Genomic DNA, 71,615 nt, shown 5'->3' with positions numbered 1-71,615 from the left:
CAAGAGGCACGAGACGGTAGAGAAGGCATACAACTCTGCTTCCTTATGAATTAAGCTCGCCGACATGAACATAATGGCGAGGGAAGATACTCGACAACTGATGCTGGACACCCACTGTGACTGAACAAATGCTCGCGAGGGAAGAGCTCGTCTCAGAGGTTCGTCTCAGTCGATCTCTTGCGAGAACCCCGCACCAATCTGTATGTTCGGGATACCTGCCCCCGAGGAAACTCAAGTTGACTGACCAGTCGCTTCTCGAGCTTCAAGGGCAGCCCGGACATCCGATTGAGTCACTGCGCTGGGACTCGCGCCAAGTACGGGTTTATTTTAGGCGGAGATGTCGCACCGAAACTTTTCTTCCTGTCGATCCGAAGTCGAGCTCGATTGGGCCACGAGGAACGTGAGCAGATTCGAAAGAGTTGCGTGAACTCTCGGGGTCGCTGGGCTGGGTCATGTGATAGGAAAGTGAGCTTCTGCCGGATGAGGCTACCGCTGCTGCTCCTTGGCGAGTTGACGCTCACAAAGAATTCATCGAACAAGCTTCGCGCCTTACCGTTCTGGTATTGGATAAATATGAGGATCAATGATTTTGTTTCCGGGATTCGCAGTGAACAAATCGGTGTATTCGATGCTCATAGCGGCTTGACGTCAGAGGCTCATGTCTCCTGTATGGTGAGGGTTGATTTCGGAATACAGAAAAGCTCGCTCTTGGGGCTCAGAGTCGAGTTTACGTTTCAGCAGGCGGGAGTCTCCGTCGCGAGTACAGCGTCGAAGAGCTTCTCCGTGTCATCGGCCGTGTCCCCGCAGAGCTCATGCTTCGATGTTCATCCCGGGGGGATCTTGACAGTGACGTCTCCGTTGGCTTTGATTCAACGTTTCCCTCAAGTGCCGAGTTTCCGTTTTACGGCCGCAATCGTTGTTCGGAGCGCTCAATAAATATCAGTTCGACATTGCGGCTCCGCAACGCTCCGAATGATTCCCGAATACGGACAGGGAGCGCGACAACGGCCTATCCTTCCTTATTGCATGTTGTCTGGTCTCCGCAAGGGACGTGGGAGGAGCGGACCCACGAATGCGGATCGATCGTAGTAATCGATGAACACAATCGTATAACCTCGACGAGAACCAGTGTGATTCGGATCAAAGCTGGCATCATCGCCGGCAGTCATCAATCCTCAACGACGGATCACAACTATTTCGTATGAGACATGCTGTGAACAGCGGCGTCCACAGGATTCTTCTTGCGGGGGGCTAGATCGGGTCCTCGCATGGGGCTGATTTCCAACATGGCGACACGCTCCTATATCTTAGCATCACGAACCCTCAATCTGGGAGGGGGCTATAGCCCCCTAGCCCCCCTCTGCGGACGCGCCTGGCTGTGAAGCTGAGAGTGCCCGACATGAATTCATTCGACGATTTCGGCAGAAACCGAGAGGCGTCGTGAACTCCCGATGCCTCACAGCCATCTAGTGCATCTCCTCTGATCGCAATCCTAATAATTGTGAACAACACATTTCAATAATCATGAACGGTTCCGTATCGACCCGCTCGATGGTCCGGCGAGGTGTTTCCCCCAGGATCGGGCTATGGAAACGCGGGAGTCCCTCGAGGCATCCGAGGTGAGGCTCTGATTCGCCACTCTATCATAACTACAATCGAGTCGTTGATATAGTCTGGCCAGGCCGCCCGATCCCCGGAGTTCGGGAACACGTTCGAAACGCATTTCCACTCTAATCGACGGCCCCCAAGCATGCCCAACTCTCAATCAGCATCGCAAATCGAAAACTAAGGGAAACTTTGTTTCGCAGTTTTATTTCTCTGGTTCAGCGTATTTTCCCTTATCGGCAACCAGACTCGATCAGAATCGTAGTCCTCATGGAGCGCGAGACCTGTAGCGGCGCCGGCGTCCTCTATCCGCAGAAGTTACACAGGCATTTTCCATCTCGAGACTCATCCGTTCGAGCGGAATGGGAAGCACGCCGTTTTCAGCTTCCCGGTGTGAGACCTGGCGCAAGAGCGTTCCTCCGAATAGAGAGCCGTTGCATCCTTTCCATGACCGCTCCGGCCGACCCCCGAGCTCCCGTGAGCCACTATAATGTATGACGTCAGTTGCTTCTTGATGACTCCATTCCCGGCGATGATAGACAGATTATGCTTGCTCCACAACGAGGTTACCTTGGAAGCTCTGCACGACGAGCCGTCCGAGCATCATAACAATTTGTCGCGCGGCTACGACCGTTCACTGTTCCTTCGTTCGTGGGTGTGTATGTTCCCCTGACAACTCGTATACGCGGAACAGCGAATCTAGCACTTATCTGTTTCGGGACGAACAAAGGTGCAACGATACAACACTCGATGTCTGGTAGGGCGTTACTAGCCACTTATATCTCGGCGGAGTCATAGTCAGCATCGCTTTTCGCATTATGTGCTCTTGTGGTCGTTCGGCTGGCTCCGCAGGTCTTCATCTGCTCTCCTTCCGCTTGCTTGATCTTCTTTGTTCTTTGATTCGGCGCTCGCGCACGTAATCACGCCAGCGACGGAGATTCCGGAACTCGGGGCCGGAGAATTCTCCCCCCCCTCCCTCGTTATTTGGCTTGTTTGCCAGAGATACGATCGTATGTACGCGTGAGCCAGTCACAGAGCGCTTTTGAACGTCTTGAGGGGTTTTGGTGTGCTCTAATCCTCCTTATTACCGTACTCCTTTCCGTGTGCGGCATTGTTGAGAAGGGCGCAGTCTACAGAACCCGTAAATTTCACTTAGTAGGCGGCATGCGTCGTCTGCCTTATATGTCGTTGCCGCCGCGGTTGCATACGAGATGAGGGCGACAAAATTATGAATAGCACTCCGTCACAAACCCAGCCGAGCTCCTGATATAGCTTCACGCACAAGGAGACTTGTCTTCAGCGGCTGAATGGAAATTTCTTAATATACCTGGTCCGCCCTGTATGTTGTCGTTGGCCTTATTAAAATGAACTATTATAAAGCCCCTGGGATGCCCTCTCCGACCCGTCCGACTTTCGAAACTGGCCGCCGACGACGCCCGAGGACAGCGATCCTCCTTGGGTAGGTGATGACTGGTCGCAAAGGAGAAGCTTTTGGGTATCTCCTCCGGAGGTATAACCAATCGCCACCGGAGTCTCTCCCAATTCTCTAGAGAACAAGCGGCATAACGTGAAAAGCTGGGACTTTTTGCTGGCGTCTCAATTCTCAATGCTATTTGAGCGTCTATCGCCGAAACGGAGTCGTCCTCAGTGGTGAACTCCGTACCGTACGAATCGGAGAGTGCGGCTGCGCCTTGTACCCTTCCGCGAGCCCATTTAGCGGGGCATTAACGATTACCATAAAGAATCCGAAATGAGATGCGGAAATGGCGTCGATAGTATCGTCTTGATTCAGTCCTCGACACCGTTCCTCTTGGAGTCGCTTCCGTGGCAGCCATTGAATCGAGCGGGACTCATGCCCCAAAGCTCCCTAATAGCGGCCCAGAGAGAGCGATTGGGTAGAAGTCATCCGTAAAGATAATTTCCCACACCTCGAGTGGGGATCTTACATCGGTGCCTGGGCGATACACGGAGGAATGCAGGATGATATATTCTCTGCTTCGTAGGATGAGGAAGATGACCTGTCTTGATCAAGTAATGCTTCGTCCCATCAGAAAAAGGCTCAAGGTGTGATCGAGCCATAGTTCAAGGGAAATCATGCGGGTCGGTCCCGATATTTCCGAGGCTGAGAGAATAATTAGTCAAACTTTTGGAGAGATGCCAATCAACGTCCAAGAAAGGTCGTATAATGCTCCCAGTCGCCCTTTCGAGCGTAATGGGAACTTTCTCGACACCCACGACGCGACGCCGACGCTGCCATTCAGGAATCCGTCTTCCGCCTCCTCTCCAACAATTGCAGAGCACTCCCGAGTGGGCAGGCACCCCGTTGGATTCTGGTCGATCGGAGAGATCGTAGCAAGACCAGTTGAAAACACACCATGATAAATATTATTATTATTGAAATAGAAAAATGAATGATAAATTAGCAATGAATCATAGCTTGGTGTTCAAGATAAATCAACCATGAGTTATAGCATGATATTAATTATTTATGTTATGAACTAAATCATGATCATAAGCGATAAATTATTATCAAAGCATCAATTATATTATCATATGCTGTACAACGAATTCATAGAAAAATATGATAAACGGGCAGCGGATACGAGTTTGTTTTTTATTTCCACTGTCATCATTTCTCACCCACTCCGTAATGGACGGGCATATTTCACTCCCCCTCTCTCATCTTTCATATTTTAGCCCCGAGTTAGAGAGCACGGTACATCAAGGACCCGATCCCCGCCCGAGAATAATAGAAGCGAAGCTCACCGTCTATCCTGATTCTCGTCCTAAATCCAAGTGTTTGATAGCTATCTTCTCAGGACTAAGCTGGGGCGGCAGAGATTGAGAATGCCTCAAGTATGAGTATCTCTCAATGAGAGCGAGACATCAGCTCTGGGTCGTAGGGAGCAGCGAGGGGCGACGAGGTCGGAGCTGTGGAGAGCGAGAGAAACGGTAACCGAAAAACCTGCGACGGTTGCATTCAATTAGTTCGCAGTCACTTGCCATTCGAGACTGCGGGAAGTCTGATATCACCGACCACGTTTCGACGGCTGGAAATTGAAGCAGAGATTGAAATGTGAATACGAGATGAACTGCTAAGTTCCATCCAGCCCTGGCGAATTGTGGCAGCTTTAGCTCACCAGCTGTAGTTGTCTCGGGCCAAAATAGGGTCTTTCTTGGACCACCAAGAAACAAACGCATGAAGAAATGAGCCCTCCTCTGGTGAGAAGTCTTGCGACTTCAGATTTCTTACATTCGTCATCATCGATAAAGTCGGCTCGCTTGTGGCTCCGGAATTAGCTCGGGTAGTGTACGGGGACGGGCGTGCTGAGAGCGAGAGACGTTCAGTTATTAATCAAAGCCTTTGCCGCGCGGGACGAGAAGGCCTGCGCTTTGACGACGTAGCAGTTCTTCTGAGCGTCGAAGCTGATCTTCGACGAACTAGCTGACGATTGAATTAGCGCAAAGTTTGCATTGCCTGCGGAGAGTTCCCTCGGGTCCTTGATGCTTACGTGGACTGTTCAGCCGAGTTCCCCGCTCGGTATTACCTGGTCGCGGGTATTCGATCGCGAGATTTCCTGATCCTTCTCTGATCACTTCGACCGTCCGTTTCAATAAGTATTCACCGAGCAACCCTGAGCGACCTTTTCAAGGAGTTGGAATTCGGAGTCGAGGCGCTTAACGTTGAGGGGATTGCGGCCTACCCGCCAGCGTACCTACGAAAGAGGTCTCACTGATCCCGAATCTCGAGTTTATTTAGGGCAATCGTTTCGATGATGTCGTATTCCGGTGGTAGGTATGTCTCACGATGCGTCGAGGGCGTTTTTCCACGAAGCTAATTCTCTTGAAGTCAGACTCGGAGCGTCGGTCCCTTGCTCTTCAGCATCATCATATTATACGCAGTCGCTTGATGATTATTTCCACAAGGAGAGACGACTCTGGATGTGGAGCGGTGAGGCTCCTCGTGCATTATTTAAAGACTATTATCTGCCTCCGCCATCAACGTGAGCCCATCTAGCAGAGCACCATGTGCTCTACATCTCGTCCGCTTTGAAAATCACAAGGACCGACTCTTCTCCGTACACGATGGAAGAAGGAAGGAGAGGAAAACACAGTTCATCCTGTCCGGGGGGAACACCGGGGAATTTCTTCGAAAGATGAGAAGTATTCTGCGCTTTCCCCGCTATGCGGTACCGACCGGGTCGAGCGGCCGCTGACTTCCGCAAATACGCATGATTTGCGCTCTGCTTACGAAGAATGATGTTTTACTTCCATCCGGACCGAGGAGACCCCCGGGACGAGCATCGCTTCCGTTTTGTACCTACGCTCATTTTCTGCTTAGTGAGCATTTGTCAAACGAGTTTTATTGGAGGGACGACAGACATTTCCGTTGGAGACGATCGTACAACGCCACAGCGTTACCAGAGGGTTTCCTCCCATTGTCTCATACAGCACAACAGAGCTCACAAACCCCGATTTCAAAAACCTCGGGGATGAGAAACGGTCCGAGCGATGTGTCTCTCGAGGCGAACCGTAGACTACTGTTCCTGCTCGTTCGTCACGAGGCCTCGCTTGCATTCGCTGCTCCGCGCAGCGGCAGCTGTTGTTGCAGCAGCTGCTGCCGCCCCTAAACATCGGAAAGCTGATTGGTCCGTCGAGACTCTGTGATTAAAGTACGCAACACTAACTCGGCACGTCTGAAGCAAACGCTCAACCACGGGTCCTTCGAGGATAACGTGGCGCGCAGATATCTACGCCGGTATTCCGAATGACACTCGATAAGAAATCCCACCGTAACCCCTCGTCGTTCGTCGGCATCGTGGCTGCTAGGATTCAATTACAGACGTTGACCATACCCGGAGCAGGTCGACGTCGTCGGGCTTCGCGAGGATTCGACATTCAGATTTTCGAGAGCCAGAGACTCCATTCCGTCCGATGGGTACGAAGCCAATGGGTGAACGTTCCAGCCAATTTCGCCAGGAAGGAAACTCATTTCTGTTGGGTTCTAGCTGAAGAAGCAAGAGTCGCGTACCGGCTGAGAGACTGACAGGCTTGATTGAGGTTGCGCAGAGAGCACGCACTGGCGAGGGGACCACCTGCACTCTGCGTTCGGAGGCAATATCTCCTGTTTCCCGGAGAGAATTTTCCCCCTGCAGGCGGACACATCCGAGGAGAGGAAGCGGAATATAGAGTGAAGGAGAAAAACGAACAGAACGTGGAGTCTGGCGGAACATCTTCCTCGAGCGAGTTTTTGGCCGGGAGCCGAGACGTGCAAAGCTTACCGACTGTGAGGACGTCGGAGAATCGGGACGGGGGTTCCTCGACTTCCGGACACCTCTTCCCTCTCTCGGATGACCATTAAAGGTTCCACGTCGCGAACCTGGAGAGCGTTCGATGTCTCGCTCGGTGGGGCGTTAGCGTGGTGCAAGGTAAATTCGATATTCAGGCATTTGATTCACTCTCCAAGATTTCCCTCGAGAGACATAGCGGAGCCAGTGGAGCGATGGAGAGCCCGAATGAAAGAGGAGGGAATGTCCAGCAGACCAATACAGAGCAAGCGATTGCGGCTGGGGGGCCGTAGGGAGAGCGGGAGCAGGAACTCGATTTTTTTTCGATGGTCCTAGGAACTCTACGAATTTCGTCTACATACATTTTCCTAGCTGCAGCGGAAACTTTCCCACCTTCCTTCCTTTTCCAACCACCATTGATTTGGCGCGGCGCGTTCCGATGCGTCGGAAGGGAGCTCATGATCACGGTGCAACCACGCGGGAAGACGATGGAGGTGAGCAGCCAAGGTCGACTCTCGGCCCCAGAATCGGCGAGATGGTTCGGCAAGAATTATCGGGAATCGCCAGGAATCGACTTTCGAGATCTTTCTCGTGTTCTTGAGGAGCTGTTCGCGGAGATCGTTCAATATTTCCCCTGTTCCGAGCGGGAAAATCACTGTCCTATGACTCTGGGAGCCTGCGTCTTTATCACGGCTGGCCGCTGGACCCCAGCCAACCGAGAAAGGGGCCTGATTTACTCGCGAGATTGGGTCTGACTGAGATAGAACGGTCGAGAGAGTGGATCGCTCCCAGGCGCGTAATCAAGGGGACTCATTGGGGCTCGGGAATGAGCATTGGTTTGCTCGTGACACTGTTTGGCGAACTCCGAAGAAGAGTCTGTCTTGAGCTTCGAGTCGACGAGGTGTCGGTTACTCAGGATAACAGGGCCCGTCGCGCACGATTTCGTCGCTTGCTTCCCCTTGCTCAGGGCTCTCTCTCAGAGCTCCAACGAAGATTTCATGGCCCAGTCTCGATACTCGATGACTTAACCGTATTCCTATTCTCGAGTTTTTCGGTCGTCCCGTTTTCTTGATTCCCCGTCCGTGCTCTCTGCCATCTCGTTCCCCAACTTCCTGAGTCTTCCGATTTTCTGATCCTCCGTCCCCCGTTTCTCGGTCCCCCAGTCACCAGTTCCTCTCTCCTACGCTCTCCGGCACCCCGTTTTCCGGCTCTAAGTTTTCCCATTTCCCGCCTCCGCATTTTCCCGTTCTCCCATTACCCCGTTCTACCCTTTTTCCCTATGATTCACTAGGGCTGCAACAACTTCCATCGAGATTCATGGGTGGAAGACACCTTTGTATGATGACGGCGATCGCTGATAATAATCTCTCTGAGTTCTCCCGAGGATCCACCCCCGAATTTTCACAAGGATCGGTCGAGCTCTGAGGAACCCGTTTTTCCAAATATTCTCTCTCCGGGGGGAGGAGCACTCGACTAATTCTTCAAGGTAGCAGGGACCATCGCATGGAAACGACGATCCCCTGTAATTTCCGACAGCTTCCAGGGGGAGCGGGAAAACGAGGAAGGAGAATTCCCTCAATTATTGTACTACTTATGGAATGGGAAGTCACAAAACACGCGGGAGCAGGTGCATGCAGCGGCAGGTCCAGCGGAGCGGTGAGCGCGAGCTTCAGTCAATAACATCTCGAGGAGTATATCAGGAGCCCTTAAGTCGAGCGATACGTTGATGATAATTCCAACTGATGATTCTATGTGAGTACGAAAGTCAAAACTGCATGAGGGGCGCCGAACCAGAGATGCGCGAGGAACGGAATGCGTTAACAAGAGATTCCCCTCTATGATACGTACCCGCCGAACTGGGAGAATCTTTGAATAGAGAGCTTTAATTGACGTCAAGCTTCTCGAGAATTCCTGGTATGCGCGCGGAAATCAAAGCTATGCCAGCATGACGGTATCGAACAATGTTCGAATTCCTAACCGACGTTCCACGCTCCTGGCTTATGCACTCCCCAAGAATGATTCGAGTCCGAATTTTCGTTCATATCGATATGCTGAGGATAGATGTTTGTACTTAGATTCGGGTTCGAGCCGCGAGTGATGTCTGACTGAGGGGCGTCGAGCACGTTTCCGGAAAAAAAGCAGAAGGCGATAGCTTGGGCGATGGAATCTAAACCTGGCGCACGGGCACGGTCGTTGCGTCCCCGATGTCCAGGATACCGATGAGACGTCTGGTGAAGTGCCGCTCACCAGAGCACGCAGTCCTATTCCTATTGGACCATCATCGTCCTGATAGCGGATTTCATCTCCGAGCAAATGAGAGCAATCTTCAAGAAGAAAATAGGCAATGTTCATCCAACAGTTCCGAATGAGAGCGTGACTTGTATCGCGACATCAAGGATTCCTCTGCAGCAATCTTGAAACCTGATCCCGGAGTTCACCGCAACAGTACCCATTATTCGCTCGACTACGCCATTCGTCCGTGGAGCTCGCAACCCGGAACTCCGAATCTGAAGAGCTTCTGTATCTGCGAGTCGGGAGTCTGTTCTGAACTCCCACTATCTCGAGCTCGATTACGTTCCACAATATAAGCGTAATTCACGGGTATTCCTCTCTCTGGAGTCGGAGCCGCGGATTTCTTGGCATTCGCGGGAGCGGCTCGGAGATTCTCGGCGGGAGCGGCTCGGAGATTCTCGGCGGGAGCGGCTCGGAGATTCTCGGCGAGAGCGAGCCTCGACGAGGAGATACGGCTCCAGCAATGGGCGATCTCCCGGAGGTCCCAAGCACGGCACTCCATATCGGCCACCGAAACTAAAGCGGGCATCTTCGATACCTCCTCGCACTCTTGAGCTCATTTTGTGAGGGTACTCTATTCTACGGATCCGGCCAGCGTTTTCGCGGTATAGCGGAACGGTCCTGGGTGCTAAACGCTCTCGATATGGGTCCGAAGCTCCCGGTCGACAGAAGGAAGACATCGATGATCGATCGTAGGCAGCTGTTGGTCTCTGTGAGCGGGTAATGCTCGAAGGCTATGATAATGTCATCTGCAGTTTCTGAGAACGAAGCTTCCGGCTCACAGCTGTTGCGCGAAAACTTTATTATTCCATTTGATTGGCTTGCCGCAGTGGAACAGTCCCTTCCAATTCTGTGTTTCAAAATACCAGCGACGTCTGATGTACACAAGACAGGGTCGGAACTTGCCACAAAGAAGAATATTCAAGACGTCACACAACAAGTAGAACAAGAGTTCTACGTAGACGAGGAGACATGGACCGCAACACGGGATATTCGAGACTATCACTCCCAAGACGTGAAGCAGCAGACTCAGCGCATGAACCAAGAGGAAAATCGGGCTCAAGACGAAAATCACGATGACTCCTGCGATGTCGTCCACAGCTCTCAATACGCGCCTCCACCGAGGTATCGGGGCTCCCGAGTACGCTCTCCGAGAGCGAGCACGGCGCGACGAGATGTCGCTGATTGAGGAGACGACAGCGACCTTCACCGACATTCCGGTATGAGTCTGATCCACTCGCAGATACTTCCTGATGACCACGGTCTCCTGGCACTTTGCACTAAAGGGAGATGACGATTTCTGGTCTGCAATGAAGTCTCCGAACTCTCTCTTGTCTTAGGGAACGCTAGAGATCTCGGATTCCCATAGAGGGCACAACCACGTCCCGAGCTTCCGGGTTCGTTTAAAACCTCTAACTTCTCACTGATGAATGTTAAAGAGGAGCCATCAGCCCCAGCAAACGCGACGATTGACGGTACCCCCAATGGAATGCTGACTGCGAGCTGGTTTCATACGTTTCCCTCTAAGCCTTATTTGACACAGAGACCCGCAACACGGCCAGTTGCGTCCCGGTTCGCGGGGGGTCCTGAAATGTCACGTCAGTCTGCAAGCAGACGATATTTCGCTGCGGATGCTGCGCCATCAACTTTCGACCGGAAACTGATATCCCCCGAAAGTCGGTGGGTTTCCCCATGCAGGCAATTGTCGAGGTCCCGAATTTGTTCGCCGAGCGAGATCTTCGACCCTTGGACCTTCATTCGAGGCTTCAGAAATCTCTAGAGAAAAGACTTCCCCGCGAAAGCTCAATCGTTTGATTAGTATTTTCAGATCGGTCGTCGATGACGAAGCTATGGCCGACTCTTTTAGCTAAGGCCGAAAGGACTCAACGATTCCGTGGGTTCTCGGTATTTCTCCATTAGCTTGATTCGGACGCTTCCTTGTCGCTCTCATCCACCGAGACCATAACTCGCCATCAATGGACATCGATCAATTCGGGTTAAGCCCGGGAGGTCCAGCCATCCGGCTTCCGATGCGCTCGGTCTCGGCTGAGGGGATTCAAGGAAACATTTTTCGTAGGACACGCCTGAGGGATCCATTCGACGATCCTTTTCGTAAATCTTTTCGTCCGCTCAACTGACGTTGTTCGTCATCATCTCCCTTCCACTTCGATTCTGTGGCCAATGCACGGACGACTCGTAATGGCAGCAAACGGAGACCGTCTTCAGAGAGAAACTTTGTCACGTTCCCGGTGAACATGGCTCCCATCGTCGGTTCCTGAGATTCAGAAGTTTTCTTTTTGCTAACTGTATCGGTTCCCCGATCGGTCTCAGTCTCGAGGGCTGCAACTCCCGATGCAGATCTTACGATGAACCGCATACGCCTCGCGAGCTCAGCCTGGAGCGGTTGTCCGCCGATATGGTTCGCTAGATGAATCGAGCTCCCAGTCACGGGTGCGTTCGGACGTGCGCTATCATCAACCGAAGGAACACCCAAACGGAAATACTGTCGCGAGGCAATAGGATGATGCAGTCGGCTCTCTCATCCCGTAACCGCCGTCCTTGAAGCCCGCGACAAAAAATCGATGAGATTTTTCTCCTCCCACTGCGCGACAACAACGCCTGCAATGACGTGCGCAATAAACTCGAGATGCTCTCTCTGATCGTTCAAGGTAGAGAGACGGGCGCCGTGAGGATGATATCCAGCTCCGGGGTCGGGATCGGCCGTCACGGTGCCATCGGATTTTTTTCCCCCAGGAGGAGCTCGCGCGGATTCCAGGGCAGCGACCTCCAGTTAGCGTGGCCTTCTGTGGGGAAGGGTCGAGAATCGTATCGTCCCCAAGAGCAATGAGCTCAGTCCGAAAATGCGCCGAATCGGCTCTGAGCAGACAAAGAGTAAAAATCGGAAGCTACTGAACTTATGGAAAATCGCTCGATCCGCGGTAGATACCGCAGCCAAGGTATCTCACAACAGAGCTCTCCACTCGGGAAGGGGATCGAGGGGCATCGGAGACGAGTTCCGGCCCAGTGTCCGGATAGCGCCCCGAGCAGATCGCTCGAGAGCTTCTCTCAGAATACCCCGGGCCAATAGATTAGACGAGATATCCGAAGTTGAAGAAGCCAGAGGCCTGGAGGTGGATTCAACGAGAAGCATCGAAAGCAGGGGCGAACCGAGGGTATCGACTTGCTGAATGGACAGACCTCCTTCCCCTGAATCCACTCGAATGTCTTGAATGGTCGCTCCTCCGGACAGCGGAAGTTTTCACCCACATCACCGACCCTAAGTCGGCTCGGAGCGGTTTCTTGGGCGGAATCCCGGGGACGTGAGGACAATTAGGATGCTCTATGCGCGAACAGTTGTGTGGGAGGTCTACCCCGGGAATTTTTCAAATGCTCCCGAAGCCTTAAGTCGCGGAAATTCCGAGAAGGATTCTGAGCTGCTTCCATTTCACCCCCCTGGCGCCGGGGGGCAGTGCGCGCGGAGGGAATCTGACTGGCTCGTTGCCGCAGCGAATGTATGGGAACCTTCTCCGGCCTTGGCCTCCCACGCATTCGGGGTGCGTCCGAGTAAGAACGGAAAACACAACTCGGAGTACGATTCGGCCGCAGGATGCGAACCCGTCAGCTTCCACATGAGAAAGCGTAAACGTAGAGATCCAAATCTGCGGACTGCCGAGAGTGCTCGGCTATCGATCCGACAACAGAGAAAAATTTCATGATCCCATTCCCGGGAATCGGGTGTGATAGAGAGCAAGTCACGCTGGGGGAAATCGCCCTCAGTCCGAAGCGAACATTCAAGGGAATGCTGGAACTACATTCCTCGATTAGTTTGACCTTTGGGGGCATCCCCTTACGGGCTGTATACCTGGCCCATCGGTCAGCGTTCTGCTCCTGAGATTTGATCCAGAAACCGTGGGTAGACGAAGGGATTCGACCAGAACCTGAAGGCGTCCGCATCAGTTCGACGATGGTAGGCTCTCACTCAGACCACAGCAGGAATTGCCGATTCACTGCATGTTCGATGAGGGTTCTGAATTGATGACCTGAACTCCGGGAAGGCTCTGGTGGAATCCGAGAGAATCTCAGAGCGATCAGTCATAATTTTGTTCCCTCACATCGAATCTCTGATGCCGGAGCATTCGACCGACCTTCACTGCGACCGTCTGACGCATGGCACTAGAGTCGCTCACCGCGACCACTTGAAGGAGCCTGACCCACGCATCAATTTTCGCTCGATGCATCAAGGCACAATCATGCAAGGGATATCGGCAAGCTGCATCTCAGGGAAGCGAGTCGCACTTGGATCGATCGGAATCCGATCTGAGTTGACGCATCACTCAAACAGATATCTGGCAGATCGGTCACTCAAGTATCCCAGAATAAACTGATCAGCCAGTGATAGGTTATAACGTCCGGAGTACAGGAGCTCGAGAAAACTGACTGAGTATAGACCGATCGATTGCGAAGCTATGCCGAGGGAGAAATTATTTTTGGTCGCCAGCGAGAGGGAGAGCAGCCTGGTTCTGAATCGCTGCCGATACGTATTAGTAGATCGCCTCATGACAGCAGCCGATCAAAATCCTCCTCCGAGATACCGAGGGAGGGAGGAGGCTTCGATCCTGACTAAAACACGCTCCGTCGGTACCTCTTGAGGTCAAGCTTCAAACCATCTATCTATGAAACCTTGCACCGAGAACCGTGTAGGAGGAGTGATGCGATCACTACAAATGATTGATACAATTCGATGAATATTCTCTGAAATCTCATTGCCCATGAGTTGCTCGACCATTATTTGCCAGAGCGGGATACCGCGCAGCTGCCCGACTCTTTAGCGTCAGGAGGGAAATAATACGCGAACGAGTCGGGGACGGATTGAAGGCTCGCAGAACACGGAGCGTGTCCGATGGAGCTAGATGGACGGATGAGTGCTACGCGGCCGAATGAGTGGCGAGCCTATCTATCAATGAGCTCACCTTGCCTTAGTTCGCCGGAGCCCACGAAGAGAGGCATTTGTTGTGGTTCACACAAGTGCGAGGCTTTGAGACCGAATGGCTACCTTCGCTCGACTCTATTAGGACGTGCGAGCTTTTGAATAGAAGCTCCTTCTCCTCTCCATGTTCTGTTGTTTGTCTTCTCTTCCGTCGGCTCAATTGCGCTCTAGATTGCACCAAAGGCAATCGCGTGGCGGGAAAATCATGTTGAGCACTCGCCGGAAGGAATGCAGCAGACATGAACGCTTTCCTGCCGTCTATTCATTAGCACACTCATTGTCAGGCAGTGCGATCCACCATCGGTAACAGCGAAAGATCCAGGGGAAAGCGATCATGATCAGCACTGCCCCTCTCTCCGAGATTAGCAGTCGTAGGTGTTTACTCACGAGTGACGGACGATCGCTTGCATACAAGGCTGTTCCGGTCCATGTGATCTGATAGCGTCAGGGACGAGATTCAAAAATGAATAAGTGAACAAATGTTGAAGAAAACATGGGCGAGGATCGATACGAAACCATGAGGAAAAGAAAGGTTCTCGCGACGACGCCCATTATCCTAGCAGACCCAGTCCCCTGCCCCCCTCTATATTCATACGTCAAATACTCCTCCTTCATGTCTCCTTGATGGCGGCTGTTGTACCTGTTTTCATGCATAAATTCGGAGCTCCCTCCAAGAATTATCTCGTCCCATGTAGCATATCTTCAGATGGAACATTTTCGCTCCCGGATTCTCTCGACTGTTCTGTAAACCATCTCTTGCAGTGGGGAGTGAATAGCTCCCGAGAGCAGATGCGATGTTGTTCCGACATGGTAGACATTATCCGACCGGCAACTCAACGGCCCGCCACCAGCCCGCGGGAAGTGGTCCGCGAAGGCGCGCAACGTCGGCTCCTGGCTCCCGGGCGCCCTCATCTCGTCATATACCGACAGCTGGCGGCGAAATTCCTCCTGTACCTTTGGAGCAATACATTCGAATCGATATTGCGAACATCGCGGACGTACATCTTCATTCCGTCGGGTGTTCTTGTTATCGAGCTTACATCTTCGCTTACGTACAAGAGACCTGCGAGGAGGGTGCGGATACTCGACACTTCCGACAAACTATTCGTCGGGGCGAAACCGTCGCGAAATAAAACTGCCGTTCCTCGCTAGAGCCCGCGTTGCTATGCTACAGCGTTGGATGATCGTCCCTTTGTCGGGTCGACTTATTCCGTCCAGCAACTAAAACTCTTTTAGCAGAAGCTCCGCAGAGAGAGCAGAATTCCGTATGCAGTCAAACTACTGTCTATAATGGTGTTCTGGGCTCACCATTCCGCCGCTCGCCTTTATTTGTATGCCGTCAGAAGTGAATTATTCGCCTTGGTCCATATTGTCCCACTGCAAATTGAATTGGAGCTCAGCTGCACGACACCTGCCGGCCGTTGGACTTAAATTCCAGCTGGAGGGCTTCTCTGAGTTCCCGAAGATATGCTCGACTTCGGCGCGCGGCACGCACGCTATACTCTGTGGATTTCAGACAGGCCTTGTAGGAACAGTCCGAACAATGCGTTTTCCGGAAATTGATTTCACTACGAGGAGACCTCGGTGACGAGAGGGTACCGTGTGGGGCGGTTCCGCCGTAGCTAGGTTTCTTGCTGGAAGCCGCCGGAAAATTCAGCCCACACCTCATGACTCACGAGGTCTTACCGAATCGGGCAGAATTTCGATTTCGCTCGCGCCTTCGGTGGTCGCCGGCTGATGAGCGAGGAAGGGGAGAGTAGACGTCAGACTCTCATTCTGTCTTGAGCTTTCAGAAGTCGAGCCGCGATAATACCTAACAATATTCCAGCTTTGCAACTCGCTGCGGTGCAGCGTTCCAGTGGGAATGCTCGAGGGGCTCCACCCGCAGCTGAGCGGTGAGCCCGTGCTCTGTCGTTCGGTCTTGCATCTACTTTTTCATTAGGACTTGGCAGCCGCTCGGAATAGTCTCCAGCTCCGAGGAGTTCTAAAATGGCTTACTCGCGCTGTATGTGCTTATTTATTCACAGAAGGAAGTCACTTTCTGACCACCGGAGCAGGGGCCCTCCGCTCGGGACAGCGACTGCGTAATTGCTACGAATCTTTCGTCAGCCGTCGTCAGCGGAACTGGCACGAGATTTCGGTATCTCGTTCAAAAAAAACGGCCTGAATCACAAGGGGGAAATGCGTCGTCCCGAATCAATTTTCATCCATCGATGCAGTCGACATGGGCCGTTCGCTAAGACCCCTCATGACCCGAAGCTCATGAAGTGTTCTGTTTACGGGAGGCCTCTCTCGCACTGTAGCGGGATTCCTCTGCAGGATGGAGGTCCTCCATTCTGATTTTCATGACGTCTCCGTCGGAATGGATAATGTGTCCTCAGACTTTTGTCGGTGATCGTGCCTTCGAAAGATCTTCCGGGTCCGGCACACTAGGCTCATGGCTCGGTAGGTTTCACCCGGACCCGCTTTCCTTCGTCCTTGAAGTCCGCTCGACTCCCAGCGTGTTATCCCCGATCTGTTGATTCCCATCGGGCTGTTCTGTCGAATCAGTGTAAGCAGCAAACAAAACTTGGATCCGAGAATCCCCGGTCTCTGTGGATGCTCGAACCCTTCCCGGGTTCGAAACTCCCGCTCTTCTCCTCGTCGAGTCTTGAGGTTCGAGATTCTGACCTGGCCTCACTCCGATGCCTTTTCCCTCGAACCTATGTGACCTCATCAGTCTCATTCCACAAGGGATCCATCGCGTTATTTCCGGCGATCGTGAGTCGTGACCTCCGTCTCGGGGGCGCCGACGAGAATTTCTCGACTATTCCTCCCAGCTGAGTCGTCTCCCTCGCCAAACGCGGATCCGTCGCCGGGAAGAGCGCCGATCGGAGACATTGACGTGGTGCATTCATTTGCGTGCGTTATGCGGGTCCGGCATTAATCAAATCTCGCTTTGCCTGCTCCCTCCGTACTTAGTGCAGACAAGCGTAGTCGACGGCTAATGGCTCACCCTCCTGGGAGAGGAACATCTTTGTCGCGAGCTTTATTGCGATTCTTCGCCATCGTCTCCAGGATCCGCGGCTCGCGGAACCTCGAGAGAACGGTGTGCTCATCTCTGGGATGCTTGCTGTTTTCTCAATTTTTCTTCGCCGCGGGGAGCGAGATGCATAGCTTCCAAATTCGGCTGAGGCTTCAAAAAGAGCATGCTGTCCTCATCTGACCCATATCCTGTCTCGGCCCTCCAATGTTGCGCTCATTTCGGTGAGAGGAGCTTTCTGACTCGGGTTAGCGGTCTGGGATTGTCTGTCTAAGTTTGTGTGGTTTATATTGAGCGCTACCCTGGCGTGACAGAGTCTTGTTGCTCCACCGCAAGGTGCACTCGGCGGCTCTGACATTGATCTCGGCAGCCTGTGGGCTGAATGCGCGGCACGACTCGTTTGTTGCTTCGAGAATGTCGGAAAGATATATGTAGATTCGCCGTCCCGCGAGTGAAACTCTTTCCAGAATATTCCACATCAAGTCTTCGTTTAGCGCAAGATCGACAAGCGGGACGCTCGCGCGCCGGTGGCATTTTTGTGAATTTTGATGAGAACGTTTTTGGGGCTAAAGGAGCGTACGAACTGACTTGAATGCCGCTTTCATCAAGTCCCGGAGCTTTCCTCGTGTCTCACAGTAAAGCCTATTACAAAGACGCTCTTGTGGATTTAACATCCGAGTTAAAACGCCACGCCTCTACTTTCCGTGTCAGCTCTGGACGTGGCTAGTCGAACCACGGTCCTCGTTCGTTTTTTAGCGTGTGTACGCAGGCGAAGCTCTTAGAGTTGAAAGCGGCTCGACTCATCTCTCCAACACCTAGGGAAATTGACAACGACCAGCATGGCGCCACGAGTCAGTTTCGGTTCCCAAGACCAAGATCTTAACACTTCTGGACCGTGGAGTCCGGGGCGCACGGATAAGGGATTCGTTCATTTGACGCAAATATCTAAACCGCTCGCCGATCAACGGCAAGCCTTCTAGTGCTTTGCTGGAACGCTCGGAGCCTTCTTCCTCGTCTTCCCTCGCGCAGCAAGACCGAGCACACCTTGTTCTGCTGTCGAACTCATTCGCGGAATCTCATCCATCGCACCCCGTCGATCATGGGCAATCTCGCCATGTGGGTGGAGTCGCAACTCGACGTTCTTGTGAAAATCGCGTCAGCAGATCTTCTTGTTCTTGCGTCACGGGATCGATCCGAAACTCCAAATGTTTTGTCTCTCGCGAAGGATACGCTTTCGGCCCCACTGCCACAAGGAAGGGAGGACGGAATAAGTCCCAGTTTCCATTCGGTGATGGCCCTCGGCATCTACGCATTCTTTCGGCATTTTCCCGAGAGGAATGGGAAGGGCTGCCGTGGACAGTTGTACCGAACGAGCGACCATCCACTCGGGACAATGCCCATGTGGTTCAGTTGACGCTCCGTCTTGCGAAACTCAATCCTGAACTTGCCAGCGATCTCCGGGCTTTCTCAGACTTTTCCTCGCGTCCGCACAATTTTGACACTCACTCAGTCAGAGCTGAGCGCACCATTCGTATATACAGACCAATGGCCGCCGGCTGAAATTGAATCTTGTTATAGAGTAATGCTGTCGCACAGTGGGAGTTTAGTTCGAGTTGGGAAAAAGCTTCGGAGCGATAGAATGATCCAGTGCGAGTGCGATCCGTCGCGATGCGTTACGGCTCGGAACGAGACGATGTTATCGGAGCAAATAATCGTCTCCGATGCAGGCAAATCGAGATGTTCGCACGTTCACTCGGCAAATAGACACTCAATACTTTCCCGATTGCCCGATGCATCCGGAGCGCCTTCTCTCCCTCTGTCGCAATAGCAGCCGTCAATATTTATGCTGTGAGATACGTTACGTCTATTCACAACTCAACCCGTATGAGAGACATCATTTTCGAGTCTTCGATTGATTTATCGATTGATTCAAAGCGGATGACGTCTCCGTTCATCGGGCCTCGCAGATGGGTCTTATCTATATCCAATGAGTTCCTTTAGGAAGTGGTTCTCGAACTTTTACGGGCCGTGGACCCCCGTGGACCCCCTATGGATTTGTAGCATTAGATCCAAGGACCCTGTGGGGGTCCTCAGGGACCCCTCCAATAGGATCCTATGGAGAGCCGAAAATCGCCATGGACCCCCAGGGGTCCCTGTGGACCACTTTGAGAACCACTGCTTTACGGGGACCACACCGACGGGTGGTCGAGTGGGTAGCGCGTTTGTCACTTCTCGTGCAAACGTGCATAGCCGCAACGACGCCGCTCGCGCGGGAGGCGGTGTGGGTTCGATCCCTGCTGCCGGAAAAATATGCAGGTACTCGGCCTTGATCCTCCTGGGTACATTTGCTCTATGGATCCGTCCTCGGAAGCAGTGTGAATAACAGTACCCGGGACGTTAAACCTTGGCTGTGTGGATCAGCCCGAAAAAGTTTTTTTTTGCTTTACGGGGACCAACAACTAATCCGAGGCCGATTTTGTCGCGGTGCGAGGCTCGGAGCATACGAGACAAAATGGAGGAGGAGGGCTTATTCGTCGAGTCCAAAGTAGCAGATTCTGAGCGCTGCTCGTGCTCTGAATGAGATCCTGATTCGGTCCGGAGTAATTATCTCAGCCTCCACTCCATGCAACCCTCTGCGGAGCCTAATTACCGCCGGAGATAATTGCAGGTAGTCCTATGTTCGTCTAACAGGGATTAAGCTAGATCAGCGCAAAAAACGCATTCGAGGAGAAGAACAGCCAATTGAAAATGACAAACAAGGAAGCGAATCAGCAAGCGACTCCCGAAAACCAGAAGGATCCTGGTCGGACTCACATCTGTATATTCTTACTTTGAGACTAAAAACTACGCTGGATTATTTATTGTTACATGCGTCAGTTGAAGGATTCTAGTCTCCGTCACGGTTCCGCGAAATACACGGAAAAAAGCTGCCGCAAGCCCCGGTAATCCGACGGTGCGTCTATCGACTTTGAAACTCGTCTTCGTCGACCCTCCGTATCCGGTGGAAGTCCCGCCAGGACGACTTGGGGCTTCTCGTGGCAGCTCGGCGGAAAGTGGATACAAGACGTAGGCTGTGTTCATCAAGGCAAAGATCTCGTTACTCCCGTCGACCTCCTTCCCGATAGTTTGCTCTGTGTAGACACTCGACTCCATTCCACCATTCCCTGCTCGACACGTTCCCTATCGCCTTCCGCTTCGTCGCCTCGTTGCCCAACATCGCGTAGCCGTCCACTTTAATTTGACGGCCGGGCGACGATTCGATTCTATCGCCTCCAGGCCGTGCGTTATTTCTGTCTCCGTGCAGCGCCGCTTCCAACCTGTTTCCATAGAGCTGCGAGTCGATACGGTTATTGCAATGCACATTCCGGGACTTGTTAGCTCCGAATCGATCGCTTGTTGAAATGTCCGGAGTGGCTTTTGCTGTCCTCTTCGCGGAGATTTCTCTTCGCCAACGCAAAAACAGTTCTGTTGCGTTTTATCGCGAAGGGTCGTATCTGGTTACTCGTTTTCCTGCCCCGCGAGGGAACACAAATCAAGTCTGCGAGTCCCCGAGGAGCCAATTCGTGGACCGAACGGCAATTCCGGATTTGATGGCGGATTTGCCTTTCATCCGATTGCCTCTGTAAGTCTCAGCGATCCTGTCGCCAATCCCTGTTTCTCAAGACCGTCTTCAAGAACGCGGAGGAAGAATGGCATCGGGAAGAAGCCTCGCGGAGCAAATTCTCGTTCCCGAGAGAGGAATCGGAGATGAAGGAGGCCGGGTGCGATCACTCGAACGCGAGGTTTTCTCCGCCAGCGACGCGCCCATTCATCGATAGGAATTCCTGATTGGGAGCGATTTCCGGTGAAGGCAAATTCCGTTTTTCGACTTTCGAGAGGGGTCGCGCACGGAGCACTACTTGGACCTATCTTCGCGTGACCGATCTTCAGAAGCAGCCTTCCGAGGTCATAGGAAACATCAGGATTTTTATGAAACATGGTTGCGGAGGCCCTTCGGCTAGAGCGAGGAATCCCAGGAATGAGGTCCTCGTCTGCGACGAGTTTGCGAGGGCGGATGAAGATGATCAAATTAAACCTCTCCTCGACTTTTCTCGGAAGCTCGTTTGGACCTCCGGAACTACATATGTATCTAGTTGGCACTCGTAACACAGTATCGTCAGGTTCCAACGAAGCAAGCCACGAGAAACTATCGCGTAGATCCGATGATTGCAGGGCCCTCCGTCAAGTTCTCTGGAGTCAGCCTCCGTGTTTGAGAATCGAACCACTGTCTAAATCATCAGCACTCATTTCGACGAACTTGTAGTCCGTCATTGAGCTCCTCTTGATTAGAATGAATCGATATCATTTTAGTCCTCTACATCTAAATTCGAATCCTGAGAATTCCGTCCCTCGAGAGTTGTCTATGGCGAGCCCGCCGAAAGCTCTTGGCCCTTCAGTGGATCTTACCCCCCGCTCCCTGCTTACGACTCCACCACATAGAAGTCAATTTTCCAAAGCATCGCATAACTGGGAGCCATAAGTACCCAGAGATGCTACGAGTATGGAAATTTCCCGGAATGGAGTGGAGCGTTCTTTGTTTTGTCCAAGGTGGCACTAGCAGTCAGGGGTCGTAGACGTTCGAACCGCCATGTTGGGGGTCCTCCAGAAGCTGCACTCCTCCGTTTTGGAATCTCGAGAATGCGTCAGCAATGAAGGCGTGTCCGTCTTGCAAAATCTCGATTGGTCATTTTATTATTCAATGCAGAAGAAAATTTGCTTCCGATACAATTACCATAACATCATTCTCGTCGACATTGTCATCGGTACCATTATCTAATCACATGTCGCTAAATTATATGTATGTGTAGCGATTGGACAAAATGGGTGTCTTACAAGTGTACTTTCCATGGGCCTACACGTTTGGTTCCTCTGTCGGACTCCCGGGACAGAGTTCGGTCACGTCGAGTACGAACACTCAATATTGAACTCGCGTGATTCAGCATCGGGTTCATAATAAAGTCTTCAATAAAAAAGTCTTCGGCTAAGTTATCCTAGCGATCGATCTCACTGGATCGTCGTTGAACCCTCGTCACCCTATCGTCAGCGTCGAAATTCTCACAAAACTCAACGCTATCAAGAATACTCTCGGCATCCATTGACGATTGCAATTATGTCGATGCCCTTACGCCTGGCTTCGATCCCCGAATGGGTTCAAAGTTATAAACAACAATGTATCGAATTCCGCTCGCCCAGATGGTATTGCATCATCGAACCTTACAGTTTAGGATGATCACTGGACTTTGTGGGAATGCCTCGAAATCGCTCCATCGCTCATCGATCGTTGATAATAATCGTCGATCGTTGGCGGGACAGCGATTATAATCTCCAGATTTCACTATGAGCGAGCCCCTCGTTGTTTCATGGATGAAAGCTACGGACTTTCTGAAAATTTCCCCTTCTACAAGAAGAGGCCTTCGAAGATCAAGGTCTCTATAATTCACCGCACCAGTACGCGATGCAGAAAATGTGGTCGGTTGACTGCGGTACATCGAGCACTACCTTCGTGACTTTCAGACAGGGCGCGACCGGCTGCGACGGAATTATTACCATAATAAAGTGAACAACTAGCGTTCCCCGTCCATCGTGGCTTCTCTTTGGGTCCGTAATTCGACAAAGTGGGAAAATTCAAGACTTTCCTTCGACAACGGGGTGGCGGGTTCAGAGACGAGTTCTTCATGGGAAGTGTAATCCACACTCCTCGATTCACATACCACCATTCCGAACATCGATTCGGGCCTCGAGCCTCAATGATAATTTAGACTAGGGTGATGAAGGAAATTGAATTCAAGATAAATACGGTAATCATGATGAGAAGGCTCGAAGAATTCAAAAAACAGCGATAAGAAAGGAGCAGAGTCGAGTTTCGAAATTACAACAACCATCATCAAGATCAATCACTCCCCCAAATCCGCTCGTCGATACAATAATTATTAATATTATTATTATTATTACATTATTAGTTACCTCATCATTTTATTCAATAATGACAATATTGATATGTCACGACGATCTCGAAGTCGGAGCACCTTGTCCTGGAGAAGAGCATCATCATGACCTTGCCGTTTCCGCTGCCAGTCGGCGAAGCTCGGGGAGCAGCACTGCAGGGACGCCCGCAGCAGGGAAAATACGGAAGGGTGGAGAAACTGCTGAGCGAGAATGCCCTCGGGCTCGAGAGTAGCCAGTCATCTGTCGTCTCTCCTGGCTCGCTCCAAGATGTCGAATTGGCCCCAATTGTTCTTCTCTGTTCTTTTCATATGTACAAATGGGATGCGTTCCCCGTTTCCGGGAAACCTTAACCGAACAGAGACCAGGATTCGGAGCTCAGACTCCGAATCGAGGCACAAGGTACGGCGTGAAGATGGTCCGTGTGCGCGCTTTGATCTTACATTGGTTCAATGGTGAATGAGCCCATTCTGGAATGAGAAACAACAAAATGAACTATTATACGTACTCATGGAACTCCTGACCTCCTGCTGTACTTTCGGGAATAGGCCCTCGCTGCCCGGACCCGGAGCGGACGGGAGCGGTGGTATTTTCGGCGGAATACGAATGAACCAGGTTAGTCATTCTCCTCGGAGAACTCTCAAGAGGGAGAGCTCGGAAAGAGCTCCATGAGCCCGAATAAAACGCTTTGCACGAGGTATTTCGCTGCCACGTTTTTTATGCCCCAGGAACGTTGGAGAGCCTTTAACACCCTCTCTCTCGATATAAATCCCTGTTGTTGTAGTCCTTGCGTACTTCCGCTGAGCTCATCTGCATATGTGGATGGATACACACGGTCAGAGAGAACTTAGGGACTACCTGGCGGGCCGTCCGCCATCCACTCTGTTGAAAGTTACTCGTCGCTCATTCGGAGCCGGGATCCAGGGCCATTGAGGTTGGCGACGGCCGCTTTACGAACGCTCCGGGAGCACCGCAGGGAGATTGGGATGAGAGCTCACAGGGAAACGTCTTGATTCGTGAGCCGCAGAGGACGAGCTCTCCATCCTCGGTCTGGCGGTCGAGGGAAATTCCCGCAGGCCGAGGTTTACATTCTTACGTCACTCCGACTTCATCAAACGAGCATTTCGGAAGGTTGTTCATTCAGGAATATATTGCATCATCAACGTATTTTATTGAGAAACAACGAGCCAACGAGGAAAGCGAATTGAATCTCGAAAGCGGTCCCAAGACAAGACAGTGCTCACCAACAAATTCCTCGGTGAAAGTTTGGCTGTTTTGAGTGGCCGCATCGTCTTTCTGTACTCCGTTCGTCTGTTGCGAAGCCACCTGAACCGCCGTGGGGTCAGGATACTCGTCTCCATACAGCTGCGAGGACAAAGGAAGCAGTCAGTGGATTCGATGCAGGCGATGTTTTTCAGAGAGCATCTATTAAATCTTCTCAAGACCGACGGGAACGGAGAACGATGGAGGAACTCCGAATCGCTGGAGAAGGGGAAGAACACGAAGAGACTTACGAATTGATCCGACGGGTTCGGTGGGTTTTGGCCATCCGCTTGCGTGGTAGTAACCTCGGTTATCTGCCGTTGCATTGCTGCTTGACTGTAGCGGGTAGCTGCTGCGAGTCTGGAGAAAATGAAGAAATATTCCTACTTAGAGCCCTCACAGGAAGCGATAACCGCGCCAGCAGGGCCGGCAGTCAAGACGACGGAAACCATGAACCATAAGTCTCTTCGACTCACCTCTGCAGTTGCTGCTGTTGGGCCACTGCGACCGCGGCCGCCGCCGCCTGGTTTGGCTGCAGTACTGGAAGTCGAGGCAATAGACCCACTGGGACGAGACCCGGTCTCATTGGAACCAGGCTGCCAGGTGTGGTAGGTATGCTGCAAGAGGCGAACTTCAACATGTCAGTTACTCAGACGCTCTCGGGGCCGAGTTCGTCGTTGACGCCGTGGCGGAAGTCTCGCAGCAACCGGCGAGGTTTTATTGAGCAAACGAGAGGAGAACGAGCGAGGGAGCGAGCATTCCCCTTGGCGGCGCTAAACAAAACGCGCGCGCGAAATCCTCGCGGTGATCCTGTTCCTCTGAGGAGGACCCCATCATCCGGTAGTGTTCCATACGCTCGTCTTTGCACCGAGCGACGACGTCTCGCGGAAAATCCCCCGCATGTTCGGTGCTGATGATGATGATTACGACGTCGAAGAGCTCAGTCGCACATTCGGATATCTTGGAAGACTAGTCCGTGGCGCGAAATGGATTTTTCACAATCAAGCCGACAACAATCGGGCTCTTCTCGGAACCCAGGAGAATACCGCCGAGGGGTATTCAGTCGGAGTCGGGATATTCATTCGGAGCATATTCAACAAAAGGGGTCGGAAGCACAGAGGCGTATTTCCTGCTGGGTCCTGTCATCGGAGATCCCGTGCCTCGCGCGGAAGAGACTCTTTCGAAAAAGACACTTACCCCATGGGAAATGCAGTGACAGAAGGAAACGCGGTAGTGGTCGTGGGCGCCATAACGGGTGAGGTGGTGGCTTGCAGAGACGGTGAAGTCGACGATACGCCTAACGTAGGGCTCTGAGATCCTCCCAAGATGTCTCCGGCTTTGCGACTGTCGCGATTTAAAAGTGCTAGTTCTCGTAGTTGATTCTGTCGGATATCGTCGTAGTAATCCTGGAAAATTGCGGAACCATTATCGCGATTAGAGCAGCGAAGACGGAGACGATTACGCTACAGAAGCAATCCCAGCGAGTGGACGGGAATATCTTAGCCAATTATCTATCAGAGAAGAGTCGATGCGCTCTGCTCGCCGGACACTAGTCGGACACGTTGGATCGTGAAGTCGACGCGGCCGCTGTCTCGGTCGTAATAAAATCAACTTCCTCGCTGGGCCTATTAGGAGAGGCAGAGGAAAAGAAAAACGGGAGTTGTTCTGCGAAGTAAGAGCGGAACTACAGTGGGGTGGCTCGAGTGCGCGCCCCGGCTGACTTCCTTGCCGTCGACGACGTGGAATTGAATTATTCCCTCCTAAGGCAGATGTCAGAATCTCGTATTCCCTTGTCGAGGGTGGAGACAGACAAGCGGCGGGCGGACATAATTGTGGGACAAACAAATCGAGCGGCTCGTGACTTCCGTTCTCGCCCGCTCTGCGACTCGGACAGATTGAAAAATGCGTAGTCATCGACCTTGAACGGTCGAAGCAAAACACTCGTTCTCTCAGGACAATGAGCGTTGTCGTTCTTGTTGTTGTTGCTGTTGTTGCCGTTGTTGTTGTTGTTGTCGTTCTTGTTGTTCTCGACGTTTCAACGAGAGTCGTACGAATGGGAGTGAACCCCACAGCTAACTGCGTTCTCTTTTCCCTTGACGGGAGGAAGTGGGCGCCAGACCAACGTCTAGAGAGCCAACGACCGGCGGCGGAAGTGCGAGGTGACAATGATGTATCGCTAGCAGGAGTCGTACAGCCGCTCGCCTCGGATCCGCGGAGTTTCGCTCTCTTCGCTCTAAAGCCGAACACTCTCGGCGGGCATGCGATCCGTACAAACGAACGAGTGAGAGACGGGGTGAGTCAGTGAGCGACCCACTAACGGGCGGCGAGCGGAGAAGAATCCAGGAAGGGAGGAACGAGAAAATGTCATGCAAGTGGCAGGTGTCTTTATCCCAGAAGTGCCTCAGAGTAATGAAGCTACGCGCGATCCTCATTTTGCAATGCTCCTTTCGCGGCGACGCGGGTACCGTCCTTTCGGTGTCCCACCCACAGCGCGCGAACGCTTAGGAATGAAGCGCGCCCGCTCGCTCTCTCTTTCGCGACAGCGAGGCGGCGAAAGTGGGTCGGAAGCCGTCGAGTGGAGCCGAAGAGATTCGAGATTGGAGTGTTAGGAATCAGACGGGGAGGGGGGCGTTGGGAGAGAGCGAGATCGGTATGGGGCCCGGGAGGGGCAAACAGGGAAATGGTTGAACGAGGGAAGACGGTACAGCATTAATATATACGAAGGTGCCCATTAACGAGCCATCGAAACGGTGTAGGGTCTGAAGCATGGTTCGGACCGGCGCTTCCGACGAGGAGCCGTCGACGACCCAGTAGGAGAAGTCACTTACGGGAACGAGGAAAGGCTTCAGTTCTGAGATGGCATGGGACATTCTACTGTAAGCTTCTGCAGGTGGGGCGAATGTCGTCACTTCAACATGGAGGTCCTCATGGAGGTGAGAGTACTTCGGGTCGGATAGCTGTCTCAGTTCTTCTTCCTGCAAAATTCCAGGCGTTATTTCCTGGGTGGTCGTCGCACCATCCCACAACAACAGCGATCCCCGGAGCGTTCGGACTCGACGTGGGCTCCCGGTCATTTCCAGAGGAGACCAGCGGAAGGACCGCGCGCCGCCACTGCCATCGCCGTCAGAAAGATAGATAGACAGACGAGAATCAGACAGATAGACAAGCTGGAACAGAAAACGACGGCGCGGGAACCACCTTGCCCAATCAGCGACAGGAAGTAGACATTAGCGGTGACGTAGAGAGAGAGTGAGGGAGAGGGAGAGAGAGAGGAAGATGTAGAGGAGGCTGGGATATAATTCACGTGCCGCTACGTACCTTGGTCTTGTCACGAAACGAACCGCGACCGAGGATGGCCATCTTCGTTTGTGTTTCTTCCTGCAGACGCTTCAGCGAATTTCCCTTGGGCCCAAGAAGTTTCCCGACAAAGTTGAACTGCAAGTCGAAAAGAGCAACATTGCCACAGGTCTGATATGTAACAAGAGAGATTTCGTCTCGCTGACGGACTGAGACTTTCCGTCGACGTACGAATGTGCAAACGTACGTATGTGTACTTCCGTACGTCTGTACCCGGAGTCGTATCGCGTTATTTTTCCCTCTATTCCGCCCGTCGTTCGCCGCTGCACCATTGACACTAAACGAGCAGTTGACCGCTTTATACCTCTGCTGGCTCGGCGAAATTGATCCTGCTGAGTACGAGGGTTTTTCTACGGCTCGACGTAGTTCAAGCGTCAGCTTGACCAGCGAGCTCCAGCTCCGATGCGCTACGACCGGTGGGGAAACCTGGGCAGGACCGCGAAAATTGCATCGCGCATCTAACAATCAATCAGCGTCCGTCGAAGAAGTTTCGCTCGACGTGTCTGGTCAGTCTCCGGCGCCGCGGCGTCCTCGACGATGCGCGACGATCGTCGTTACGGGGAACACGTCGTTGTTGTGGTAGCCATCGCTATTGTTGTCGCTGGTGTCTCGTCGTTGCTGAGGTGTCCGGCGACGGCAAAAAAGGTTTACCTCTCGCCCACCCAGACAGCGACACGCATCGGGGCAACCGTTTCGCGGCATGGAGTCCTGACCGGAGGCGAGATACGTGCTCGAGAAACGCTTCGTGGTCACCCACCGCATCTGGATTCCGCTAGCGGAAAACAGCCATGCCCGTGAAGCCCTGTCTCTCTATCGAAGTAGGTTGCTCGCTGGGTTGCCGGCTCACTCAAGGGTGCGGGAAACAGAGCAGCTGACGTCAAGGACGGGGAACATTGTTCGCTTTAGCGTGATTGGCGCGCGAGCTCCCTCCGCGAGCGTCAGAGTGGGTTCGTGAGCGAACTCGCTTCGGTAGTCGTGTGACAGGATGAAGTTTTTCCGAAATAACATGTTTTCGTCAAAGAAAGTTTCGGCGAGGAGGTCGAGGTGGGGAATCGACTCGTCAGAATGAATTCAAAGCTCCCCTTGCCTGTTTAGGCGCGAACATCTCTCCCATTTTCGATAATCGAATTATTTTCCGCTCCGAAGATCTGGTTGAGAGAGGACAAAGAGGACAAAGATCTTGCGAAACCACGATAATCTGCGTCCCAGAATACAGGGCGGATCGAGTGTTTCGTATTTTCGCGCGTTCCCCCGACAGGGTCCTTCCCTCTACAGGATCGTACCTTTAGCCAATTAAAGCGATGCCGTGAGGCAGCCTCACGGCAACCATAGAGCAAACTCACGGCAGGCCTACGCCAAAGTCTATCGGTCGCGCGTCGCTCGACTGAAGCCGATATATTGCATTGCTCGAAAAAGATTCATTCAATATTCATCAGCTCGACGGATTCAAAGTTCGCACACTAGCGCTCCTGCTCCCGCTCCACAGCCGATGCCGAAAATTCCGATCTCGATCCCGCGGCTCGCTTCGAGACGAAAATAGGGACATCGCTCGGGTGGATGGGAGAATTGCAGCAAAAGCAATCAGAGACTTGGACGTCGTGATCAGGATTGCAACGACCCACGTTCGCATCTCGTGCGCCGCCGATCTCTCGCCGATTCGCATCTTACGCCCAAATAGGTCTTCGCTGTGCGTGTTCGTCCGCACTAACAATCTGTCAACGGCCTTCGCGGCGGATTCCAACCCATCGATCGCGGAGTCATCGGATGCGCAGACTCCTTCACCGAGTGTCGAACTCATTGTTCTCGGCGGACGACATCGACGACGGACGGCGACGACGGCCAGTGCCGACAGTGTCGACGGTAGTGAGGAGGATGACGATCACCACGAGGAGGAAGAGGAGGAGGGTGTTCCGTCTTCGCCCTCCGAGGACAAAAGACTGGGATGGAACATTAATGAATAAATCACCCTCACAGGCCCCGGGCCCATTCGCCCGCTGAAGCGAAGAGAGCGGTGAGACCTGCCCGGCACCGAGAGGAATCGTCGTCCAGTTCGAACCGCCAGGACAACGACGAGCTCGTCAATTTCTTTGTTCCGCAAGGTTGTTGAGGACTATTTTCGATACGCAGCTTTCGAATACGAGGCCACAATGCGCCGTACGAGAATCCTGTGCCAAACGGAGCGTATGTGTGTCATTCTCGCGTAGTCAGCTGTCCAGCCATGCGGTCAGGTCAGTCGATCAGACTCCGGTCGGGCGTTCGGAGGTACGCTCAGACGCTTGGCCCTAATCCTTTCCTAGGGAGGTATTCGGGAGGATCACAACTCGTGAGGGCCTGATAATAATAGACAGAGAGGCGGGCGGGCGAGCGGACGGATCGATCGATCGAACGTCGGTCGATCACTGACCATCTCCGGGGTCTTGTGCCTGTCCCCCGCAGAATTTATTGCTTTCAATCTAAAAATCGCTCGCCGGATATCTCATTCCGATGCTGCTGCTCCTGCCGGCTCCCTACATCCTGTTTTTTCTTTCAGCGCTTTTTTGTCCGTTTTCTGCTCTCCTGAGCTCAGTGAACTTAAAATATTGCCCATGGGATCTCGCTGCCCGAGCTGCCGGCTTCGCCGTTTTAACGTAGTCAGCCAAGCAAGGCGAGCCAGGGAGGAACCCGGAGCCTCGGACGACGAACATGGCGCCGATGGCCGCTGCGGCAGCAGCCATCTCCGTATTCGTTTACGGATTTTAGTACATGTTGAGCTTAAGCAACAAAGACGGCGATAACACGACGAAGTGTTCCAGCCCCTTCGGCACCGGGAGTATTCTTTCAGGAGGGGGTGGCGGATTGCACCGAATCACGCCAACCTTCAGCCACTCCGGCGCAAGCTCCGCGTTGCAGCCTAGGCCCGGACCGACTTTGCGACCCCGCAAGTTTTGCGTTGTCAGCTCGACTTTCCTCCAAGTGTCGCTCGTTCAACTCGAAATTCGCTCTGTCGGAGCTTTGCCAAAGCCTCTCCTACTATAGGGGCAAGAAGATAATAATTCGTAGCCTTATCTCGCCACGATCGACTGGAGAGCTTCCAGTCGACCGTAAGTTCGTTGCTCTTACGTTCGGATGGTCCTTGACTGGAACTACGACACGGACTTGAAGTCTGATTGGTCGACCCTTGTGGATATCTATGAAGCTGGATTTTGTACCGCCGTTCTGGAGACGTCCAATTTCTGCAAAGAGAGAAAAAATCCTATTAGACTAATGACGGACCGGCGGCTTCATCTTCTTCGCCCTCGGAGACGGCCACACACCGGCACGGATCTCCGGCAAAGACTCGGTCTCCGGTGGAGAGCGCCGAACGAATTTCTTCCTCGTTGGCTTTGCATTATTCCGTTCAGCCGTGAGCGATTCCCGACCATTCGAACCGCTGCGCCGCTAAACCTCAATAGTAGTAGAAATCGATGAGCATAGAAACCGGTCCCGATAGGAAGGGGGAATTCCCAGATCCGCCGAGAGCTCGATCGGATTATAAAGTTGCCCATCGACGTGCCCGCCCGCACGTCGCCCTGCCCCTAGTAAACGTCAATTAATTACCTAATTGGTGGCTCATGCAATCGTGTGGAGCACAACACTGTATGACTGTGGCTCCATAAAAGTTGCTCAGAGGCCCCGTTTAACGATTAGCTCGGACTCATGCGGCTAGGATCCGTCCCCTGATATCCCTCGGTCCGACGGTCACCGCCATCGTTGCGGTCGAAGAGTTCACGACGGCAACACCCTCTGGTTAGTGGCACTGCCGCGAGTTGCGATGAATTTGTCCTCATTGCTTGTATCATCGACATTCTCATCAGCATGCGCCCACGTATGCCTCATTAAGTCGAACAGCCTGTTTCGTTCCTGCTCCCCCCCCGGCAGTTTATTGTTTCTCGAGAGCCGACAAGCTCGCGGAGCGAGACAAACGACAACGCCAGGAGGAATCTACTCGGAAAAGTGGAGTCTAAGCAACGTACCGACCGACGGCATCGCTATCCCTCTACTCGAGGTGTCTGTTCCTTGGACCTCTCTCCTGGTCGGGCCTCTCGGTCTCGTCGAGTTCGAACACCTGATCGATGTCTCTCGGTGCAAGGGGTCAGGCGCTGCCGTCTAAAACGGAGGTGAAATATGACTGCCTGTTTTCCGTTTGCTGCTGCGTCTGCGGTAGCGTTTGCGATAGCTCTTGCGATAGCAAACGCCTCGCCGCCGCCGCCGTTGGCGAGGCCGCGACCGTCTGCAGGACGTCGGGAAAAAGCCCGATTTGTTTTGTCAAGCAAACAACAATGGCAGATCAGGATGCGGCAAGGCAGATAATTGCAAGGTGGGTTCGAGCCCTTCTCGCCCGTCGAGGGCAGATGGCCGCCAGACGGTCAGGCGGACAGGCGAACGAACGAGCGCGGCGGTGGGCGGATGTTGCCCGCTCGTCCGCCAAGTCAGTCAGACTGCTCGTCTGTCAGTCTGTTCGCCCTCGTCTACGTTCGTTGAGCTCGTTGGTCAGTCTGGGCGGGCCGAGCGAGATACCGGAGCAGAAATGATGTTTCCTTTCAGCTGCTGTCAGCTCGCCGCCATCTTGACCGAGCGGGATTCGTAAAGACAGTAGGTCGTTGCAGGTCCTGGCGAACAGCCCGCCATAAAGCCACTCGAAGGGGCATCGGCCGATTCCCGGTTCCGAGTAGGTGGGGCTTCCGATAGAGCGGACAAGGAACGATCGGGAGAGAAGGTGTTCGTTTCGCTATGGAGTAGGAAATGTTCGGCCCACACCACCACAATGAGCCGGTGACCTCCTGTTCTTGCCCAGCTCAAGGAACAAGCAAATTGGAATTGGCTGCTAGTGCTGGTCCACCACTAGAGCTCTGCGTTGTTTTCCGAGAGAAGCCTGGCAACCACTGCCCTTTAGGACAGGGATTACATCCCCGGGTCGACCTATTTCTAAGTCTAAGACCACGAAGCCGTCCCTACACACCCACTCAACCAGCTAGTCCGTTCTCGACGCGACGTCTCTACAGACACTGACACGGCTCGAGCCGAAAAAAACTCTCTTTCCGAGCTTAGATGCGGGGGACGGCTTCGACCCTTTCTGAGGGTCGCCAGGGCGACGATCTGAAGGAATACGAGGAGCGATGCAGAAAAAAAGGTAATCAGTTGCTGACTTTAAATCTCCGAGTTCTCCCTCGCAGTCAGACGGGTTTGGCTGCTATCCTTGCCTAGTCCTCATGGGAGAAAATACGACCGGAGGGAACTAATCTAACTACAAAGCCTTTGGAGTCGACAACGTGTCTTCAGTCGAACGCGAGCTTTATCGGATCCCTGCTCTGTCGGGTCTCGGATCGAAAGCGGACGGAGCTCCTTCGATTCATTATCGTCCTGGAGATGATGATTCCGAAGTTCGAGTTTTTTCTTTACGTGAAAACGTCTTCGATTTCTCTCGGGGTATGGAATCGATGTACTTCGTCTTTATGCAACGAAATTTTAAGCTCTTTGATACCCGATGGCTCGCTTCATAGGGGAGCGATCCGTGGATCATCAGAGGGAAAGCCAGAACCGGCCGATATCGGAACCGAATTTCTGACGAGGAGCAGGATTCGAGAGAAAATTGATACACTCGGGAACATTGATGATGACAGACTTCAAGATGAGTTGAAAAAACCTGAGCTCGCAATATCAGGGTGCGATTCGAATTCCCATGAACTACAAACGACGATTCCCCTATATAATAAAAGCGCTGTGTCCGTCTGTCTGTTCGCGACTTTTCGTCGCCTTCTCTCCCCTAATTCCGTTTCCGGATAGGCTCAGCGGATGCGAGATAACGCCACAGTGATAGATTCCCACCTAGATAGATAGATAGAAGGAAAAGAGCCTCGGATGACGTCATCCAATTTGATCAATTCTCCCCCTCAGTAGTGAACCCATTAGATGAGGATTAAGATTAAATGAAACAAATAATATGTTGTCCTCGAAGAACAGATGCTTAGGAGGAGCCTTGCTTTGAATCCCTGTCCGTGACATTTGGATCGTAGATCTGGCGATAACCGATAACGAAGAGTCCAATGGGGCACTCGATCCCTCAGAATCTCACGGATGAAAAACCGACGGAAACATGCCGAAGTGCGCAAACTCAAATGATCTCGGCATAATGTTTCGACAGCATTCCCGCCGGCCGACTTGGAATGATGCGCCAAAGCCTTTCACATGGAGATTCCTGTGAATGCCTGTAGATACAGCAATATGAGGATCGGCTTAAAGCGCCGGCAGGGCTGGTGTTATAATAAATTCTCAATTCTTCCCGAATCGCCCCTCGAAGCGCATGTCGTGGGTCGTAGTTCGTGGTCCATTCCGAAGTCGGGAACTCCGAGGAATACGTCACCGGACTTCGACAGCGATCGAGACCATCCCAATGCGGTTTTCCCCTCGACTCAGAGAGCATGCTCCACACGAAGTGAAGGCTCAGATTCCGAACTCCCCTGTGGCGGATCCAGGATTTTGTTGGGGGAACGATGAGCTCTGCGGGCTGCTCCAATAAGGGACACACAGGGATCTAGAACGGTTTCGGAACCACTGGAACTGTCAACAAATTTCTCGGAAAGTCACCCGAGGTGAGCGATCTACTTCGCTTGGACCAGTGCAACCAGAACTTGCAAGCCGCTACCCCATTCGCTCCTTCCAGTGAAAAACAGAAACACGGGGCCGAGAATTCATCGAGCGGGAGCACTTCTTTTACCGTATACGCATGAGACATCAATTTTGCGTCCCTTCGTTCGATTATTATTCGCACGTTTTTCGGCAGGTCCGATCCGAAGGGGGAGTGAGGGGGTACCGATCCTTTTCTCCCCAGGGATTAGGGATCTCGATGAACACGACACCGGTCAGCGATGGAGTACATCGCAGTGCAGCCTCCCGAAGACTCATGAGACAACGGTTCTCACGGGTCGGGCACGCATTGCGGGATCCTACCGTCATCCATGAGCATTTGCAATCCTTGTGGCGAGAGCGAGGCGTCAATGCTAAATTAGACGAGCTCATGGTCTAGTGGCTAGACTCTAGCCGGTTCTCAGAAACGGCTCGTATTAGCAGCTCTCGGCTTCTTCACAAGCAGGCTCTCCAAATCATTAGCGCTCTAGTTTTCCTGTTAGAAGAACTCACATCTTCGGAGGACGTTTCCACGTACCGATAACGGCAGTAGCTTGCTACTGCCTCCTGGATTTTTCCCTCTGAAACCGAGGAGATCCCCCTCCCTGCTCAAGGAGTCAACGGAAATCGGGGAGTTCCTTGAGCCTCCGGCCACGGTCGTGCTACGTTCCTCCAAAAACCGTCGGCAATTGCGATCAGTATGAGTAGATCTCCCGGAGCTTTCGTTTCTGCTCTGAGTCGGTGGGTTCTCGGTTTGACTTGCCGTCCCTTCGCCCCCCCTCTCCCCCGCCTGTCTGTTCCGCCAAACGGACAGCCCGCCGTCAGACCGCTTGTCTTGCTCACTCTTGGCTGAACACCGGCGGAGGTAGCGGCCACAATGTTTCCCGACTTTAAACGACGGAATTGTTTTTCTTCAGCGAGCCCGCCCAACAATTCGCGTAGGTACGCTCATGGACTCAAAAAGGCGAGCCACGGTCAGGCCAGGCGACGACCGGGAGAAACAGATGGGTGAATCGACAGAAGAAGGCATCCGCATACAGCAAGCTCCCGGATTGCGTTCGTGAATGGTTCTCCTTAATCCAAGGGGGAACTCACACTCCGGCTCACCGACCATCTCTCCATCCGACAGTTTTCACCTTACTGAGTGGGGGCCGAGCCCGCAGAACAAACCCTCGAGATCCGTCACTGGGACCCGACTCCCGGCCGGCGTCATTTTTCCTCTTCGCTCGACGAAAGCGCTCGGGGATTCCGCGAGAGGCTTCCAGAAGGAAGTGTCCTCCATTGTTTGGGTCGTCGTCGAAATGCTTCCAACGTTCCTACGAGGTTCTGCGGAACTCACAAACGGTCTGTGACGCCTCCTTGCGAGTTTTCTCTTTCTCCTATCGGTTTGTATGAAGGGGAACCATGGCGAGATGGGAAGGTTAACACAGGTGCGCTGAGAGGATTTCGATAGCCGTAGAGAACGGCACATCGGCCGATCGTTACGACGTTCAGACTCAGCCATTTCTCCGGCTTCGGGAGAATAAGAGACCTCTCTAGACAGGGGTAATGCTACACAGTGCTCCTCGGTACCCACGCTTTCCGGACGGGACTGGGTGAATCCAATTTCCTGGCGGCGAGGAATAACCATATATCCTTCGAGGAAGATTTGCGAGGCATCCCATCTCGGAGGCTCCAAGTTTTCCATCGTCAAGAAACTTCCTCATCTGCTCGAGTTTCGACGCAGTTTCGTGCCGTGGAGAGCTCCCTCGATACGTCCGAGGAAAGTTGAGCTGGAAACTCAATAACGGCGCAAATACAATCGAGTGGAGCGATTCTCGAGTGGTACTCACCGGTCAATTGATAGCCGCTCCGGCATCATCAATTGTTGATCGAAAGCGAGACTCTGTTTGCGCAGTTTTGCTCTCGCTTGATCATTAAATTGCAGCGTTTCTCCAAAGATCGTCATCAAGCTTCATCACCGAGAAGCGCTGCGTACGTTCTGAACAACTCGGAGGACGGATTGTCTTTGAAACGATTCCGAGAGCACCTCCCGTAGCTGACGGCTGCCGAAAGCAGTGAATCAAAGGAGTCTCAATTTTCCACTCCACGAAGTTCCTTATCTCTGACTTCCACAGGAGGGCTGTCTCGGGTTTCATTCACTTAACGATGACATTCAGCGTCGGAGGTAAATTCATCTGCAGGAGACTTTTCGAGAGTTTTATTGACAAAATGGAGCTCATTTCGAAATCATTCCATCTTCGATAAAGGAATTTTCTGAAAATTACGGTTTCGGAGGCTCTATCCCGCGAACAGAGCGACTAGAGCTGCGGATGAACACTGACCAGTATTCTGACTCTGAATGCGACGTGGGGGGAAGAATATGTAGATTCCGGATTCGCGCTCTCTCCGGCTGAGGGGAGCGCTCCTCGAGGCTACCGGCGCCGAGTTGGACGCTTGAGCGAAATAGTCGTCCGAGAAAGGTCGATCGAACCCAAAAAGCTTCCCGGTCCGAGCAGACCGAATCAGCCATGCAGCCGTGACCTCTCGCGTTTTTGTACCAACGCGACCGAGCTTCGAGCGCTGGATTTTTCTCTACGAATGAGCGATCAATAGGGAACGGAAGCCGTAATGAGAGGAATCATCCAATGGACGTGAAAGTTCCAGACAACACATTACCGATGACAGGGGGAGTTTTTTTGCTGCGAGGGCGACTGGTGCTCCCAGCGCGAAGCTAATATCCCCGCCAGGCGTCGATTTGGGGGGAAAGAGAGTGAACCCGACGAATTCGAAGAAGGAAAAAGCTGAGAATTATTTTCAAGCTGGCAAATGCGGCAACATTGATGCACCAATCCGATGAGGGGAATTTCTTTCCGCTTGGTTCGTTTTCGGGAATTCGGCGGAACAGCTGGATAGTTTTCTCCTGCTCTTCTGGGTGACTTCTGGTGTCTCTGCGCCTGAAGTCGATATTGGTTCGGGTAATTTCTCTCTTAAAACTACTCCCGAGATGCACCGTATTTTCGAGAAGAGGGTCGGCAGCGGTGGAGTGACAGAGGGTTCTCGAAACGGGGCGGCTCGACTTCTATCGAGACATCAGCCGCTCGACGGATCCGTGTCCGCGGGCTCGTTCCCGTGCGATGTCTCATTGAATAATTTCTCGGCGTTCACCGAGACGGACGGCTGAGGTAGCTTGACGATAAGTACCACAAACCCTATCTAACGCCATTAAGCGTCGACATCCGCGAAGTTGACTACACAGTAGTCGGCAGACGTCCACGCCTCTGGCAAGCGGCCTCGCTGTCAACAATTGATACGGCTTAAGTCAGCTTTTCCTTTATGTTCCAAGTTTCTCGTACTTCACAAGATGTATTTTCTTCTGTGAATGCAGCCGACGGCATCCGCCTGCGGGCACACGTCCTCAAATCGAGAGCCAGGGGATCGATCGGGGTCTCTCTTTGAGACTTTTGGAGGAGTTCAGAGGTCAGAGATAAGACGTGGTGCTGAGAATGCTTCTACACATACTTCAAACGCATGATTCCCCTCCGAGCTCCTCATTAGGAGTCTGTGTCGATCTAACAAGTGAGCTGTCTCCGGGCGGATGCTCACAAGGCAGCCTTCATTCGTCAAAGAACAGAATATATTCGGACACAAAACAAAATCGTCTCCGATACGATCGATATCATGAATTTCATTAGGCTACGGGATGCCTTGTCGGTTCGCGTCGAAAAGAAATCAAGACTGAGATGATTCCCATTCTCACCTTGATTTTTTTTTTTATCGATGTGCGGATCGATTGTCACTCGAAAATCCTCCTCGTATGGCACGGTGTTTGTACGGTAAATTCTCGGGGAGGGAAAAGGGGGATTTGAAGGGAGCTGATGCATTCGGATCCCGGATTGATGGAGCTCCGTAACGAGCTTACAACCCGCCAGCTTTGAATCGTCTCGGTTGCATCATTTCACGCGCGGAAGTCCGCGCTTCGTTCTTCGAGTTTTTATCGGCTCGTGGTGCAGGCACTTGCGACGACGTCGCGAGAATTAGATTCGCGGGATCAATCGACTGGGACCATCCGTCAGGAGAAGGAATTCAGAGCGCGGAGTTCCGCTCGAGATCGTTTTGTCTCATCAGGTTTTATTTACTAAACAACCGCGTTCGCTTATGAAATTCGAAGGATCGGAGATCCTGCTCGAATCTGATTGCGAGGCATCGAATGCCGGCTTATCCGTCAGAAAAAGAAATCAATTATCGGATAAAACTTAGCCATTCCCCCAACGACGAGGATTCTCGGACTTTTGACGACCAAGGGTCCTTCCGAACTTTTCCCCCTGGGACGCCTTCACTGGGCTGCAGGACCAGAAACTTCCTCACTGAGCGTGATAAATGATAATCGCGTCAGACGAGGATGATGGTGGACTGGAGCTCGTGCCCTGGTCTCGAGTCGAGGGATTATGAGAAAGGATGAGCGTTCGATCCAATTTTTTCTTCCACTAGACCATGATTCTTCCAAAAAAGAAACCGCAATGCAGTTCCTCGCAATTTCTTGGCTCCGCTAATTCTGCGGATTTTTCCTACTCGCTGCGAATCTTCCATGTCAAGGGGAGCTTTCCTTGCGTCGTTTTGGTCAAGCGTGCCCGACTTAGACCGAGATCTGGAATTCGTATTCATCGGATTCAACCGTCGCGTGCCAGTCACCGGTCGATTCTTCCGAGGCTGGCACACTTATCTCCTTGGCCAGCGAGGATGTCTCCCGGCTCCACTGATCCTCTCAGAGATCGATAAACACGGACTCGGTGAATGAAGGATGCTTCGAACATATTGAATTCGAACCTCGCTGAAGCTGACAGATCATCCAACTAGGATTCCAGTCGGATCTTCGGTAAGACGTAACACTCTCGCGCGCCTCAATACAGAAGAATCTGTGCCTCCGTCGAATCGTTGACCATCTCTCGACGGTCAGCTCCGTCTCGTCTCTTGACCGTCCAGAACTTCGGTCGGAAGGTCGGAAGACGGAAGGTCTCCGGACAATGGTTCAATCATGTCTCACAATAAGTATCATTTCTGCTCAGTCCGTGCGCGTCTCCCCGGCTCTACAATGTCCAATGGGGAATTGACTTTCCGAAGGGGGTTTTCGCGCATCTGGAATGGATGTCTTCCTACGGACATCTCATAGGTACAGTTCTTCCCTACACCATCGAGATGCGAGGCGTCCCAGGCATAACACAAATGAATCGTTTATTTTCGAAACATCGTAACTCCACTCTGGAAAAACACCCAAAAACAATCTTCCCCCTGTAGTTTATCCCACAGGATACCGATCCTGGCTTGTGGGGCCATTTTCGAAAGCTCTTGGTGAGAGCTTTCAGAAAAAAATATAACACCGCCCTCCCTCTCCTTCTGTGGCTACACGCGGAGAAATGAGTCTTTGGAGTTACGATGTTTTGAAAATAAACTTTTTTTCAAAACTCAGGAATCTTTATCTCGCCGTAAAAACGTCCAGGATCATCGTAGGAGGCTGTTTTTTTTCAAAATGTAGCCCAGGTCCTCAGCTTTCCAACGAGGCGCCGCACGACCCTATAGCTCCATTCAATCAAAAGTTACGGGCGTTTTAAGAATGGACCAATCCCCATAGACTTAACATTGACCTCCGATCTGCAAAATGACTTCTCTCCCATCATGCTGTAGGAGAATATACTGAAGATGAGAACGGATTGAATGAGAGAAAGAACGCACCAATCAATGAGGAAAACTGAAGTTTATTCATTTAGCCCTCGGAATCATACTCCGAATCATCACCCAAGTCCAGATCGGCTCTGGATGCGAGTTCATCGTAGAACTCCTGGTATGGCTCTGGGATGAACTTGCGGAGGCTCTGAATGTCCGCAAGTTTTTGTTTTTTGATGGACACCCCTCTCTCTCCATATAAAGATGTCGTAGGGAGTGCCGGGGGCACAGCCGTCTTGGCCAGCAGGAATGTGATCCCCGAGCATCAAGCATCTCCGCTGTGAAAGTCGGTCGGGTGTCCATGCCTTTCGGTTCCCCCAATGCGCGCCTCGCGATGGCTTTTCAAATCACCCGCCATTCGAGAAAAAAATCATTGGCGTTTGAATCAATGTTAAGTCTATGGGGATTGGTCCATTCTTAAAACGCCCGTAACTTTTGATTGAATGGAGCTATAGGGTCGTGCGGCGCCTCGTTGGAAAGCTGAGGACCTGGGCTTCATTTTGAAGAAAAAAACAGCCTCCTACGATGATTCTGGACGTTTCTACAATGTTTTTGAGGGAAGAGAAAAACCCGTCCTGGAAAATTCCGTGTCAATGTTAAGTCTATGGGGAGTGGTCCATTCTTGAAACGCCCGTAACTTTTGATTGAATGGAGCTATAGGGTCGTGCGGCGCCTCGTTGGGAAGCTGAGGACCTGGGCTACATTTTGAAAAAAAAACAGCCTCCTACGATGATCCTGGACGTTTTTACGGCGAGATAAAGATTCCTGAGTTTTGAAAAAAAGTTTATTTTCAAAACATCGTAACTCCAAAGACTCATTTCTCCGCGTGTAGCCACAGAAGGAGAGGGAGGGCGGTGTTATATCTTTTTTCTGAAAGCTCTCACCAAGAGCTTTCGAAAATGGCCCCACAAGCCAGGATCGGTATCCTGTGGGATAAACTACAGGGGGAAGATTGTTTTTGGGTGTTTTTCCAGAGTGGAGTTACGATGTTTCGAAAATAAACGATTCAAATATCATCAGGAATAAGATTTCACGTATTGTCAGATAATCCGGCGACGCACTTCGGGGACAGCTTGTCCCATGACAAGTTTCTCGATCGTACATCGTTCGCTGCCACGCGGATCGATCCTCAAGAACGCGAGCTTGGGAACAGGTCTGGGATAATTTTTCCGAATCTTCGAGCAACCTGGGAGAACTCAATGACCACCGAATCCATGGTTCCGACACCGAGTTTCGACAGTGACAGACGGTTCATATCTTCCGTCCCGTGTTACGCCCCTCAGTGCCGGACGGACCCAATAATTTTTATATTCTCCATGAGTGCGCTCCTCAGAAGAATGACAATTTCCGAGATCCTTGATAAGAGTTGATGAGTGGCTCGGCAGAGTTCAATTTCCGTAACGAGCTTCTGGCCTCCTTGCCAGGCTCTTTCACCTCTGAGTGCCGATCTCCGATGAGGGCGAAATCCATCCGGAGAATGATTTTTCCCTCTCGCTGCAAATTGAAGGGAGCCTCCCATCGACCGTGGACGGAAACGTCTTGAAGAACTGTTGGTCCGACTCGCGGACGGAGCGCGTCAAAGTGCCTTGCCTCCTGCACCGCGGTGACGCTGCGTTTTTCTTTATTTCGGCCTTGTCGTATCATTCAGATAGATTTGGGAACTGGAGCCTGCTCGGAGCAAGTTTTCCCCGTCTCGGTACTAAATGCGGCCCGTCCTGGCGCGCCTCTTCGCGTGTCAGCTCCGTTCAATTTAGAGCATTCCGTGGAGGGAGGCGTCTCTGACCGGAGGGGACAAGCTCGGAGAGATGAGGGATCCCGGATTCCGGAGATCTGTATACGTATGGAGTTTCATTACGCAGCGGACAGACGATCTCCAAACAAAGCGGGACTCGAACACGGGACCCCAACGGCGACCGCAGTACCGCAGCCCGAAATCCCTTCAACGATTTCCTCCGTACCGGTCCCCGCTCAGGAGGACAAGAATTATTAAAAAATTTGAAGCTCAGAGTCGCTTGGCGTTCACGGTCTGATGGAGCTCGAGGGTAAACGGAACGATCGCAAGGCGCGACATTATTTATTTATGTTTGAGACCCTCTCGCGAGTGGGGGAAGCTAAAAATAATGGCGATAATTACCAAACGTTCAAAACGCTCATGTGGGCTGAGTGACGACGCCCCATTGCAACGCGACGAGGGGGACCCAACGCACCGGGCTCTCTCGATCGATTCCTATATGGATCGCTTGATTGCCTCTCCGATGATGCCCTTATCGTTATGCGGTCCAGTAGAGTCCGCCTGTCCCTCGACTTCCTGACGGGACAAAGTGCTCCACTGATAGAGCAATTTGCGGGAACAACGCTCCCGAGCACTGTCTCTGGACATCGCAGCCGTCCGAGGGACGTTCGCTCTCAACTGCGTTTTCCTTGGGCTCGCGTTCAGTACATATGGACTTGAGGCTAGTACGCGCTCATCAACGTCCTCCCGAGTCCGGCGCATGGGCACCCCAATGATCGATCGGGAGTAAATATTTCGAGTCATCATGAAGGATTGCTTCAATTTCAAGCTAATGTGACCCGTCCCAGGACGTCCTCGATCAGGAGGAGCTTTGCGCCTGTCATGAGCCGTTTATTTTTGCCATCTGTGGATAGACAGCCTGTCCGGTGGAGGAGTGCTGCTCGAGCAATCGTTCGAAACATTCCCTTCCAGGGAATGTTCTGTCTCTGGTCGCCCGATGCCTCAATCACACGAGAAGATGATACGAACTCTGACACGAGAGGGGACACGATACGGGCTTATATGTATTACCGGTGCCGATCCTTTCACCACAAAGAAAAAGCTGAGAAAGATGCCTGCTGTTCGTACGGACGAGTCAACACTCTAAGCAGCCGAGCCGCTCCCGATCGGCATCGGTGAAGAAGAGGAAACAGCGAGTAAATAAATAAAAACTCTGACAACAGAAAAACTTCCCGTCTGCAGCGTACATAGCCTCGAGCCTCATCCGGGAAAAGTAACTTTTGTCAGCCGACTCTTATCAACTAACTGTTTTCCGGTCCAACTGTGGCATCGGCTGGAAATGTATTCGCCTTGTTCGAATGATTCATTCCCATTAGAGAACTCTGCTCGCCACTGGACGAGAAGCCACCAGGGAACGTCGGGCTCATATCTCCCGCGTGGGATGGGTCCCCGACACATCGCGGATTTCGCTGGAACGTTTCCTCTTAGGCGATGCCCTCGCCTAACGATAGGCTCGGAATGGGCATCTTCTCCGGTCCCGTTGGGTTTCATTCTGCCTGAGGGGCGGCTCAAACCCGAGCAGAGCATCGACGGAGCAGTCTCTAGAGCTAACGACGAATAATTCATCCGCCCTGCGCCATTGCTATAAATGTCGTCGCGAGTCTCTGATCGTCTTTGGGAAAAGCTCTCAACAAGTCCAACAACTTTAGTTCGGGGTGGCTGTTCCGTTCTTCCGCATTGTCGTATTGGATTCCATTTCCTGATCTCCATTTTCTCGGTTCTCCAAATTGATCGAGCCTCGATCGTCAGAACAATCGGACAAACTAACTCCCCTCCTCCCAGACCTTATGTTCCACTCGAAACGGAATGTACAACCGTGGCGGCATCCAATCAGATACGCAACATCTGCGAACGGCTACCCTGAAGACTTCACCGTTGCGCAGTTTCCAATTGCAAGCGGGGCTTTGGAACGACAAAACAATGCATCTCTCCCCATGGAATGGCACCAGCTGGTCGCGCACTGAGGGCTTTGCCGCAGGAGTAAGTGGAGGATGAGCCGCAGCAACAGCGGGCGGGAGCTGAGGGTGGACTCTGGAGCGCCTTGGGCGAGTTTCGAGCTCAGGTGGACGCCGAACGAATCTCAACCCACCGTTTCGACACCCGCTAGACGGAACAATTCTGATTTCCCGATGACTACCGCCGGGATTCTCGTGTCGCAGCATCGGAACATTACTCCAATCATTCCGCAAGTGCGCGTGTCGGACAGCGAAAATGCTACGCAATCATCGACAAGCGCAACGTCTGTTGTGAGTCTGTTGCCCGAAAGATATTCTAGAATGTATCTTAATTCGATACATTCTCGTTTGTTCTGGGATTTGTTCAAAACCTCAAGAGCAGCGCATTATCGCGGCAGCTCGAACCAAACACAAAGTCGGTTGTGGATGCGAATTGGTTTTGAGCGGAAATTATTCTCGGATGGATTTCTCAACCGGTTCTCGCTTCATGCACGTTGCTGGGATCCGATGGTTTGGAGGTAACGTGCTGCCTCCGATGAGAAACTGAGCAGAAACCTCTCGAACGGCCGCAGCCTCCAGCGGAAACTTCGGCAATCCGATGCCCCAGCAGTGACGCTCAGCGGTCATCGATTTCTCCTCCGAAAACCTTTGCCCGGGCTTGCGTTAGCGGGTGATGATTTCCCCCTAGTCCGAAAGGGACGCCGCGCCGACTTCGAGGGGCGGAATTCCTCCACTCTTTCCACGCAGCTGGTCGGATTCACTCCATCAAAACCATTGGCGTCACCCCTCCAGTATTTCACTAGACTGACTGAGCAGTTGGGTCAGCTGACATCGTGGACCTCTGGACTCATTGCCCCAGCCTCGAGTCGGGTCTGAGATTCAGAACAAATCGGGTTTTCCAATCGACTCATTTTATGGGTCGGAATCTCCTAGTTCATAAATTCACTTCCCGAGTGGTCTGGACTCTTGACTTGCACCGGCGCTCACAGCGATTCCCGAAAAGACTCCCAGTGCGGTAAACTTCAGCAGAGAGGGATCGAAGCCTTGCAAGTGAATCATACACGAGGCCAGGTCTTCACTCAGGTCTCCGAGAGGAAGGCTCTCGGCCTTTTTCAGTTCTTCCTCATCCCTCACTCCCCACGCATTACTCACTTAAAAGTTCGCTCGAGCCCCGAGGGACAGATTAAAGCTGGGCGGAGAAAAGGGTCAGGAACAGACTTCCCTTTTTGTCTGTCTCTCCCAAGACTGGTCGTCGGGGGACCCTACTTCTCCCGTTCGTCTTTTCGTCATTTCACTGAAATGCCTTGGCGACGGGCTGCCTAACAGCATACCAGCTCCGGTCGAATCGTCTGCCCTGTCTTGAGGCTCGGGGCTAGCTCATTCCAGCTCCGAGCGGGGGAACTCCTTCAGATCCGCCAGCGCTGATTCGACGTCGTCATAAACTAGGAGGCCATCCTTTCGTGGAAACCATTTTCTTCCGCAAGAGCCGCTCGAACAGAGCGGCTGCTCCAGCTACAGCTAAATCCACTGAAAGGGATAGCTGTGGAGTCTGTTTCGTAAACACTACAACTTCTAAGCATATTCTCGGGAGCTCGTTGCAGGTATTTTGAAACGTCACACGGGAACTGCGTCAGGAGTGGATCCGCCGCCGTTGGGTTCTTATGTCTGAAATGTCAGCCGAACAAAGCCCTTGGAACCGACTCTCGCATTCAGCTCCCGTGTGGAGCCGCGAGCTTTCGCGCAGCGACAGGGTGCCGATCCCGGAGTGACTTATTTCAGAGAGCGACACGTCGGCTGCGAGCCGGCGGGATCGTCGTGCGACAGACACGGAGTTTGTCACTAGAGTCTTCAGTCGAGTGACAGGGAAAAACTGTCATTTGCCCGTCCTCTGGCATTAGCACAAATCACCGGAACCTGACTGACTGAGTGGATCACCATTCGTCGAAGTGTATGATGATCACCGGAGCTCTTTCATGAACGAATCGGTCAACGAACCTTCACTCAGAGAGTTTTCCATCGCCCGTGCGGACTCCCATCCATCCGCCCTCCCTCCCGTGCGTCCGGTCGGCCGTCTCTACGAATCGGGGGCTTTCGAACGGTACAGCGCGCGTCCTCATCGGCAGAAGCCCGCGCGATCCGATTCGTCGGAGCACGCCAGGTTCTAGGGCCACGTGCTCTCAAAAATTCAGCGAGTGAAGGCTCGAAAAGTTCACTCGTCGACGTTCGCAGATCCGTCTCGACGTTACTCCGATCGGAGGATCGACGGTGGGTGGGCGGCTCAGTTCTGCTGTCTGTCGAGACCCAGTTGTCGCAACAGTGATATGAAAAGTTTGTTCCCGAGCGCGGTCTGTTGTCTCATGCGACGCGAAATCGTCGTCGGACCTGTCCGGTCTCTGTCATCGTGTCCCTCCGGAGGATCTCGGAACAGGAATCCGGTGATTCCTATGGACCCGCTCGTGTCCTTGCCGCGATCATTTTTTTCCCAGCGGAAGCAAGCCCCCTTATCAAGCAGGCAAGCGACCGGAACACATGCTGGTCCACCCCGAGAGTGCTCCATCGTGCGCTCGTGTCGCAATCTCTTGAGATGTGATCACGATCTCATCGTGCAGACTCGATGATCGCGGTCGCCATGAACGTCTTCATCCGCGAATGAGCTCTCGCCAGCGAAAGATGAAGAAAGCACAACCGGACTACCCGTCAAGGGGATGCCCGAGCGTCGAGGGGGGCGAGCACCCCTTCCTCTTCACTGTCAGAACTTGCTGCCGACCTTGGCTTTTCGGCCATAATCCAAGACTCAGCCAATGACGATCTTCCCGATGCTAATACCTGATTACAATGAGCGAGCTCAAAAATAACCTCCACCGCAGCGCTGCCGCTACTGTTGTTGCGGTGTGAGTGGTAGTAAGGTGTTCCTGCTGCCGCTGACGTTGATGATGGTATGAGCCGCTCTCCGTGGTTCTGCTTTCCCGCTGCCGCCGGTACTGCTGGGTGAGAAAGGATGGGTAGGTGGGTGGGTGGGTGTGCTCATCGTTCGTTCGTCAGGGTAACTGCGTACCTCAGAAATACAGCCTCTGTCGGCTGTTGCTTGCCAACGTTTGGGCACGTTCCCAAGGGCCGACCAAGCTTTGAGCCGAGGGCAAACTGAGATTATTTTCACTGCTTCGGAACTTCACCGCAAACAAACCCAACTCGAACGCACGGCCAAATATGAACCTACGTGGAGCGGGAACGTATCGAGCGGGCAGCTCCCTCCCAGAGCCGACGTCGAGAGAAAATTCACCAAAGTTCCGTCGGAAAAGCTCCTTCCAATGTATCCTCTAGAGCGGTGCGTGGTACTCCTGCAGCGGGAAGAGCTCCGAGAAACTAGCGTTTTTCTGGTCCGTTGGATCACTCCGTACGCTCCCCGACGTCCTGCCTCACCGAGATAGAGCTCCGGGAGCAACCTCATTGCGAGACTCACGAAGCGCATCCTCGAGCTCCCCGGCGTCATATCACTGACCGCACGCGATGCGGAGATAAGCGTCTCCTGAACCCTTCGGGAGAGTTGAAAACAGACCTGAACCGATTCGGAGGCTACTCGCAGACAAGCCCATTCGAAATGAGAGACGGCTCGTTTGTTTTTCGTGAGATCTTCTGTTTGAACCGAGCCGGAGCTCGGTGTACGTGGCGCTCGGCCTCGTGCCGCCGGAAGAAAACGCTTTAGCCATCGAAATGAGGACTCGACCTCTTAACTGTATAATGGAATAGAGCCTCTCCGCTTTGATTGGCTGGAATCGGGAGAATTCGCCGGAGAACGGCTCTGACGTTGCCATCAGCTAGAGCGCATGATAAACTCTCACAGAAAATACGGGATGAACTCAAGGAAAAACTCCCTCAGGTTCGACAAGCGATGTCTCTCCGTTCAGAAGAGTTGGAGTCGTTTTGAAACGACGACGTTTCCGTAGACCTTCGGAGACAACGTCGAGGAGATCTATACGAATGAATTTAATTTTGTGACGGTGCTATTATTGTCTTCGATAGATATCGACGTCATCGATTTCCCGTTGGGGAAGAGCGGTCGCGACAGAGACTTGAGACGAACCCATACCGAACCGCTCCTGTGGGTCACGCCTGCCGGCGAGAACCATTAGTGTAATTTTCCAGGACCGGTCTAAAGCCCCGAGCTGCGGATCTCTGTGGGCCGCGCGAGCCTACCTCATCATCACCGACAACAGTCTCAGAATGTTTACAGTCTCGACCTTGATCTCCTGTCCGCGTAGCGCTGTCTTGTGGGTACGAATGCGGGTTCGGATCCAGGTTGACGTCTCAGTCCCTTTCAGATCTCTTCAATGGGCGAATGATCCTCGAAATCTTAGGTGTTCCTTGCTCCGAATACCGCGTAGATAGGCTCTCATCGAATGTTTCTGCTCCCCAACTGCCAGTCTGGCATCGACGTGGTCGGTTTCGTTCGATTCAGACTCCTGATAGGCCACTCTAAGCGGATGCAGCGATGTAACCGACGATGCTGCTGATCCGTCTGCCTCCATCGTAAGCGTCAGCAACTCCCATAATGCTGTCTTCGGCACGAAAATCCGACAAAAACTGCAGGTACCCTTTCACCTTGGCTTAACCTTCTGCCCGTCTACTTCATCACAGTTGCTTGTCGGACTTATTTTGGATCCGTCCGTCCGTCCGTCTATCCGTCCGCCGCTCGGTCCGTTCGTCCGGCCGTCCATGCGCCTGTCGGACGCTGAGTCAGTCGGCTGGTCGGCCATTCGACGGGCACACACTGAGCGGACGTCGAAACTTTGATGGACCAAATTGAAATTAGAGACCGAGGTGCGGCTCGCCGTGTCGGAAGTAGTAGGCCGAATTATCCGCACCTGGACGCTCCCGCACGATTCTCGCTGGATGGTGCTCATCCGATAGTCAATCTTGATGGGTGATCCATATCAACTATTTTTTTCGTTCCATTCGGGAAAAGCCGCTTGCGGAGGCTGTTTTCCGCTGGATACAGCGCTCCGCCCGGATGTGGTCCTTCGCACTAGCGAGAGAGCGGATTGATTCTCGACAGCTCCGTTATTCCGGCGTCACTCATTCACGGGCTTCGGTGGGAAACGACGAGCGCCGCAAGGTGTTCCTCTGACTGAGTGAGCTTCGCTCTCAGCCCTCGGGCCCGCAGGTCTGTAGTTTTCCGCCACCGAACGAAAGCGATCCGATCCTCCGAGTCACCCGATACGACCGACACTCGTTGGTTGCTGATGAAAGAGTTACAACTGGGAGTAGTAATACGTTCAGCGATAACCGTATCATTCCGGAACCGACCGCAAGCGAGCGCTCGAGACAGTGCTGTCACAATACGGGTCCTTGAACAGACTGCTTTACATGCGTCGCGCCGGGAGGAGCCGACCGAGCGTGTCCGCACAGCAGACGGGCGGGAGCAACCTCTGGTCTTCCCATGGCATCTCAAGTTGCACCTCTGGTTGCGTCTTTGGTTTCCTGTGTCGTATACATCGACAAATAGATGCCACCTCTGAACTCTGAGAGGAGCCTCCTTCCTGGGTTCAGGAGAAGGCTACTCCGATTTCGCACGGAGAAATCGAACGCGGTTCGTGCCATGTTCTCGGTATAGACCGCACCGGATTCCTTGACACGGATAGTCGGAGGACTCCTGAGCCGAGGGGAAAGTACCCTCGGAGTCTGAGCTGCGACAGCTTCCTCGCAACGTTTAGTAAGAGTTTCAGTCTCTGAACGTGATTGAGTTGGAATTTGGAAAAAATGCCACGGCGGAGATGATTCGGGCGAGTACGAAGTGACCATTAATTCTCTCTGTTTCTGACTGCGCGTAGGTACGCTCCAATAGTTCACCAATTTGCAAATGGACCCACGCTCTCCCGGAAGTCTCTCTTTCGGAAACGTTATCAGGCCACTTCAATATGGGAACCATCGCTTTCAACGCGGAGAAAAAATCCATACGTCGGCGTCGCCGCTATTGCAAACTCGATGACTGCTGACCTCACGACGGCGATAGTCAGTCAGAAGTTCGATTGATATTTTGCTCGGGAAGGCCTGCACTCTAGACACAGCGCAGAGTTCGGAGAACGTTCAGAGAAGACTCCGCCGCCCGGGCGAGTTCGAGCTGTTTCCGATTTTTTGATATATACGCGGACGATATTCGCCAAGAGATGAGAAACCAGCGAGGAGGGTCGCCAGGTCTTCCGATGCGGAAATCTGCCAAGTGAAGTGACATGCTCGCTGATGTCATGTATCGGTCGAGATGATCAAACGGAGAAAAACATCACATTTGGAACGAATGTTGAGAAGAACGTCTGTCGCAGACTCGCGCATGCATTCATTCATTATCTCGGGGAAGTTTCATCATAATTTTTTGAGGGTTGTTCCGCCGTGTGGAATTATCGGCCGGGTCACAGATGGCTGCACGCCTGACCGTGTATACCGTATTCTCTCTAATAGTGGGGCATGTCCCTCTATTTTTCGAGCTTCCGAAACATGCCCCTATATTGGAGAGTGCCCGAATATTAGAGAGTGCCCCTCTATAATTTCAACATCCCGAGATGGATTACAGCCCATAGCCTGCCGTGTGGAGCGTGCCCATTCATTTCCCAACCAGTTCGTGGAGTTCTCAAGAAATCGGGAGCAATCATCAGCTCATTCTCCAATCAGGAGCACTTCCCCAGAAATCGTTTTCTATCCTCCTCAAAAAAGTGCCCCTCTAATGGAGAGTGCCTGTATATTAGAGAGTGCCCTTCTACATTTTCATCTTCAGAAAAGGTGCCCGTCTAATGGAGCGTGCCCGAATAAAAGAGAGTGCCCCACTATTAGAGAGAATACGGTAATTATTCGCCGCTGCGGAAGCGATTTTCAATTATTATTCGAATAGAAATATCAAAGTGAAATTAATGATCTCTCCGAGAAGTCTACTCGTGGAGCGTTGACGTGGAACCGGTCTGCTCCTCCAAGAGCTAGATCAATTATCACAATCAATTTCAATAAACCGACTGGAAGAGTCTCGCTCAGCACTGACGGCGCTCTGCCGATGTCGTGGGAGACGATTCTCGGGTATCTATCTTTATTCCCGAAAGCGGCGGGTGACCGCTTCCGAAAGCGGGCTTCCCAGGTCTGAATCGCACGCTCAATGAGATTGAAAGCGGTGTGATCTCTCGGATTTGAGAGTAAACTCCGCCGACGATCTATCATCGCGGCTCAGTGAAAAAGCGTAGAGTACATCGATTCCAGGGATGTCTACGTCGTCGTATCTTCCGCGGATCTCCGCCACGCCGCTGGCGCTGCTGACACGGCTGACTGAATTGAAGAATACAGCGATCTCAGCGAAAACAGCGGAGAGGACGACTTTCAAGAATAACAAACACTTCCTCGACAGTCGAATTTCCTCGAGCGCCGATCTCCTCCGATCGCGGATTGTGATGACAGAGAGGACAGATACCACCGGGCCTGGATATCGATTTCTTTTGACAAATGAATTATTTGCGCAAGTGGACATCGCGGAGATATCTCGTAGCGGGGAGCACTTAATTGGAAACGGGAATAGGAAACCGATGACACGAACGATCGACACGACTCGGAGCTGCGAGCAGCCAGTGAGTTAAGTCCGTCATAGCAGCGCAGTAAGATCGAGGACGGTGAGCCTCCGATCGCGGATCACTCTCCTACGATAATAATAATTCAGGATACGAATTGAGCAAAAGCTGCTGCGGTGCACCCCGAACGATGGCTCCGGTCGAGAGTGTCAAGAGTTACCGCTCCGACGACTGTTTCTCTTTGTCAAATTTCGGGGACGCTTCTCGTAGTCGGTTGCTCAACAGAAAACACGACTTTCTTTTTCAGTTCTACACGTAAATTCATTACGCAACGCCGACGACTTCTTGGTCGTGAACGCATCCAAGACTCGGAGCCCATTCAGGTGTTCCCGGAGCCTCAGTAAAGTAGAATACAAGTTTTTCTTTCTTTTCGCCTGAATGTGCAGGGCGTTGTCAGGGTACGCTCGAGACGATGGAAACGAAACACATCACGTCAACGCCTAAGAAAACATTCGATATGCTCGCATACGGAATCATCATTCCGCCGAAATTTCTTCTCGTGAGAAAGCAGGTCGTTTTCGCGGCGTTGCCTTCACCTCGATGCGCTTCCCAGCGTCCGATCAATGGGGACCCTGAGTTTCGCTGGACGGTTTGCGTCGAAACGGACGGATGAAATCTACCTTGATACGGAGTCCGGTCTCTAATCCGATCCGCCGTCTGCCGGATGACGTGTTCGGTTTCACTTGGATGTCGATTCCTCTGGAAAAGCCGAATGACCGAGCGACGGGCGGGCCATTCCACTCTCTGTCACTCGAAGGGGTTTGGTTAAGCCTCCGAGGAAGAGTTCGTGGCTCGAGATCGAGTCCGAGACCGAGATATCCGATCCCTGAACTCGAGGGAAGGATTGAGACACTCGTCCTGAAGCGAGTGGGCGGGCCGGCCGTCTCGAGTCCCTTTTATAGTTTTCCGCGAGCACGCGCCCGGTGTCAAGATGAAAGCTCGAGTTGATCCTCGTCTGCGTCACGACAGAGATGTCATGCGGAGTCGTGTCGAAGGCTTTCGAGTTTTGTACATGTCAACAAAACGAACGCCCTATGCGACGTACGAACCGTCTCGACGTCTCGAACCAGGTCAAGGTCAGTGTCGAGCTACTACGAAGTTTTATAGGAGGTCCCAGCCCAGTTCGGCCTGCTCGCAAACGACTCCCTGGATCCGGTTGTTTTTCTCCCATATCGTCTTCCTCTTTTTTCCTCCATTCGGGAACCCGGCGAAGTGGATTTGTTCAGTTCATCGACGCGTTTTTGTCGTCGTATTCAGTGCCTTTTCTGCGTAAGAGTTTTTTAGCGGCCGCGCTTAGTTCCTCGCCCTGTTGCCACAAAAATGCAGCCAGGCAGCCGCAATCAGACGAGTCACTACCGCTACCATGCAGAGGAATAGACAGTCCGATTGAGAGATGGAACAACCGACGAACAGACAGACGGACGGACGGACAAACTGACGAACCGAGCCAGCCAGCGAGCAAGCGCCACCGCATCACTCCGATGTCACTTGTTCACACTTCACGCTTGGCAGCTTGGCGTCCTCGACGTACGTATGTTTGATCTTTGCTCGTCATTTTCGCCTGTGACGAGCAATGTGCGAATGCCATAAACGGACTGAGATGTTGATCCTAGATTTAACGATTGCTTTCTTCACTGACAATCTTGACGCCCTCGCACCCCGCACTCGGACAGCGGTTGGACCCTCTCGTTGCTGGTTTTATATCATGCCTGTCATGGCCTCGTCCAGGAGAAGGTCTCGGAGATTCATAAGCTCGGCGTTCTCTTTTGGATTTCTGAGGATCCGCCAGACATCAAGAGTCAAAGTTTCCGATGCGCTCTCCCCGGAGAGACAATTCCCACGATTGCGATGGGCCAATGGAGGAATCCATTTACACGACGACGATATCAAGAAAGGATTCGGTCCGCTGATGCATCGGGGTAGGTTAGTACACCACTGGGGGTATTTTCAACCGGTGAAACACATTCTTCCGTAGATATCCCTTCCACCGAGTTCCCCTTGCCGAATCCGATCGTCATGGCCGAAGACATGTTTTTTTTCTAAGCTAGCGATTCACTATCTATTACCTCCAAGGCCATCGGAATCTGGGCCTTCAATGATGGATAGAAGAATCGCGTTTAACTTCTGCGATAAGGTACTACCAACGTATGTGGTCTGCCTGGATGAATTTCTCCCACGGAACATAAGTCTGAGTGAGGTCGGGAGATGCTAACGGGGTCCACTGCAACAGTGATTTCTCCATCCGGACGGGACGCCTACATCTAGGATGCAATCATACCTGGAAGCGAAAAAATAAATGCCTCGTTAATTGTATTGTATAGGTCGAGCCACAGAAGGAGCCCTATCAAAATTCAATTTTCACGGATCGAAGAGCACGTGTGGATCATTATCAAAATCGCGGATCGAAATTACGATAAGCTGTGCCTTGGAGCGCACGACCGCCGGCTCCACGTGAATGGCGAAAACTTTCGTTGAGCATGGAAACGGGACCGAATGTCGAAGTCGAAACCGCTTCCGAAGTTTCGTCGAATGGAAATGCGTAAACGAGAGCGGCAGAGGCCGGAAGAGGACTCCAGGCGCGACTGGTACAGCACTCGCGGATGCAGCGAGGGAGCCGCCGCGCAAATGGAACAGAATCCGCGATTCCAACAGCGGCGACCGGAACACCTCACCAATGCAGGAGGATGTCATCGTGGGAATCCTCTTGCGTCTCGGTCGAAGAATTTCTATAGTCGTGACGGATTATCCGTTCGCTGTCCGGCGGAGTGACCGCGAGACATCGCAACGAGATCATCGAGTCCGGTTCGGACTCGCACCTCGTACGGGTTGTCGTCAAACCAGGAAACGATTAGCAGAAGCCTAGGGATACTTCTGTGCGCGCGGAAGCTAAAACCACATCGTGAAGTCAGCTGTCAATCAGTCAGCCGCTCACTCGGTCGAAGTTTGCTTTTGTTTCAGGTGAGAAAAGAAGACATGGTGTTGGAGGAGATGGCGGCGCCGCTCATAAATCACTCGTCTCGCTCCCTGAGCGTCGGTTCGGTTCGGTTTGGTTCCGACCGTTCTGAGCATACAGCCGACAGATATTCACCCAGTCAGTCAGCATCAGTAAATATTGTCAGTTTTCTGGTCGGCCTCGAGGATTATTTCATTCCGCAAACCTCTGAAGACTGTTCAACTCCACTCACCGATCGACCGGCGTTTGCGGACGAAAAGCGAGTTCTTGAAATTCGATGCTGCTTGCATCACTCTAGCGAATGGTAATTATCGCAACAGTCGACGACATCTCGAAACTCCTAGAAATTCCGAAAGCAGCAGCTCGGTCCGTGAGAGTTTCGATTCGGGACCTTGCTTGAAACGATAAGGCCAGCCTGAGTGTGCGGGCTTCCGGGTGTGCGGGTTCGGCGTAGCTCCGACGAATGTGAAGTTCATGCTTCACGGGGATGACTCCTCCAACGCTGGTTCCGTTTTTCCGACAACAGACATGAGGGAAGTATTTTCGGGTCGCGAGGAAAATCGCTCGGGTGGAATGGAAGTTCATCGCTTTCCTAAGCGGAGTACGCTGATCGAGACTCCGAGTTCAACGGAGAAAATGTTATGTACCGACCCCCCAAGCCGCACCATCGAGAAGGTCCAGGGGTTTGTTCCAAGGACGTTGCGTCTTTCATCGGGATCCCGAATATTATCTACTTATCGCGGATTCTTCGAGACTCGCAATCATTCACGAGAGTCTCATGATATCCCTGTTGCCACCGCGAGATATCCTTTGCGCCGGTGGGAGCTAGTTCACCGCCGAAAAACAACGCGGTCGGCGGCATAATTTCCTCTCGACCTGAGACGGTCTCGAATCGATTTCCTTTCCGCCCCCGCCTGGAGTCACAAAGTCTGTTCTGCGAGCAGTCAAAACAACGGTCGGGCTCAACCGGATAAGGAAACTCTCTACATTCAGAATTACGTCGTTAAAAGCTATTGTCTCCTATTCGTGGATCAAGTACGGTATGGACAGGCGTCCTTATGCGTAAAGTTCGCGTGGTCTGAGCGTAGATGGTTCTCCGGAATGAAGAACGAGCATTACGGTGACTTCAGCGCCTGGCCTTGATCTTTTATAGACCTTTGTTCCGTTGAACGATTTACCTCGAACGGCACGGATCAAATCGGGACATCTCGATTGTTCGTCTCGGACGGCGGAGCGTCTCCGAGGTGAAATCCTTAATCCGGTGACGTGAGGAGAAAACAAGGGTCCCTCCTAAAGCAAACTTTGATCCGAGGCTTCAGATCGCTGGCTACGCCCAGCGAGACAAGGATCAGCCGGCATGAAAGGGGAAATCCGCTCGCATTTAGGGATATCTGGCCGAGTCACGAAAATTCCGATCGCAACCAATGCTGTCGGAAATTCAATTTTTTGGGAGCGTATCCACCGGAGCCCAAAATCAGCTGAAAACTCACTCTCTCACGGACTCTCTATGAAGGCACCTACAGTGAGTTGCTGTCAGCTGCTGACCAATCGCCTATGTACTCCAGACGTTTGAACTCGAGCGTGGAAATTCATTTCAGTCAGTCGGACAGAGATCCGACATTGATTCCTGATTCTGAATGTATTTTCACAACTGTTTCGGATTCTCTCACGGCGAATGAAGACTTTATAATACAAAGTACACTCGACAAAACCATTCGCGTAGTCTCATCGATGTCGTCGGTCAATGCAGAATTTTTACGGTCATGTCGTTCCTGACTGATCAAGACAATCGGCTCGAAGCGAACTTTCCGGAACCTGATTTTTCAATTAAGGTCCTCGTCGCTCCATGGAACATCTCCGAATCGACATCTCTGGGCAAATATCAGTCAGAGCTACCGTGTGTCGGGGGAATCCTAATGAGAGCGCAGTCGTCTTCCCTAGAAAGCCAGCGGACCGCTCCGAAACCCTGCTCGTGGTGGTCGCGTCGGCAGCAGCCGCTTAACCGACGAAAGACCTCGACAAGGGAATTCGGATCCTTTATCGAACGATTCCATCCAGAGCGAGTCGTTTGAGCAGCGAGCGCTTTCCTCGCCACGCTTTGTCTATTCACAGTCAATCTGACAGCCTGACACACAATGGTTTTAACAAGAAACACGGACAAGTCGGAGACGAGAGAAAATAGATGCGACTATCTCCGACTCGCGATCGCGAAACACTTCAAGCAGATCTGATCTCGTCCCAAACTCAAGATAAACGATGCCAATTCTTGGAACGTTGCCGCAACCCCCCGAGTCATTTTTTATTGAGCGACTAAAATCGAATTCCCATTCAGAAATTATTTTCGCGAGCTCTCAACCGCATCCTCGATGCTTCTGCAAAGAGGGACATTTGCGAAGTTCGCGTTCGCAAAGTTTGCGAACGTTCCTCCGGGGTCCATATTGCATGCGGCTCGGCTCCCATTCGTTGCTTTTTCTGAGTGACTGAGTGGATATTCCTGGAATCGAACGGAGGCGCTCCGATCGTCGATCACTCGTTCCTGCTGCTCTTCATTCGCGATATACCTACGTGCAGTCCTGGCAGAGCGTAATAGACGCCGTAAATTCCGTTCCGAGCTCGAGCGACTTCGAGTGGATCAGGGACTTCTCCCCGTTCACTTCAGTCAGGGCTCCCGTCATTCTTCGTTCGATGACTCCGATGTGACATTCTCAGCAGGGAAAAATGCGTTTTATCTTCCCAAAAAAAACGTGATCGGATATCTCTTCGGTACTCGGCCCTCGACGACGACCGAACATTGGAATCGTCGCCGACCGGAATAGTGTTCTCCCGAGCGGCTCGGTGCATTGACGAAATTCTCAACACGACGGAACACGAACTCATCCGGGGATTGACGCGAATCGGAATGAAGAACTCGATTGCTTCTGATCTGAAATCGATAGACTTGGTCGGCGAGACCGAAATCTGAGAATCAGACGGCGCGTCAAGCTACGTTTCTTGACGATTTTTTTTCCCATTCTCAGCGCTCCCGCGAACAGCTCACTGACCGCCTGACAAATTCAGGGAGCCTGTGGCGAATCCAGAAATCGTCTGAAAATGCAGAGGCACGGTCGGTTTGATCAAAGAGTTTCGTTCAGAAACGTCGCCGAGAGCTCCGGCAATCACGTGGCGACTAACCGACGTAACGTATTGTGAATGGAGCTTCTCTTCGCGATTAACTCGCGGGAGCCCATCCGCCGCCGCGGATCCGAAGGGGAACTTCGTGGAAACGAGCCGGGACCATTGCGCTTGTCTCTTCTGATTTTCGCTCTATAGTCCGCTGGAAACAGTCGATTCCAAACTTGAAACCAGAAGAATAGAGAACCAATTTTCGAAAGTCTTCAGTCAGCCGGTCAATCAGTCGGTCGGTCAGTCAGTCAGTAAGCTACTCAGCCAGAGCACACAAAGCGGCAGCGGCGGCGCCGCGCCGTAGTGTCGATAGCCGAGATCTTGTGCGTTGCCCACCGCAAAAACGCGTATCCAGACAACAAAGCACGATGTGCGTCCTTGGAACAACTGTTCACGATGAGGTGCTCACCGTGGTGAGCCACACGTCGATTTCAAACACATTGAAACATCTATCATGGGGGATCAAATCCCAAACCGACTGCTCACCACCGTACGGAAAGGTGGCGGCAGCCGTTCCGACCAACTGTCAGATAAACCGTCGACCGAAGTCACTTTCAGCACCAACAGTACCGCTCACGATTCCCGGACAGGTGCTCGCCGTACGCTATGAGGAATGAAATTAATGGATGGATAACTAAATAAGCGAATCGCCAGCTTGGCCGTTCCCGCTCAGCATTCGGCTCTGCCGTCCGCCCGACCGCTGACGCACGCGCGGATAAACTGGCCGGGAGGGGGAGGGGGGGCAACTAACCGCGCCACTTCGAGCAAAAATCCAATTTCGCCGCGAGAACAAGAACCTCAAAGAAATAACGCGTCGTCGCTGTTCTTCCCTCCACCAGAAGACTCTGTCGGTGACTCGCGGGCTCTGCGCCCAACATTCTTATCGGCAATCATATTCCTGTTCTTGACTTCTCAATTAGAAGAAGAAGAAGGAGTCCGGATCTGCTCCCCGGACAGTTTCTGGACCGACTCCGCGCATCGGCGGCGCCGCGCTCAAACCAACTCGAACTCGCGAAAGCAGAAGACGCTTTCTGCGCGAATTCCATTCCGTTGTCATCGCGCACCTAATAAGGAAACTGGTTTAGGCTGCTGGAACTCGCACCTGCCCATCAGGGCCGAGACGGAGACACGACGACGGACGTCTTCGCTGGGCGGGCGTCGATCCTCGCACAGCCTAAAACTGTTCAGAAAGCGTTTTCGTGTGACGGGCGGACGAGTGGTCTCGACTTGGTCGTGAGACGATAATTCTCGCAGGGCGAGTGGCGGTTTCCCGCCCGGATGAAGAGGACACAATCGAAGCAGCGTGAGTGGCTGGATCGTTATCAGCACGGGTAACAACACCCACACGCCAACTGCTTGTCGCTGTGGGACCGGGAGCTGGACGAGTTCCTATTCCCTCAACTAAACATTGTGGAATCTATCCGAAAACTCTGTAGGCTGTGTGTTGGTGGCTTCTCACACGGTGCTTATGCAAATGTCCCCTTTCCATGTCAGGCAAGGTATAACAGCGCTGTCGCTTCCATCAGGAGCAACTTTTGTAAGAGGACATTACCGACACAAAAACTTGCGTGGTCGATGACTCGGAAGAAAACTGCGTCTCTGCCTAACTACACTCTTCTTCGACTCGCATTCGGAAGCGGGAATTCCTGGAAGATCTACCTGTGATGATCTAGTATGATGAGCGATCGGGATGCAGAACCTGCAGAGAATTTTGTTTGCTACAGAAACTGCATTGAGTAAGCCCGATTGCGCAAACTAATACCATTTCACCACCGGAACCGCAGACGAGAACGACGAGCGATAAAGGTCGCCACGTCGACGCCGATGGTCGCCGACTCGGTGAAGACTTGATGGCCATTGGCATTTCTGGAAAAAGGTGATCGAGGGATGCAGCACGAGGACGAGCAGTGCGACGAGCGAGAAATTGTTTTCCGAGGAACGAATTCTTTCTCGATTTGGCGAGCGGCTCTGTTGTGTCGAGCACGTACAAGATCAACAACAGTTTCGGAAAAGATTGCTAGTCCACTCTCTCAGTCGAGGATACATGCTCGTTCGGTAAATATCCAAGATACACAAGACGGTGTGGGGTTCGTCTCCCGGGTGCGGCGAAACCGTCTGGAGCAACCGGAGAGAATCCGGCCGACTCTGCAGCTTTTCGTCTAGTCTGCATTTGGGCGCCGAAAGTGCTTGCTCTCGAGCGGGCGAGCGAGGGAGCGATGGCGATGAAGAGAGACGAGGGGGGGGAGTTGAGGTAAGAAGAGAGCAATCGAGCCTCCCGGATCATGAGCTTTCAGAGTCGGCCAGAGAGTAATCACCGAATATAACCCAATGCGGCCTTAATAGCCCATTGAAGGCCTCGCAATAATAATGCGATGACCGAACCACCTACGACGTTGGGGTGTTCTTCTCGTCTCGACCAACATCCCGTCCCGCCCGTCGAGTACTGTCGTTTCCATCATTGCAGTCTCGCTTAACGACCTCGCGACCACCTCAGCGCTAACATATTGTGGACGCTGCTCGGTCCCGAAACCACAATTCCCGAATTTATGCGTGGACTCCCTCGGAGACCGATGCGATGCAAAAACTAATGAGAGCCGCACATTGATTTAATGGAAGTCTCCATCGGGAGTGCGCTCGTGAGCGAGGACATTTGCACAATGTGGCCGCGAGGTCCCTCATCGAGTAGATCCAAAATGACCAACGCTCATTAGGACAGAGCATTCTCTTTCCGACACGGTTCGCTATAGGGAAGAAAGAGAGAAGCGACCTTGACCATGTGATACGACTGCAACTTATGTGGGGATAGTTCTGTTTTCGCCTCCCGTTTGTACAAAGCTCACGATTCCTCTCCTGCCGGAATCGATCCCCAAGATGAGGCCATGATCGACTCTGCTGGCGCCCAAGTCGTCTGGATCGCAACGGTGAGCCCTCTAGGCGGGACACCGACCGAATTCCCAATGGGGGAAACGACAATGAAGGCGCGCGGTATTTCCGCATTGAGTGAGTTGTACACATTGCAAGGACACGGCCGCCGTCGTAGACGTCCTGGTATCTCTTTCTGAGTGAGATCATGTATTCTTGACTTGCCAGGACTCTTTCAAGAGATCGGCTGGAATTCGGGGAGGAAATGAAGAGCTCGGGGATTTCCAGTCGAGCTGGTTCGCGAGCAGAAACTTTTCCACTCCTCAACCGAACCCATTGCTCCTCGACCCTCGTACGTCCTGATCTTTTTCGGCATTATTTTCTCCTGGCGTAGTCCTCGCTCGGCGAGAATTCCAATGAACATCCCTACGAGAAGCCTACGAGAACCCTTGGAGAAACCTACGAGAACCTTACGAAACCCCTCGAGAGCCCTATGAGGACCCCCGAGAATCCCTATGAGGATCACGAAACGGTCCGACGGCCGGGTTCACATGCGATAGAATGTTTTCATCGAATGTCGGTCGGAGTGGAGGAAGAAGGAGACGGACGCAGAATCGAGGCGGGCGGGCCAGCCGTCGGGAAGTCGGACGGACGCAGAGAGAGCCCAAGGCCCCGAAACGACTGACTGACTGAGAGACAGACAGCGAAAATTTCTCTGTTCACTCCGTGCGCTCGCTGCTCGTCGGAGCTCGGCTCCCGGAGGCGGCTCTTTCTTGCATCTCGTGGAGCTGAGCCCGGTATTCAAATGATTTCCATAAGTTCCTCTTCTTCTAACGTTCCTGAAGACATTGCGACGGAGGGAAAAAATCTCGCGTCAGACAACCCGTCCCGCGCGCTCTCGCCGGCACGTTTACGAGCAAGCGGGCAGGCACGCCTGCTCACTCACTTGGCTGTAAGCGAGGGCGCTCTGCGGGTTCGGAGCGGGTGTTCATTCGTTTCTGAACTTGTTCCTCGTCCTAATTAAGTTGAACACATGGACGAAACAAAGACGAAAGCGGGGTGACGTTGAGCATGAGGCTGGCTCCGCACACTCGGAAATGAAATCGTCATCGTCGTCTCCGTTTTCTCCGCCATCGCTTTCGTGGGCAAACAACACCACGGGCTTGGAACTCGTCTTCCTGCACGAGCGTACACGCATGTGCGTTCCCAGCCAGATGTGACACGGCGTGCTGCGTACCTCAAGGTTTGCTTCCCGCGGAGCTTTCGGAAACGTGCGGAGGCGTCGCCCTCGCCTTTATCGTTGACGTTGTTGTCGGTGGTGCTTTCCATTCTCAACGGCGACAAGGAACAAGACACCTGGAACGTCCCGGGCAAACTGCATCGCGTTCCGTATGTTGGCCGTCCTTGAGTTTTTTCCCGTAGTCCGATTCAGAGTCTGCTCGTTGTCTGCATTTCTTTTCTTCTCCGCGTTGTCCTGACACCGCCCCTGCCGCCACCGACGTAACGTCTTCTGTTCTCCGAAGGCCGAGATCGCCTTGGCCTTTTGCTACCGCGAGGTGTCCGACAAACGGAGCTTCCGTCTCGGGGATCGCTCGGTCTCCCGACGAAGCGCCCTCGTTCGTGACAACATTGTCAGCTCAGAGTTGAAAAACGATCAAACAGTCCTGTTCACACGTGGACCTGACACGGTGTAGTTTCTCCGGGAATTTCGGTCGTCACTACGCTCAGCGGCTCCGCGAGAGCACGAATGAGACGAGCCGCATCCCTCCGGCTTGTTTTCGAAAGAGGCTCAGCGAGTTGTCGACGGCTGGCATCGCTTATGTCGGTCTTGTGAGGAGTGCTTGTCGTCTCTCTTTGCGCATCGCGGGTACACAACCATATCTTATTCTCTTCTTGTACCTGCTTCAGGGGGGCTGTGCCGGGGAACGCAGTGACCTTGTCGATCTGTCATGTCTGTTCGAGAGTTCAGATGCGGACTTGTCTTCCTTCTGCTGCTGCTTGACTGTCATGGTCTGGCTTTCGATCCTACCGCCTCTGTGCAGTAGGAGGACAATGGTCCTCAACAAGCGCCTATTGAAGTGCATGGGATCCACTCGGGCCCGGGAGAACATGACTTCATCCGCCTCCGGCTCAGTATTCCGCTGGAGCTCGACGCAAGCAGCAGCTTTGCTGGACTAAGCGAAACTAGGAACCGAATTGACCGACGGGGAGTTTCCAGCCGTGCTCCCGGTCGTCCGGGTATTTTCCCGTCAAGGAACCGGGGGGGGGGGGGAAACGACGGTCGCAGCCGGTGAGTTGGCGATTGTACTCAAATCCGGTGATAACTCTGTTTCGGAGCGTTCGCCAGACACGCGACTCGCCTACGCGGTCGAATTGCATCAGCAGTTAGAGGTGATGGCGGAACGGAACCAATCCGTGCACAGAAACCGAGAGTGCATTAGACGATAGACCTTTACGGCAGTCCTAACCGACACCGTCGCTGCGTACGTATGTACATGCGAGTTGCGAGCAATTCCAAGCCGCGCCCGCCATTGTTTCCCGCGAAAAAGGCAACGGAATCAACGAACACCGCCGATGAATAGAGTGCCAGTGCTGCGCACGTGCACGGAGGCATTCATTGCAGGGCCACGCATACGACTCTGAAGGCGGTGAACAGCCGCGTTGAACAAAAATTTCAGGACAGAGGATAAAAAAACGGATTGTGGCAAGTGGCTTCCTCTCGCAGTTCGCACTCGTTTCGAGAATTCATTCAGAGCTCTCGAAGAATAAGCCGAACCCCCGACGGACCGCCGCGCTGAGCAAGTGCGCCGAACCCAGCGCTTTATCGCGAGGAACTTCTCGAGCTTGTTCGTTCTCTGCTGCGGCTGCTAGGCGGGTGCGCGCGCCGGAGTTCGACTTCGACTAGCGCTGATCCCGACGCTTTTCGCGCGGCTCATTCCCACAATTGCTCCCGTGAATTCCCCGCCAATCCCCTCCGACTCCGAACACCGATCCTCATCGGCTCAAATCCACATATCGCTTCCTTTGGATCGGGGGCAGCCGAGGCGCACACGGGGAAGCGACCCCGACACGAGACGGATCTTTTCTCGTGAAATAAGGACGTGAGCGTCGGATGAGACTGACAGGCTGAGTGACTGAATGACTGAGTGATCCCCTCTCGGCATCGAGAGGAAAATATAATTCTCAGCAAACAGGAGACGACGTCTTTCAGAAGACTGCTACTTCCAACCGTCTGGGAATAGCAGCGAGGTATCGAGCGCTTTCGGATTCACAAGCTTGCCGATGTCGTCCGATGCTTCGTAAAAACTTTCGACTCTTACACAAAACAGGCGTCTCGTGAAAGCGGGGCTCACAGGAGAACTTCTCTAAGGGAGCCGTGTTCAACAGCGGAATTTCTTTCAATGAGCCCGACGATGTTGTGTCGTTGTCTGTGGTCGGGGAATCTTCTGCGACGTCTCGATGCAAGAAACGTTCGCGGAGCCCCGAGCGCGAATATCAGTCAGGCTCGCCGGCGGGCGTTCCAGACTTTCATCTACCGGTAGCTCAACAAAAGACTTCATTAGCAACAGCATCCAACGGCTTCGGTACACGAATCTCAAAGACATAAACAGCCGGAGGTGACGGAATTTTTTGCCGCACACAACCCACATCCGCTCCTACGTTCGTATGCAGGGTCCCGTGTGAATTCACATAACGCCGGATTCGCTGCGTAAACAAAGCACGTCGACACGGCTACTCGGCGGTCGTATGGCTCCGAAGAAGTCCGTCCCAATCGTTCGAGGAGCGTCGTTCTGGTTAAAGTTTCATGGAAAGAATCGATTAGACAGTTGGGACTGTGCCCCGTGCGTGCTGAGCCCCGCAGTTTTTTTTCCGGCTCGTTTTACCGAAATTTCTGTCGGATGATCAATGGACGAGATAATGATATCAGAAGGCGACGCGCCCACCTCGACCGGAGGCCCATGAACTACGTCGGAATCGTCCAAATTCAAGATGAGCCGAGAAATAAGGATCCTAATGGGCGACCGCAGCCTCCCGCCATGAAGTAACATCTGTAAATTCTCCATGTGGCTCCTTGGAGGAGGGAGGGAGCGGATGGGCGGGCGGGCTAGCGGGCAGAACAACTGACCAGCCTAAAGGTCGGCAACGAGCTGCAGAGTGAGAGAGAAGAGAACGATGGCATTGCCGGATAGACTGGTCACGATTCACGAATCACTTGGCGGTCGGCGGAACGCATCGAATCACTTCTCTGTAATGCGCGGCTTTCCCCAAACACTGCTTGCCTGCTAATGCACCGATGCCGCAACTTGTAACAATTTGCTCCGTCTGCCTCTTCCCTAAACGATCATTGAGGTTTCTCCGGAAGCAAGATGAGATTCTTTCGAAACTGCCCGTACCAGTGACGTGCTAAGTGCAGACTTCCATCGGCGGCTCCGAGACCGAGACGAATCGAAATCGTATTTCCTCGTGATTTCCGCCTCCAATTATCGCTAATTGACTCAATACGGCCCTCCCCCGAATCATCGCTGGTCCAGAGAATCTTTAATGTGTGATGGACCCTAAAATTCAACGAACGAACGAACGGAGGGACCGGACCACGCGCGAGAATGCCCAGCGCTTGGTCCGCGTAGGCCGTGTGCTCGCGAGGGATCCCGACGTGTATTCCGGGGTACGGATACACAAAGGAGACGACGCAATTATTTTATGTACCTACATATGTATTCGTTGACTTTGGGAGGCTGAAGAAGGTTTTCTGGACCTCCGAACACTGGCTCTACCCCAGTTTCGCTTCCCATCCGGCCTGCCGCAGGTCGGCCATCGTGGAACCTTGAATATCGAATCAAGGAACGGAAATCGTCGTTTCCGAACGCATCCTCCCGAGTCCGACATGGAATCCTTCAGAACTCCCGCTTGTTATGGAAATGCTCGGCATGCTCGACGTTGCTTGCTCTTCAAGTGATCGCGGTCCCCCACTGAACTACCGATTCCCTCCTCTCTGACGACGTTTCGATCGAATCTCATTAGGGGAATCATAAGTCCCTCGGGCTCTACCTCGTTTGAGGTTCGGGAGCTCGATTCTGAGTTCGAATGGTTACGGGGCAAGGGGTTGGCGAAGGCGGTGTCGTTCGATGAAAAATACGACTGCAGGGCTCGACTGCTGATTTCGAGCTCAGCTTGCGGATTCGAAGATGAGCCTCTCGCTGTAGACATGTGGCTCATGGCGGGTGATCACTGGAACAATGGCCTTTACGTCAGGCTCGACCTGGATCCCTATTCTGACAGGGGGCAGACTGAACGAACGACGACCACCTAGGTGTTCAACAATCAGTCGTAGCCTCGACCCTACTGCAGCGAGCGGCAGTCATTATCATCTCGAACAGAACAAATAAGTGAACCCTTTTAAAGCTCGCATCCGCAAGTCATTTGTTCCTGACAATGATTCCGTTTCGCTTTCGGTCTGGCTTGAAATTCAATCGGTGCTCCTCCAAAAACAATCTCCGACAAGATCAAACGTCAGCGAACCGTGATCTGCGGGATTCTGACGGGAAATAGAATATTCAAATCACTAGATTAGCGTTTTGAGTACGGCGAGAGGAGGGCGCACGGAAATTCCGTTCCCGGAAACCCAGCCGAGGACTCGCTGAGCAGAGGATCCCACACGGATCCTCGTCTGTTTATTCATGACCCCGCGTTTATCAAATGTTCAAGTAGGTATTTGATTCTGTATCGTTGCACACGACCGAATGCCTCGGATTAAGGCTCACCTTGGTTAATAATTTAGGTGAGTGTACGCCAGTCGTGGTCGACCGGTCGGGCGAGCGCTCGCCGACCGGTGTCAGCTGCCGGATCCCATGCATACCGAGAGCCCACCTACTACGGGAACACCTGCACTCGCCGGTCCTCATCATGCCCACGTGCACGCACGCCATAGCGTATATGGGGCGTTCACAATTCATCAGTGCCCATCCAGAAAGTACGGCGGGATGAAACGAGAAGGAACAAGCGAAGAACAGGGAAGCGCTCCATTTCCCTCAGTCGTTCAATTCGAGAGGAGCGCGGTCGGAGCTCAGCGAGAATTTTCTCGATAACGCATCATGCGGCGCGGGTTGAGTGGAAGCCCGTCGATGTCCGATCGATCCAGCGACCGATCGATTAATGACACACGGCTCGGAACTGCGATTCTAGCACCTGTTCGGTTGAACCTCGTCGAGGGACATCGATTTCTTGATCATTTGAAAGCGTGTTCCAAAATTGCAAATTACCGGCGCTGGGGTGATTAGTTTGAGGGGAACCGGCCATTGGGGTCGCGACCCATACTGTGAAAAGCACAACAATTAGACATGACGACACGCGAGCTCAAAGAATAACATTCTTCCAAAATGACGGGGGACGGTCAAAGTGTAACAGATGAAGCATTGGTCAATGTTCGACCGGAAATAACGCTGCGGGAGGTTCGATGGGACGATTTTTTCATTAGATCTGCACCGATTCGACTGCTCGCCATTCTCGCGAGTCAGCTGGCTTGACTCGCACGTAACGGAAGCATATTGCTTTCGCGATCCTCCGCTCGTATATACGAACACATTTACATACATACAGGAACAGAGGGAAACGTCGTTATTAGCGTGAGCATCGCTCCTTTCTGTTGCCCCGTCTATCACAGCCCACAGGGAGGGAAAAGGGTAAGCGGGCGAATAGGAGGCGACCATGCAAGTCGGTCTGATTCGAATCGGCATAGTTTTCCCTACTTGCCCGCTCATTGCTTTCTTCGGGCGTGTTCCTCTACTCGCATGTAATACGAGCAAGGCGGCCGAAAAGAGCTGCAACCGCATTCGTAAGCAATGTTATCGAGCAGGCCAGGCCGCCAGAAACCCGAAACACTGATCGACGGATCGAGGAATTCCAGTGGGAATATTTCGGGATCATTTGGGATCGAACACTCTCGGCTCGACAAAACCTAAGCCGTCTATGTTTATTTCAATTATTATTATCATTATGCCTCCAATATCATACATATACATAAGCTCGACCGAAGCCTCTTCGGTAGAAAAAAAACAGTGGTAGGAGGAGAATTGATCTCAAGGAGAAGGATTCGCAGAATCCCTCGAGGAGAACCAGAGCCATCCACCTAGAAGAAGAATCCAGTCCAAGGACGCGAGTATGAAGAAGGATGAGTAGAGTATTAGTCCGAATGGACGCGTTTAGCCTAGCGCGGTACCGTCGACTGGCGTGACGGAGTGGCACAACTTCAGCGTTCAGCGCCGTACGAGCCGCACATGTCCTAGGTACGGCCCAGAAGCATGCAGGCAAGGCACCGATAAGAAATCGGAAGCAAAGACACGCCGGAAACGTCGTCGGGAAACGCGAATGGATCGAGAATCCATCGTCTGTCTTCCCCAAACTCCCGATCGCAGCTGTTCCGTCGCCGGAGGCTCCGTCTGGTTTCTGTCATGTCTCATTAGCAAGCGGATGATCATTGATTGTCAGTGGCAGAACGATCAGCTGTCGTGTGTTCTTAGTGAGAGATTCGAGGGATAATGCGCATGCGTACCCCACCCGTTCATTCCTAGCATCAACTCGGAGAGAAGAGATCAGGGTCTATCAGCACGAGGGATTTTGGGGCTCAAGAAAGCGAGAAACGTACGACGAGAAGCGACAGCGCGACGAAAAAGGGAAAGCGCCCGCGGATCCACGAAGTAAGTAGGGATTGTTCCAGGTTGTGAAGGGCGACGACATGGCGTGGATTACGATTGGGTTGAAAACAATGAGCCCAAAGAGTTGAGCAGAGACGGCTCTACCATCAAATCAAAGCAAGCGTGAACAGCGCTGTCGTCGAGAGATTCAACACGGCCAACAATAATATCAACACCGCCATGCGTAACATCAACAACGGTCGGCGTGGCAATATAATAATAAACAGGAATAACCACCACCGGCTAAAATCACTCATGAAGTCAAGGTGAGCCGGACTGCAGGAACAGGTTGCTCGGCGTCGTCGGTCAGCAAGCGAGCCAGCCAGTCAGCAAGCCAAAATTCACCTCTGACCCCCAGCTGTCCACCATTGTGCTCTGGCGCGGCTGATGGTTATGGTGCGTAGCCGCCGCCGCCAACACCACCGCCGCTCCGCCGATGCCCCTGCAGATGATCATGTTGATGATGGTGTTGCCGGTGATTGAAGTCAGATGAGTGTTGAAACAGTTACGTGTTGGTTTCTTGATCTTAATATCCGGAGCGCTTTCCCTTTTGACCCATGAATGGCCGGTAGGATGGATGGCCGGTCGGGTATCTCGCTCGCTCGCTCGCGCGCTCATTGACATGACGCTACAATGAACACCGAGAGGAGGAAAAATGGAAGGATCTAAGGGACGAATTTTATTGAAGCCCCGCTCGGACGACGATGTCCACCTTCATCACCACCGATCGATAGAAGCGTCACCCGGAGGAAGTCGAGCGCTCCATTATTACTAGGAAGTTTGACCACCGAACGACGACGCACCGACGGACGGATATATTGCGAGGTGCTGACGCGCAGGTATGCCCGCAGCGGGGCAGTTTAGCTTAGTTCAGTGGGATAGCTCAAGTTGCCGAATGAAGTTTTCAAAACATCGCTCGTCTCGATGTTCCGTCAGCGCACCGCGCGGCTTCCAAAGTGAAACCGCATACCATCAATCGTAAACATTGGCGAATGTAGCCATAACTTGACCGACCGGTAGTGTCAACACGGTAGTGCCCCTCACCGACTACATGGGCCGCATGTGCGGGAGAACTTCCTTAAATCCGTCGGAGCTCCTGGTCGTCGAGGACATCCTCGTCGACGGCGCGAAATCGAAAAAACGCCGCTCCCTCCAATAATTATCATCAAGGTCAAGACTCCGCCTATACTCGTAGTCCCGTCAGGCAGTCGAGCGACAACGGGGCAAAGGGGCAGACAGACAGCAGCCGTTCCCGCACCCCCGCTGACGTCGAGCAGGCTCGAACAGGAGCTCGAAGGGCGCGCGGCGCGAGGATATGTCGGACGATGGGATATGAGAACTGAGGGCGGGGGAAAGGCCCTCGGGCAGATGGCCTGAACTCCATTTATCGATAAACGCTCAAGGTGGTCCGGGAAGAACCTTCTTTGTGAGAGTTTAACACTCGATGCGCGCGATCGCTCCCTTTGAGACGGCCAATCCAGAGCGATAAACGATTTTTTTCTCCAAATTGAACATCCCCGACAGGATCCAGTCTGCCGACTCGAGGGCTTCGGAATTCGTTTGGGTCCCGATCGAGATCGCAGGAAAGACAAGGCTCGGCATGGAATGCATATGAAATCAGCATCGGATATTCAAACTTTTCCATGCCAGGGATTATCCCGCACAACGAGTTCTCAACCGAACGCTAATATACCGCGAGAATTTCTGTGTTCCGCACCGCGGGGGTCAACCGAGCGGATTGAATTGGATTGGACAGCTGGAAAGCCTCAGAAACACCAGAAGCTAGAATCTCACGTCAGGAAGATCTTCGTCTTCCCGTCGACTCAAACCATCTAATTCAACTCCGACTTCCCCATACCTTGTTCGAGTAGTCGAGCCGCATGTCCCGTGCAAGAGGGTTTTTCCCTTTCAGCCAAAAGTTCATTCAAGTAGGCATTGACGTCGACGGCGGCGGAGGCGGTGATCGCCCCGGGGGAGCCACTGCCTTCAGACATAGTCCCGTTCCGGGGGAAAACAACAAAAGACTTGTTTTCGTATCCTTCGATAGAGTTTCGTTAGAATTCCACTCGAGTAGCACTGTGCTCAAGACCGTCGATAACAGAACGACAAACCCTCGCACAAACACATCTGAAACAGAGAGTCGCACGCAGGAATACACTGTGGTATGTGCCGACACAACTAGAGCAGAGAAACACAGGAGTCACTGTCCGTCTCAGGAGTAACGGGCCCGCCACTGCTTGAAGTGAGATAGCAAAATGGGGAAAGGATCGTTGGGCGAGGGAGCCAACTGAAGGTGAGGGTGCGGATACACGGCGCTCAACTTCGAATTACGCCGTCCGGCATCATGGCTAGGATCAGAAATTCCCCCGGAAACTCAAACGCGGTTCCGCGCGGATCCTCGCGGTGGGCTTAGAGTTACAACCTGGGTCATTGGCGGGGACTCAGACCCTTCGTAAAGGCTCACCGGGGGGCCTTAGATGTCTTCCCCTTGATTTCTGATGAGATTCGTGGTTTTCGTGTGCCGCGGGATGACTGGCGCAACAGGAAATCTTGGGTCGCTCATCCGTCCAAGTTTCGTTGCTTTCCTCAGGGGAACTATCGGTCGGAGGCCGCGGGCTCTTCTCAGGAATTATTCGAGCTCTCAGGCATCCGCGAAATTAGCCCGGGCAGATGGAACAATGGCCCACAAACCATACCCGTTTTGAATTCAGCAATTCAGCCCGATCCGCTCGGAGAGTTACGCGAACGTTTGAGATAATATTCCTCCGCCTAACGGATATAACAACAGAGAAGCAGAAGATTGAAAGAATTGATGAATGATCGGAACAGAGAAAAACAGTCAGAGCGGCTGCTGTTTTCTTAGGTTTGCCAGTCGGAACACGACTTCGTGCGCACGGTCCGGAATACATTACCTCCTAAGATAACACCTGCACCAGAACGTTGCCGTGGCTGCAGGCGGACGAGCTCCATTAGCATTTCTTGATTCTTCACCAATCGCATTTACTCGAAAGCGGCTCAGTCTAATGCATAATAGGATTCAGAAGGCTCGCCGAAAAACGTCAACCTTCGATGACCTCGTCTCTGACGTAGGTGGACGATCGGTCAGCTGGATACACAGGCGGCAGACCGGTCGGGCCTTCAGTCAATCAAGTTTCCGTGTTTTTTTTATTAATTCCTGCACTGGCTCTTACAAGACAGAAAATGGGAGAAAAAAAGGTAGAATCGGAGTTCTCCCTCAAAGGATATAGCGCCACCGATACGGCATAGACGCTCAAGGTATCGCTAGCAGATCTTTTGCTGCAAGCACCTTCTCGAGCTCGGATAAGGAGCATCCGATACCCCTCATGTATCTATGTCCAACCTTCTCTGACGTTCGTTTTTTCCGTTTCCCTCCTGGCTTTCCCTGAACGGCCCCGGTCGACGGAGTGCTGCTCTCGTTCGCCAATGTGGTCGCTGGGTCATAG

The 71,615-nt window shown here is 52.7% G+C and overlaps 1 protein-coding gene across 1 annotated transcript; it reads right to left on the bottom strand.

The window, feature by feature from the left end:
* Positions 1 to 23,554: 23,554 nt before the first annotated feature.
* On the bottom strand, positions 23,555 to 70,145 carry LOC100907467 (KH domain-containing, RNA-binding, signal transduction-associated protein 3). The gene is made up of 9 exons (XM_003745870.1): positions 70,010 to 70,145; positions 30,896 to 31,008; positions 27,758 to 27,874; positions 27,268 to 27,414; positions 25,637 to 25,845; positions 24,916 to 25,056; positions 24,691 to 24,799; positions 24,421 to 24,541; positions 23,555 to 23,646 (listed from the first exon to the last, which is right to left on the bottom strand). The coding sequence occupies exons 1-9, from the start codon at positions 70,143 to 70,145 to the stop codon at positions 23,555 to 23,557; spliced, it is 1,185 nt and encodes a 394-aa protein (XP_003745918.1).
* Positions 70,146 to 71,615: the final 1,470 nt, after the last annotated feature.

Source organism: Galendromus occidentalis, unplaced genomic scaffold (genome assembly GCF_000255335.2).
Source record: "Galendromus occidentalis unplaced genomic scaffold, Mocc_1.1 scf7180000077485, whole genome shotgun sequence".
NCBI classification, from domain to species: Eukaryota; Metazoa; Arthropoda; class Arachnida; order Mesostigmata; family Phytoseiidae; genus Galendromus; species Galendromus occidentalis.
Note: the sequence above shows the minus strand (reverse complement) of the source record. Positions and strands in the feature narration are given on the sequence as shown.

Bases quoted from the DNA above. Each gene is read 5' to 3' on its own strand.
- LOC100907467 (XM_003745870.1), bottom strand. From the start codon at position 70,145: ATGTCTGAAGGCAGTGGCTCCCCCGGGGCGATCACCGCCTCCGCCGCC. The intron at 24,800-24,915 runs GTGAGTCGAAGA...CATTTTCTCCAG, and splicing joins CAACAGCAGCAACTGCAGAG to ACTCGCAGCAGCTACCCGCT. The intron at 23,647-24,420 runs GTGAGCACTGTC...TTCTCATTCCAG, and splicing joins TTTCACCGAGGAATTTGTTG to AATGGGCTCATTCACCATTG.